Genomic DNA, 61,573 nt, shown 5'->3' with positions numbered 1-61,573 from the left:
GAAAATAGATATTTATGCAAATCTGTAACTTTGTTGTCAAATAATCAGTTGAGAAAATCACTTTTACTTTATAATTCTTATATGCTTTTCTCTCTAAAACACTCTTATGCTAGAATGACGTCACGTTAATGTGCAGTGACATCAATTTTTTTGTTGCGACCAAGAAAAAGTGCTACATGTACTATATTTTATCTACTGTTTTAGATTAAGGGCATATTAGAATCCAAATAATTTATACTGCATCCTCATGAAATTATTATGCCCGATGTATAACCGCCCATCGTGTATAAATAGTATTAAAATACTCTTTTGCTACAAATTATTTCTTAATCATTGTAACGAAACAAGATTTTGCTTAAAAATACAAAATTAATGCATGTTCCTAATTCTAAGACACAAAATTGACTTATATTTCTCCTTGTACTTATGCAATTACACAAATGAGTATTTTTGTACCTTGACATAAACGAACATATTTTTCCATTTTCATAAATGAGTGCACTTTTCCATTTACTTCTGCTAAAACACAAACAAGTGAGCCGCACCATGAGAAAACCAGCTTAGTGCATTTGCGATCAGCATAGATCCAGACTAGCCTGTCAGGATCCATGCTGTTCACTAACGGTTTCTCTAATTGCAACATGCTTTGAAAGCAACCAGCATGGATCCCGACCAGACTGCGCAGATGTGCAGACTGGTCTGGATCCATGCCGGTTGCAAACGCACTATGTTGGTTTTCTCATGGTGCGGCTCTAGTGCTTTTCCTTTTAGCTGTGCCATGACACAAATTTTAAGTATTTTACATTTTATTTATACCACAACATAACTGCTTCTCCCTTTGCTCTATCGAAAATGTGTGTTTTTCCTGTTACATACGCCATGGCACAAGTGATTGTTTTCCCTTTCTTTGGCTTTAACACAAATGGGTATATTTTTGGCAATATTCTATCCCTTAACTTAAAGCCATTACACTAAATGAGTGCTTTTTTTTCCTTGTTTATGCTATGACAAAAAAAAGAGTGTATTTTTGGCATTTGTTCCCTTTTACTTATGCCATAACGCAAATGAGAGCTTTTCCTTCAATAACCTCTTCCTCGACTTTTCGACTAGACGTGGCTCGCTCAGCACCAACTGATAATATTGAACACACAAATACCATGACTACAGCAAAGATACACAGATAGAATGACCAGCCTGAAAAAAAAAAGCATAAAAATTATAAGTAGAAAAAAATGAATATATATTCTCATACATGACTATACATATGACATCGTCTGTATATCTGTACAAAGTCTTGCAATTATTAATTATTCTAATATGACTAACAATGCTTTAATCATAACAATGGTATTACAATATAAGATATATTAGAATGAAAATAATTTATAGCAAAACTTTGTTTAAACACCTTTTATACACTCAAGTGGTGACACATCATACGAAATAATTTTACTCAAGCTGTGCCCTCGTGAAATTATTACTCACAACTTATAACTACCCATCGTGTATCTATAGTGTTAAAACACAGTTTTGCTAAAAATTATTTCTTATTCTAATACATGTTTCTGTGTTAAAACACTCTTATGCTAGAATGACGTCACGTTAACATGCAGTGATGTCAATGTTTTTGTTGCGACCAAAAACGAGCGCTACTATATTTTGTCTACTATTTTAGATTAAGGGCATATTAGAATCGAAATGATTTACAGCAAAACCTTGTTTGAACATCTTCTATACACTCGGTTGGTATATGTCATACGAAATAATTTCACTCGTGCTGCAACTTAGTGAAATTATTACGCACAACATATAACCGTCCATCGTGTATCAATAGTGTTAAAATACAGTTTTGCTATAACTTATTTCTTACTATAATACAACAGTGACAATGGATATACAAATGGTCAGAAAACTTCAAATGTTCATGATAAGTACAGTGTTCTGTTAGCGTTCATTATTTGCCTTGTAGACGGTAAGAAAGATGTTTTGATAAAACAAAGGGATGATGCAAAGTTTTGACATCCCTCCATGAATCAGAGGTGGATGTTGAGTTACCTTGCCTCAAGCCAATCATTATACAGAAAATAACGCCACACTCAGTACTTGAACTCTTGTAACTCTTCCTCCAAACCTAACCTGAGCTCACCATTTTTTATAAGCTTTAACATCACACTGACAAAATTATAGGTCGTATGGTGCCTTTCCAAGGAAAAATCCAAGGTGCCCCTCCAAGTATTTTTTCATGCATGGATGTGTACCTGGGTAGAACCTCAACCATGACTTTCTTCAAGAATTCTCTACCTCTCGCAAAGATATGAACCAAGACCGGTCAGGGGCTGGTGACACAAAGTTAGCGATCATAACCGCTCCGGCCATAGAAGCTCCTCACAAGGCATGCTATAAAATTTTACACTACTAGAACCTACCTAAGCTGCACATATCCATATTATAGGCTGCCGACATATCTCCACAATAAAACTTCACTTTTTCTGAGGACCAACCAACAGGATACAGTAACAGGCCAATCACACAAAACAGACCTGAAATGTAAATTATGTCTGTAAATTCTTAACAATCGACTGGATAACATAGTAAATTAATACATAATATTAGTCCAAGTAATAGGACCTGCAGGGACAGCCACATTTGACTTAGAGCAATGGCAACTTTGAAACATTAGATCAGAAAATGAGCCATCTCAATAAGCCAAATGAGTAATGCTAATATGAACAAGAGATTGTCGAACATGAAATGCCGCCTTGATGCATTCAGTAATTGCACAAGGAACAGAAATTATAAGTTCACTGTAAACAAAAGTTCTACTGTTCTGGTCCAATCTGACCTTCACCTTTAACCTATTAACCTAACAAGAGATCACAGAATGATCTTGGCACCGACCACTGAGCCATCTTTTAATGTTCCAAATTTCAAGACTAGCTCAAGATCAAAATTAAGGTTAAATTTCATTTCAGTACAAAACACTGTGCATGTGGTCCAAACTTGAAAGCTGTGGCTTGAGAAATGTGAAAGTAGGTCACTAGATCAATTTTAAGGTCAAAGCTTATTTCAGTAGACAGAACTATGCATGTGCTTCATATTTGGAGGCTGTAGCTTGAGAAATGTGAAAGTAGATACTAGGTAAAAATCAATGTCAAATTTCAATTCAGAACACAAAAATATGCAAGCAGTCCAAATTTGAAGCCTGTAGCTTCAGAAATGTCAAAGCAGGTCACTAGGTAAATCTCAAGATCAGAGTTCATTTCGGTACACAAAGCTATGCACGTGGTCCAAATTTGAAGGCTGTAGCTTGAGAAATGTGAAAGTAGGTCACTAGATCAAAATCAAGGTCAAATTTTGTTTCGGAACACAAAACTATGCATGTGGTCCAAATTTAAAGCCTGTACCTTCAAAAATGTGAAAGTAGGTCACTAGGTCAATAACAAGGTCAAAGTTTGTATCAGTACACAAACCTATGCATGTGGTCAAAATTTAAAGGCTGTAGCTACAAAAATGTGAAAGTAGGTCACTAGGTCAAGATCACGGTCAATTCATGCCAAGGTTCATCTTGCCACTTAAAACAATACATGTGGTCCAAATTTGAATGATGAAGGTTATAGACATGAAGATTCTAAGTTTTTCCCTATATAAGTCTATATAAACCATGTGACCCCTGGGGTGGGGCCATATTTGATCCTAGAGGGATAATTTGAACAAACTTGGTAGAGAACCACTAGATGATGCTACATTACAAATATCAAAGCCTTAGTCTTTGTGGTTTGGACAAGAAGACTTTCACAGTTTTTCCCTATATAAGTCTATATAAACCATGTGACAACCAGTCGGGGCCATATTTGACCCTAGGGGAATAATTTGGACAATCTTAGTAGAGGACCACTAGACGATACAAAACATCAAAGCCCTAGGACCTGTGGTTTTGGACAAAAGGGTTTTTCTAAATTTTTTCCCTATAAACAAGTCTATATAAACCATGTGACCCCCGAGGTGGGGCCATATTTGACACCAGGGAAATTATAAATCTGAACAATCATGGTAGAGGACCACTAGATTTTGCTACATACTAAATATCAAAGCCCTAAGCCCTGTGGTTTTGGACAAGAAAATCAGAAATCGTTTAACTGTTCCTGGCAAATGTGACCTTAGACCTAATGACCTCAAAATCAATAGCAGTTATCTACTGGTCATGACCAACCTCACTATCCATTTTCTTGACAATAGGCCTAAGCCTTTTTGAGTTCTTGCCCGGAATCCATTTTACTGTTCCTGGTCACTGTGACCTTGACCTTTGACATACTGACCGCAAAATCAATAGGGGTCACCTGTTCATCATGACCAACCTCCCTATCAACATTCATGATCCTAGGCCCAAGCGTTCTTGAGATATCATCCGGAAACTGTTTTACTGTTCAGGGTCACTATGACCTTGACCTTTGATATACTGACCTCAAAATCAATAGGGGTCATCTGCTGGTGATGACCAACCTCCCTATCAACTTTCGGAAACGGACTGGTCTACAGACTGACCGACCGACTGACCAACCGACCAACAGACATCTGCAAAACAATATACCCCTCCTTCTTCGAAGGGGGGTATAACAATATGAACCTTTAAACATAAATAAGCCACATTATATGAAAACCAACATAGTGGCTTTGCCACAAGCATGGATCCAGACCAGCCTGCGCATCCACGCAGTCTGGACAGGATCCATGCTGTTCGCTTTCAAAGCCTATTGCAATATGAGAAACAGTTAGCGAACAGCATGGATCCTGACCAGACTGTGCGGATGCATATGCTGGTCTAGATCCATGCTGGTCGCAAAGCCACTATGTTAGTTTTCTCATGGCGCGGCTCATATAATGATTTGACTTTACTTGTTCACTTGACCCATATTCTGACTCCTTAATGGTATTCAATGCATCTTTCCATTAATGGTATTCAATGCACCTTTCTATTAATGGTATTCAATGCACCTTTCCATCAACTCAACCAATCAAGTCACCGTGTAAATGAATATTAAATGAAAACTAAAGTAAACCTTGTGGAGAAAATACTAAAGTTCATACTGGGGATTGTACCTAAGACATTGTGATCCATCACTTAAAGTTTAACACAATAGTAAGGCTGTTGGAAGTGGCCTATAAACCTACTAATGTATATCTGTCGAATATGGGGAAAACAATGGTGCATTAAAGTCAGAGCCTCAGCTGTCTGTCACAGACTATGAAACCAATGAGAGATTTTATGCAGTGTACACTGACATTAAACACCTACAATTAACTACAGCTCATAATGACCCATTGTTCTGACCATGACACATTCAAGGACAAGTTCATTCATAAAGTCATTATTTGAGCCGTGCCATGAGAAAACCAACATAGTGGGTTTGTGACCAGCATGGATCCAGACCAGCCTGCGCATCCACGCAGTCTGGTCAGGATCCATGCTGTTCGCTTTTAAAGCCTATTGCAATTAGAGAAACCTTTAGTGAACAGCATGGATCCTGACCAGACTGCGCGGATGCGCAGGCTGGTCTGGATCCATGCTGGTCGCAAACCCACTATGTTGATTTTCTCATGGCACGGCTCATTTAATCATACAAGCACAGTAATGTGTCAGACGATGTATTACATGAGGCTGATTGTATGTAATGTTTTCTTAGCAACCTGGTGGCAGTAATTTTAATGTCACATTAATACAGACATTGTATGCAAAAGGTGCTGTAAAATCTAAGTTAAAAAGGTAACACTTTGTAATTAGAAAGGTAACACTTTGTAGTCAGAAAAGTAACACTTTGCAGTCATAATGGTAACACTTTGTAATCATAAAGGTAACACTTTGCAGTCATAAAGGTAACACTTTGTAATTAGAAAGGTAACACTTTGTAGTCAGAAAAGTAACACTTTGTAGTCATAATGGTAACACTTTGTAATCATAAAGGTAACACTTTGCAGTCATAAAGGTAACACTTTGCAGTCATAAAGGTAACACTTTGTAGTCAGAAAGGTAACACTTTGCAGTCATAAAGGTAACACTTTGGAGTCATAAAGGTAACACTTTGTAGTCACAAAGGTAACACTTTGCAGTCATAAAGGTAACACTTTGCAGTCATAAAGGTAACACTTTGTAGTCAGAAAAGTAACACTTTGTAGTCATAATGGTAACACTTTGTAATCATAAAGGTAACACTTTGCAGTCATAAAGGTAACACTTTGTAGTCATAATGGTAACACTTTGTAATCATAAAGGTAACACTTTGCAGTCATAAAGGTAACACTTTGTAGTCAGAAAAGTAACACTTTGTAGTCACAATGGTAACACTTTGTAATCATAAAGGTAACACTTTGCAGTCATAAAGGTAACACTTTGTAGTCAGAAAAGTAACACTTTGTAGTCATAAAGGTAACACTTTGTAATCATAAAGGTAACACTTTGCAGTCATAAAGGTAACACTTTGTAGTCACAAAGGTAACACTTTGTAGTCATAAAGGTAACACTTTGCAAACAGAAAGGTAACACTTTGTAGTCATAAAGGTAACACTTTGCAAACAGAAAGGTAACACTTTGTAGTCAGAAAGGTAACTCTTTGCAAACAAAAAGGTAACACTTAAAAGAGTCAGAAAGGTAACTCTTTGCAAACAGAAAGGTAACACTTAGGAGTCAGAAAGGTAACACTAAGAAGTCAGAAAGGTAACACTCTGTGGTCAAAAAGGAAAACCACATTTTGTGTCATCTTTGAGGGTCACATTTATGCTCAAAGTAAGTAATTTAGTGTTACCAAAGTGTTACCATTGTGACCATAAACTGTTACATTTATGACCACTATGTTATTTCAAGGTTTTATGTTAAGTGTTACCTTTCTGGTTGCAGCAACAAAACCTTACCAAAAACAAAACTAGAGCCAAACTAAGTTACTTCTACAAACAAAATACTAGTAAGTTGTTTTCCGCTCATAAATGACATAAAAGATTCCAATCTAAAACATAAACAGAGTAATGATCGTAAACAAAAAGCTATTTTTAACTGAACAAGAACATACTTTATGTTTTATTTATATTATTGCACAATAACCTTGTTACTGAATAAACACCAATTCTGTTACCTGGAGAACAGTCAAGAATCTTATGCAAAAGATAATACGAAATTCTAAATACTACTTCATGATTTTCTGAACATAAAATGCATAATGTCAAGTAGTTATATTACTGAGAATGATTTTTTTTATGCTACCCTCTCTCACTCCCCAACCCCTATACTGAAGACCCAGGAAGGCATATAGTGTTTTAACTGTCTGTTCCAGGGTTTTTTTTGGCCGTTTTTATAGTCGTTATTGGGCTATATTCCCAATGCCAAAAAGTATGTTTTTTTCCCAAAATGAGTGCAAAAATTCCCAATCTACATTCTGAAAAAAAAAGTCATCAAAACTGCACAAACATTGACCAAATTATGGATAATTTTGTAATGGCAGTATGTTAAAAAGGTTGTACAATGTGAAACAAGTGTATGAGAAACTATATCCTATGGGACTAAATATTTCCCAATCTGGAACATTTACGCCTCCAAATTCCCAATTTTGGGGGTATAGGCTATGTTCCCAAAACAGCAAGAAAAAACCCTGCTGTTCTCACACTCTTTGATCTCAACTCCATTTTTAGTTACAGCTACTTTCAAACTTTGAAATATTACAACTTTATCAGAACTACATGTAGTCATCCTATAGTTTCCATCAACTTTTATGGTAAATTAAAATTTGTACACACAACCAGCATTATGTGTACATGTGCAGCATTATTATTGTTGGGACATGAAACTCCATCTCATGGTGGTGATCATTTGTACCAAGCTACATCAAAATCCCTCCATGCATGAAGAAATGCTCTGGACAAAGTCATTCTTGTATCTGACCTTTGGCCTCTAAGTGTGACCTTGACCTTAGACCTAGGGACCTGGCTTTTGGACCTGACACTCCTTCTCATGGTGGTGAACATTAAATTTTGTGCAGTTATATCAAAATCCCTCCATGCATGAAGAAGAAATGCTCTGGACAAAGTCATTCTGAAATTCCACCTTTGACCTCTAAGTGTGAACTTGACCCTAGACCTAGGGACCTGGTTCTTGTGCATGACACTCGGTCTCATGATGGTGAACAATTGTGCCAAGGTACATCAAAATCCCTCCATGCTGCATGAAGAAGATATGCTCCGGACAAGGTGTGTGGATGCCACCCACACTTCCACAAAGCAGAAGCATTCCAAATTCCTATTTTAGTAACAGTAACCCTGACCTTCCTTAGCTGACCTTAAAACATCAACATATTTGAAAATTAAACAAGAGCTGTCCGTAAGACAGCGCGCTTGACTTTTCTCAGTGCTTGACTTTGAATTAGAGCTTTGCCAGCAAAAAAAATTCCAAGTTAAAAAGGGACATAACTCTGTCAAAATTTAAATCAGAGTTATGGGAATTGTGTCTCCTGGTGTAGACTTTGATAGTAAATAACTATTCTGAGTTTCAAGTCAAAAGCTGTAATAGTAACAGAGATATTTCACTTTATCAAAAACTTTAACCAACGGTGACGGTGACGCCGATGCCGACACCGAGGCGAGTGCAATAGCTCTACTTTTTCTTCGAAAAGTCGAGCTAAAAACAAAACTATACCTTTGTGAAACAAAACAAAAAAATGATACCTACCTGCTATACTTTGTATCAATCCTGATACATTAAATATACTTTTTCCACACATTGACTGAACACATATGCTCATGACTGAAGCTCCCATTGTGTACACAAGCAAAATGGATCCTATGCAGAAGAAAATAAACGATCCTTTCCATGCATCCGGAAACTGAGAATTTGGCATTCCAAAATCTCGCACAAAAGTCGCACAGTTTTCCCGTTTTAAAATATTTTGGAATTTATGAAGTCTCGTACATCTGTTAATTATTCCAATAGTTGGGCGATACATGTCCTCACTGCCATCGGAGACTGTGTTATTATCAATATCCATTAAGGTCAACAGTCCTGGTTTACGCTCGTAGCCAATAAGCCATTGAGGTGACATCACAGAGGCGATCATGATTTGCGTCGTTGCTATGGTGAGCAACGTCCAAAAAATGGACCGACATGTAATTATTACTTGACACATCTTTTATCTGAAAATAGAATGAACAATCTATTAACTATCTGAAACAATAACAACATAGGCCAGTGCTTTAGATATAGGATATTATCAGCCTTCAAATTTTTGTCAGGCTGACAATATCCCATACCTGCTTATAAACAAGTGTCTTCTTGGTCTTGTGATGCTTCTTTCTAAAGAGGGGGCATGTATTAGAGTAAGCAAATTATCAGACCATTGGAACGCTTATTTCTAAAGTGGGGGCATGTATTAGAGTAAGCCTGGTATCAGATCATTGGTGCGCTTATTTCTAAAGAGAGGGCATGTATTAGAGTAAGCCTGGTATCAGATCATTGGAACGCTTATTTCTAAAGAGAGGGCATGTATTAGAGTAAGCCTGGTATCAGATCACTGGAATGCTTATTTCTAAAGAGAGGGCATGTATTAGAGTAAGCCTGGTATCAGATCACTGGAATGCTTATTTCTAAAGAGAGGGCATGTATTAGAGTAAGCCTGGTATCAGATCACTGGAACGCTTATTTCTAAAGAGAGGGCATGTATTAGAGTAAGCCAGGTATCAGATCATTGGAACGCTTATTTCTAAAGAGAGGGCATGTATTAGAGTAAGCCCGGTATCAGATCATTGGAGCCCGGTATCAGATCATTGGAATGCTTATTTCTAAAGAGAGGGCATGTATTAGAGTAAGCCTGGTATCAGATTTTTTAAAGAGCGGCCATGTATCAGAATAAGTCAGGTATCAGAAGAAAAAAAAAACGATCTTTCTTATGTCAAACTGTGAAAAACATTACAGTTCTAGATTGCCTTAACCTTGTTTTATTATGAAACATCAAAAAGGTGTGAAAGCTATCAGTTCACAATCAAAGTGTAAACTCTATCAGCCCTATGTTGTATCTTATCTATCAGTATAGGTAATAGAAACCAGGATCTGCTTTCTCAGTTTTCAGAACCTCTTTAAGTAGCATATGCTACATATGTAAACTGTTTCCTAAGTATCTGGGGCTTTTGAAATTTTTTGAACATTTCACTACAAATCAAAGACATATCATAAATTAATTTTATGTACAATAATTAGTCAAAAGTAACATTTGGGCCGCGCAATGATTAAACCAAAATAGTGCGTTTGTGACCAGCATGGATCCAGACCAGCCTGCGCATCCGTGCAGTCTGGTCAGGATCCATGCTGTCCGCTTTCAAAGCCTATTACAATCAGAGAAACTGTTAGCGAACAGCATGGATCCTGTTATTGAACAGCGGTTACGGAAGGTCGGTGGTTCTACCCAGGTGCCGGCTCATGATGAAATAATGCACGGAGGGGCATCTGGGGTCTTCCTCCACCATTAAAGCTGGAACGTCGCCATATGACCTATCATGTGTCAGTGCGACGTTAAATCAAAAAAAATTTTTTTTTAAAAATTGAACAGCGGATGCACAGGTTGGTCTTGATCCATGCTGGTCGCAAAGGCACTATGTTGGTTTTCCCATAGCGCGGCTCATTATTGATATCATTTAATTTTTATCACAATGTCAATTTGTTGCAGAGAAAATCGTATTTCTTGTTTTAGAAAAAAATCTTGATTTGTTATGAAGAAATTTGATTTCTTTTTTGATAAATATTAAACATATATAGAATGCAACCAAGCTAAATATAATACCAGACTTGGTTTGATCGAGTCTGTCCATGAGAGGCAATGGAATGGGTAACAGCCCTCACGTCCCCAAACACCAGTATAGGTGCAAGGACCCAAAAGACCAGAAAATATAACAACGCTGAATCCAAGAAATATAAAACTAAACCTTTTATGAAATATATAAATTCACATCACAAAACCAAGAGTACACATTTATTTTAGTCCAAACTTTTAACGTTTCAACAAAACTATTTTATATATCAAAGAAAATGTTTCACAAAAAGCCTTAAGCACTTGGACAAGACAAACTGAAAAAAATTTCATTAATCAGTTTAAAGCTAAAATTTGTCCCTCTAGGTCAGTGTTGTAACAGACCATCATTAATTTGCATTTTTTTCATTTTAGACGTACTTTTTGTACTTTTTGTGTCTAGAAAACTGTAGCAAATATATGTCAACTAAGCAGAGCATACTTGTCATGAAAACAATAAAATTAGGAAAAAATAGGCCTAAATTTGAATAAAAATATAAATACATTGGTCAGAACAGTCATCTATAACAAATGGCACTAAAATGACATAATCTTTAACAGAATGAGAAATTTCATTTCATTTCCTCCATTTTAATTGTGCATTATTTAATTTAGCAGTCAATCTCTACTGAACATTGTCCCATTATGCTTGACAAATATACAAGTTCATGATATCGTTTAAGTTTTATTTTATTTTCCGTGGTAATCAGCTAGTTATAGCTAGCTTATGACATTACAGACACTAAATCAGCTCAATACAAGCTATACTTCCTGCAAGCAGGCAAGGTTGTTACCGGTACTCAAGTGGGTTTTGAAACTGCAGCTTCATGCCTGAAGGGTGCCTAAGTACAAGATATGAATTCTCAACAATTGGAATGGTGGTAGAGTTGAACCTGCCTAAGTGACCCCCAGTATTAAGTAGCTTAACTTGCCTTACATTTTAAGCAGCTAATCACCATACATAATTCCAAAATTGACTTTTTGTACCAAAATAAACTCGTCTTAAGCAACCACCTGCCTTTATATCCTGTGACTGGCTGCTTGATACATGTTTTACTTTTAACCCTTAGCCTGCTGGCGGCAAGTGATTCTGCCTTTGCGACCAGTGCAGACCAAGATCAGCCTGCACATCCGTGCAGTCTGATCATGGTCTGCACTGTTCGCTATTCAGTCAGTAAATTTTCAGTGAACATCCCTTCAAATGATAAATGGTATTGCCCAAATTGAATGAAAGACCAGTCCATTTTAGAAATCTCTATCTCTAGCTCAGTCAGCAACTTTGAAAGAAAACATCATTCAAAACGAGGAAGTTTTGTTATAGCTGTAAGATCTTTAAAAATTCACCAAACCATCCAAATTTTACATCGATAATTTCATTTTTGGTGGTTTTAATGTCACACCTACACAATTATTATAAGAGCCGCGCCGTGGGAAAACCAACATAGTGGCTTTGCAACCAGCATGGATCCAGAATTCTATGCCCCCCAGTGATGCTCAAACCCACATCTGTGAGTGGTAAGTGGTTTGAAGTCAGCAATCTTAACCACTCAGCCACAGAGGGCTCCCACATTAATAAATGAAATAACAATTATTATATATATTAAAATTCAAGAAATTTCTTGGCATTATTTCCTAGAATGTAAACAATTCCATTAAACAGAGCACACTTCACCTGAGAAAACTACTTGGAAACCTGTCCGTTTCAATCAGAGATGAACAATATTCCCCCAGTTGTAAATACCTTCAGCTATTTCTGGAAAATGATGGCGCATAATATAGTAGATAACACTGTCACAGACGCCAAAATAAAATGTAGGAGAAAAACAAAAAATTTGAGAAAAAAATGTTTTCTTTGAAAACTTTCCAAACCTTTGTTTACTACTTTATATAACGAAATAGACTACAATTCCGGCACGATAATTTAAACGACAGCATGTTTTTATTACTGTTTGATTGTTATGGTTCTCTTGCATTGTTAACCTTAAAAAGCGTGTCAATGGTAGAAGTTAAGAGCATATTGTAATTATTTTCTGTATTGAAACGTTTTAATGAAGAAAAGTCATAATTTATAATCAAACATGTTGTCGTTTGAGTATCGAGTTATCGTGTGGGATTTATACTTCCGTTGACGTGAAATGACTGAACCTTAATGAACCATAATACATTATACAAATCTTATTACCCCAGCATGATGTCCAAAATTAGCAAGTGATTTTCTCCCTTTAAGGTAATAACAATCAGCAATTACCATGGAATTACCTATTTTCGTAAAGCAATTTAGCATTCTTTAAAGCCCTGCTCCGTGGCTATTCAAATTCTATTGTGTGTGTATGCAACCCATGATTACAATAGGTAATAGTTAACGGCCACGCACCACACTTTTGCACGCAAAACCACAGGTAATTTATATAGAATTTTATATAAAATAGACTCTATTTTGACAGGGTCACTGTTCATAGTCAGGATTTTCATTTTCAGTGACAATTTAAGGTTAAAAGGTAGGACTGGAGCAGGTCTTTAAACATTAACAAAGCTCAAATCACACACTGCGAATTACACTAATTTGCCAGTCATCATTACGGTCAACTACCATAAAAAGATGATTTCCTCATATTAATGGTGGTTACGGTAGTTTTAGGTAAAAAATTTCCCGAAAATAGAATTTCTTCAGACTTTGTATATGAACACAGTGTCATGTTACAAACAGAATTATGAAAAATGAAACTGAAGGTCACCATGCTTGTTCAGGAATCATCTGCCCTTGAATATGCAAATTTGAAGAAAAAAATCCAGTTTTGAGGGCAGATAACACCTTAACAAGCATGGTGACTGTTTTTGCATTTTTCTGTTTCTAACATGAAACTGTGTTCATATACAAAGTTTGAACAAATTCTAATATTGGGAAATTTTTGCCCGTCTCTCATACAAGAAACTGCAGCAAGTGTCAGTTAAGGGACCTGGGTGCAATATTAGTTTACAGGCTTAAAAAATAACTGTATACTGCAAGATCAAAACTGTAAGTGAAGTATTTATTTTCATTTCACAGTGAAAATTAGTCCTCAGAAACAGTTACACACTTTAGAGAGAAAATTTACAGCATTTGTGAGACATTTTTAAGACAACAAGAGCTGTCCGTAAAAAAACTTTTAAGTACAAAAGGGGCATAATTCTGTCAAAAATACAATGAGAATTATGGGGTTTGTAACCATACACGCAGATGATGATTATAAAGAAACATTTTTAATTTCAAGTCATTGTCTTTTAGAATACCAAAGATATGTCTATAAACAAAGCTTTCGAAAAAATTTAACATGAAAATAATTCCAAATATAACAACTTTGTGACCTTGACCTTGGGTATTATACTTGGTTAGTGTGCTTGACAATGTTTATGTGAACTTACAGTAAGGTATAAGCAATATATTGTAACAAAGATATGACAGAAAAACAAAGGTTGCCAAAAAACTTTAACCTTAAAAGTAACCTAGGTATAACGCCTTGGTGACCTTGACCTTGGGTATAATGGGCTCAGCCCCTACCTATACTTTATTTGTATGCTGGACAATGTTTATGTGAAGTTACAGTAAGATACAAGCAACAGTAACAAAGATATGACAGAAAAACAAAGGTTGCCGAAAAACTTTAACCAAGAAAGGTCACGCCAACACAGACGCCGGGGCGAGTATAATAGCCCCACTATTCTCCGAATAGTGGAGCTAAAAACTGACATTCTGATGCTGATCTAGAGGCATGTCCGTTTACAGTTTCTTTTAGGGTAAACATAAAACAGAAAGTTACATGTTTGACATTAGGTTCTACTCTTACTTAAAACTTTTCAGTGACTATTCTCTCATTTGTACTGCATACATACCCCGTAACCAATTTAATATTTTGTATTTTGCTCCTCTTATTCATCTATTATATGGTTTAATGCTTTAATTAGTTAAATATTTCCTTTCAATTTATTGAATTTAAGAATCTGTCATAAATCTGAGACAGGCAGCTTAAAAACTTCAAAACTTCACGCAACTCATATATCATATTAAAACACGCAACTCATATATCATATTAAAACACATCCTAGACAAAGATCCTAATTATCCATGAACACAATGTCCATTCACAATAAGTCCTTGCAATGCCATATCAAAAGACATTGTCAACACTGTTTGCGTTGTAAACAAAATATGACGTCTCAAAGAATCTGTTTTTCTATCATTTATGACAAATTAAGCAAGAATGAATGCTTGCATAAAAAATGCACTCTATTATCTATTCTATTTAAGGTATAAAGTATGTTGTCTTTGAACAAAGGACATGCACTCCTTAGAGACATGCAAATGCGATTAAATTACTGCATTTAAATCTGTTAAGATAACCTTTTTTTGTATGCATGAAGAAAGGTCACTAAGCTTTGAATCTCACAAACAAATCTAGAAAACATCTTTTAACTCTTCTATAGAACAAAATTGAAGGCCATGGAAATTTATCTTAATTGCGTGTTACTTCTTTGAATTTGAAAAATCATGTAACCAACTTCAAGAAAGACAGGATGCATATCAAAATTCAGCTGTTTTTCCATTTATTTTTTTACAGTATAACATTTTGTTTTTTTTCTATTGCACAATGACAAAAATATGTTTCATTTATCTCCTTAACTATGATAATAAACTATCACATGTCCAGAAACAATAGCACCAGTTTGACTGCCCTTAAAGCATCACATGATCAAAATAATCTACTGGTAATTAAGAGGCAAATGACCATGAAATAGATATATGCAAACGAATATTATGCAAATGAGCAAAAATTGGCATGAATTACATATGCATAAATTAGATATGCAAATTAGACCACGACATGGTGACTTTTAATACCCGTATTATATTTCTAGCTGTTAGTAATGATTTATTTTGATCTGAAGGTAGATTATGATAGAAAGACTTATTTTTGTGATTACCTCCCTTTAACAGACATAAACCATTCATAACTCAGATTACCTACCTTTTCAGTTTTGTTGAAGACATTTTTTCATTTAGAAAAATACTGCTTGCCATAGGGCACCAGAACCAATTAGTTTTTTAAACATAACAAACACTTGTATTAATCTCAAATGAGGAACAAAAAACTGAAAATGATCAAAACACTTTTACTTAACATGCTTTAAGATCAAAGTAAAATGTTGAAATGATAAAGATCTTCTAACAATGAAAAACTACTTTATTTCAGTTACACATAATCTATCTGACATCGAAAATGACTTTTTCATTACAGTAATGTAATATGTTTACAAAATGTATTAAGTACACTGTTTCACTATTGATCAACAACACTTTAATATTTTCAATATATTATTTAGGCTACAGAACCAAATCCCTGGTGTCACCTCATCAAAAACTAATATTTCACTTAGTCTAGGTTATGAGTGGAACAAGGACTTTGGCATAATGGCAGCAGTTCTATAATTGTCCTTTACTAAGGCCTAAAAAAAAAAATTCTTTGTTTCCGGTAACATGCTGAAAAAAATTAGGGTAGGTAGGTCGGCATTTTTTTTTTTTTTTGGAAATTTTTTTTATTAAGGGGGACTTTTCGGAAATTATTTTTTTGTCAAAAAATGATTACAAATAAGGGGATTATGCCTTTAGAGCATCAGTAAGTTGATTTCTAACATCACTGGCTATGTTTAAAGCATAAAAAGTGCAGTTTTGCATCTTTTTGTTAAAAAGTTGAAAAAAATATTTTCCAGGGCCATAAAAACATTTAGGGTCGGGCCAAAAATTTAGGGTAGGTCGGGATACCGGAAACAAACAATTTTTTTTTTACGCCTAATGATTTGAGCCGCGCCATGAGAAAACAAACATAGTGCATTTGCGACCAGCATGGATCCAGACCAACCTACGCATCTGCCCCTTGAAAGTCTCAGTTGTGCATGCATTTTACTCATACCCTTGTGTAGTCAAAATAATTTGACAGTCAGATTGTTTTATATTTGTGACGGGCAATCCAACCGTCAAAACTTCGAAAACAGCACATAAATAGGTTTAAATCACCAGGAAATTTGTAATTTTGGAAATTATTTGAATTTTTTTTACATGAATCAAAAAGGAATTGAATCCCCTTTCAATACAATGTCATGTAAGTTTTATTTGAATTTAGCTCATATTCGCAACAAGTCAGCATTTAAACCCAAATCGGCAGCGATGACAATTTCATCAGAAATTTCCACCACTATTTTGATCTTTCGAGCATTTGACACAAGTGGAGATATTGCCTATAAGAAAAATAACACAATATTTCCTAGGATCACGTAAAATTTGTTGGACTACCCCCTTGTGTGTACATGCAAATAAAGCCTGAAATCATGTATTAAATCAGTATACATGTCACATAAGGTCACATTCATTCTATCACGATAAACACCCACAATATTTACCTTAAATTATTGTTCAAAACTGCAACAAAATATCATATCCCCAATATTATATTCCAGCTACAACCACACTGCTGCATATCCTTCAACAAGTGTTACAACAATTTTCACAAGTAGCTTGCTCTTCTCCCAACATTTCCAATACATTTTCCTATAAACCCTTCAATAATTTATTTTCCAATATTTCCCCCCAAGCTGGCATTCTGCACAGAGATTAGATAAACCATTTATAATCAGTGCTCAGTTTTAGACCCAGTGAATGATTCATATAAAATCAATCAGCTAAGCACATTATTTTCCTGAAATTTTTGTGAGTCTTCTACCAGGAGTTCTGAGTGGTTTTCACAACTTGAGAAAATTATGAATCACCACCAACTGACTGATCAGAGGTTTGACTCTTCCACCCAATTTATACTACATATAAGACAGATCTGCGGAACAGACTAACCTGGGATTAACAGTTTTATCTTCAGTATTTCAACTAGATATAAATATGTCAATTAACTGGGTCGATCTTCCTGTTTAATATCTGTACCAGATATAACATATTCTCCACAAGTAATTTACAACTTCCCCTCCATGAAGAAAGTGCTTATGAAAGAATGATTTCAGATCTTGAATTCTGTCAAAGAAATTCACCTGTACACAGGGATTTGAACCATGTTTCAATTACCACAGTCTTGTGCTCCCTGTCTGAGCTGACAGGGCTAATCTCTGGGCATTTTCTGTGCAAAATAGTACTGCAATTGCTTTGTTTTTCTATCTCTGCATCATGCACCCAATAAAATCTAAATAATTATATAGGTAGTCAATTTACACTTAAAGACTAAAGCATGCCAGTAGTAAGCCATAAAAACCGTGTACTCAACTGCAGCACCAACTTCCCGAAACCAGTAAATTATTCATTGCAGCTTATAACTTCACAGATTCAGTTCCAGGTGCAAATCTCCCCAGGGAGACAGATGAGCTAATCACAAGTTTCACAGATTATCTGATTCACTTAGATCTATATAGGTAATTTAATAATTGCCAGTATTATTCATCCGCATTGTGAAATCATTTATTTTTGTGGGTTCATAAGTTTTGTGGTTTTTGGACTTTGTGGTTTTTATCAACCCATGAAATTAAGTCCCAACCAACCAGAATAATTCGAATTTTCTTTATATTCATGAAATCATATTGCCATGAAATAGCAATTTTAGCCCAAACCACCAACTTTCATGTCCATAAAATTAAATGATTTGGCAGTACAAGATAAAACATGCAGGCATCAACTGGGGAAAACTAGAAATTTCTGGGCACCGTGTAAAATATGGAGTGGAGTCATGGAGTGGAGTGGAGTGGTGGAGTCTGGAGTCGATTTTGGAGTCAATTTTGGAGTCAAATTTGGAGTCAATTTTGGAGTCAAATTTGGAGTCAATTTTGGAGTCAGTTTTGGAGTAAAAAAAACTGACCTCAACAAGATTAATTGAACTATTTCAATAGTTAATAAAACCTAAAAATTCATTAAATGATCCTACGTTTATATGTCACCTCCAAATAATTATCCACATAAGTATTTCACACTTACATGTACCAGTAAACTGTTGAATCATGAATGGGCTCAATATCATACTCCTCTAGAAATAACAATAACAGTTACTGATGTTTTCTAAAATGACCCTTATCAGACTGGTAAGAATAACTTGCCATTACATTGGATAGTTAATTACAACAAATCACTCTCTACTTTATGACAGATTTCTACAAAATTCTGCTGGAGAAGGTACTGGTACAGCACCTCAGCATGATATCTCATTCTTATCAGGACTTGACCCCTAGTTCCTTCATGGTTTGTTATTTATGATGTTGGGTCAGATTTTGCCTGAAGATTACTCAGAGAGAATTGATAAACATTTCTAACTTGAAATGTGAAATAATGAGAAAGTATTGTTTTAAGTTTTTAAAATGAATCCGGAAAAAAACATCTGCATTTTTAAAGATTTGCATTTTGTAAATTTTAAGTTCAGACTGTTAAATAGTAAACATGTAAACAGGTCTGCTTTCTGCAAACAATGCAGACCATGATCAGCCATGGTCTTCGCTGGTCAAAATTCAAAATTTATAAACGATACCTATATCAAATAACGAATGGCGTAATGAGAAAATAACAAGGTCAGAATTTATAAATATCCATGTTACTCTCGAGTCAGCTATAAAGATTGCAGGCGAGTAGCCAGGACCTTGTTCATAGTACGCAGGGGTGGTGTTGGGGGTACGGGGGTATCCTCCCCCAAGAATTTTTTAAAATGAGAACAGCAAATGGTGCATTTTGGGTATATATTTGAAGTAAATACAGTGAACGTAAACCTTGTTCTTTTTTTTTTTTTTTGTTTTGTTTTTAATAAATTTCATACAAAATGTATTATTTTAGTAGACCTACACACATGTGAAAGAGACATTTTTATTACAGATATTTTTCAGTACATACAATAAGATCGAGCCAATATGCACCCTAAAACAGAGCAAACACCTATCCCTTTTCTATACAAACTGACCGATCATTTGGTCCAATCTCTAAAAACACTGGTTTAAAAAACGCAGGCTTTTGTTGTAACTTTAAAATAAATCAACAAAGGCATATTGATGGGCGACATTGAAAAAATGTTCTAAGTGTTTATTTAGAATTATTGCTATTACGTTCCCTTTCACGTTAAGCCTGCAATAACCCTCGTTGTTTTCAGTAGTTTGGAAATTTCTATGCTTTAATGGTTTGATCAGATTTCTACAGACGTTCTTTATGAAAACAATGCTTAAGACCGAACAAGATTTGTAGAGAGGCTGATATCTTTGAATTCTTTCTTCGTGAAATAAATGCTACTTGAAATTATAATATCCAAAGTGTTTCTGGGACTTTAATACCCTTGGTAAACCATAATATTACCAATAATGACATGACCATTGTCTTAAAACACAGACTCTAATAGAAATTTTATAACCAGGAAAACCGTGATGAAAACAGTTATAACCAGTGTTGTTTTTTTTTCTTCGACCATAAAATCAAGGAATTCCATTCCTAAATTCACCACAAAAATGATAATAATAATTAATATAGACCAAACACTTCAGTAACATTAAGCATCAATGAGACTCCACTCACAAAATCCCTTAACATTTAAAAAAAAGTCCTGCTTGAGAGGCCGCATAAAATTAGAGACCATTTGTCTTAAGACCCATTTTATCAATCAAGACTGTTTCAATAAGAGACAATTACATATATTTAGTGACTACAGGCCTGAGAGAAATCACCCCCATGCCTCCAATCCAAAAATGGCTCCAAAAAAGACTCCACTCCAAATTTGAGTCCAAAATCAACTCCAAATTTGACTCTGAAAAAGACTCCACTCCAAAATCGACTCCAAATTTGTCTCCAAAAAAGACTCCACTCCAAATCTGACTCCAAAATTGACTCCAATATTGACTCCAAAATCGACTCCAGACTCCACTCCACCACTCCACTCCACGACTCCACTCCATATTTTACACGGTGCCAAATTTCTGGCAGCTTTTCTATAAAAATGATGGGTCAGTGAGAATAAAAAAATTGGTTGCTATGGTAACATCATTAACAAAAACAGAAGCTGGTATAAAACAATATGTTTTATCTATCCCACACACGCCCAAATTAACAAGTAAATTATAGTTAGATAGAATGTAGAAAATGTGGATTTTGACAAATTGTCTGTGAAATGTGTGATAAAAAACTAATCTGTAAAGATGAAAGGGTTGCCATAGTTATAAAAAGAACAGATAGAATCATGGTCTTCCTATAGGACTGTGGGCAATGTTAGGAGGTTCTTGGTGATATATGGAAGGGTAGCGGGACCCTAACATTTCAACAGGAGCAAGTGTTGCTGGCTCAAACATCACTTTTGACTGGAATATGGCTGTAGTCTCAAAAAAAATTAAACTGTAAGGCAGTTTGTTTGGTTTTTGTTTGATTTTAACTCAGTTTTTCAACAGAATTTCAATTATGTATCTGGTAACCAGTGTTCCTGTTCTCCGCAAGTAGCTGCCAACTTCTCCACATGACTAAGAGGTGGAGGACAATGATTTCTGACACAATGTCTTTTATCTTATCATCACCAGCGGAGAACATAAGCCTCACCCAGATTCAAACTCATGACTCCGCGATCAGTAGATCTGCGCTCTTCCTACAAAATCTAATACACATGCAGAACACGCGTGGGTACAGACTGAGTGGGGAGGGGTGGGGGGTTAGGGGGAAGAGGTTGTCAGAAAACATAAGTCTGTCTGTCCCTCAGAGACTGTTACTGATTAATATCTGATTTTTGCAAGAGTACATTCAAGTGTCACATTTTCTGTTACAAGACAACAGCCCATAGGCTTCTGTAAAAATGATAATTTAAAACTTGAAACTCTGCGAAATGTCTATTTCGAACAGAGTCATATACAGGTAAATTCTGGCAGTCAAAAAACAGCAGTCATTGTCAACATTTTGGGAGTCATCAGTAGAGTGGCAGACTTTTATAAATGGAACAAACAGGTCCTAAACACCAGTTCAAACAACAAGAAACACCCAAAACAACACTGCAATGGCATGTTCTAATCTCTGGCCTGGCCTGGCCTGGCCCGATGAGCTCTATTTTCGACTGGGCCGGGCCAGGCCAGGCCAGGCCAGGCCAGATTTTATTATACATAGAGAAATGTATGGCATAAAATCTAAATATACAATTACAATAGCAGGCAGTATTAACCTGCATTGTTTACTTGCTGCATGTCAACCAATCCTCCGGAGAATCATTAATTAGCCGTCATTCATCTTATTTGAAATACAGATTTGCACTGAAGAAAATGGTGTAACTAAATGATAACTACCCATTTTTTCTGTAATCAAATTATTTAAAGTCAACTTTAACACTTATATAGTTTTAAAACTAATGGCTAATTTCATTGATAAGTTTACCTGCTGCAATATAACTGAATATTTACATGCACTGAGAACACATCTCTTTGGGAATTGTAATTACAGGTTGTGTCCCTGCTATCCTTAGCTGACCTTTTAACTATTCAGTTGAACTTTTAATGTGTTTGGATAAGTTAAGCTGATATTCAATTTATGGAAGAGTAATGAAAATAATATTCATTAATTGTGGGACCTCTAACTCATTGTCAGGGTGTTGGCATTTTAGATTATTGATATTTTTCTTGCACAAACAAATAATGGTGCATTGTGTTTATGTTATTTCTAAGTGGTATATTTCATGCTAAAAGATGCTCTTGAGCCTGTTTCACAAGACTTTGTATGATTTTTTTCCCCACATATTTAGATCAATATAAAAACAATCTTACAAAAATATTCAGTATGTGTATAACCTAAACTACAAAATTTATATATCGCTTCCCCGCACCATACTATCCCAGGTTCTAGAACGGAGGTAGCATTATTTTAGAAATTGAAAGTTGTTGTCCGTTAGTATTGACAGGTGCCACTCTTTATTTTACATCATATTTGTAACCTGAAAATATCTAAATTGACCAAAATAACATGCAAAGTTTACCAATGGCACAGTGGCGTAGTGATAAGTTCTCCGACTTTCACACATGTTACCGTGGGTTCGATTTCAATTCAGACTGTTTTCATTAAATCAATATAATGTCATTTTATTGATACTGGTTTTATTCTTACAACATTTTATGGTAATAATCTACTATGTAGAAGAATGTCAAATACTTGTGTATTTCTTTCAATAAATGAACAATAAATCACGATAAGTGATAATTTTCCTGCATTCTAAGTTTACAGAGGAAATTAAAAAAAATGATAATGAAAATGGTCAAACAGGTGTTTCGAACTTACAGTCCCGAGATTGGTGGCTGAACGTTTTGTCAGCACAACTTTATCTGCATGTACGACCTGGCAGTAAAGAAATGTTTATATTTTATTTGGTTTTCAATATTTATATTTTGTTTGGGCACAATTTTTTTTACGGAAGCATACAAAATATATTCTTGAGTGCTAGTTCAATAATTTCGTACAATACTAAATAATCCTCAATAGACAAAATAATAAAATTAGTTAGGTTATTCAATTTTGGGAAAACCAAACCACCAGTCAAGGGTCAATTGAGGTGGAGATCCCCTGATAATAGTCATAACAATTAATCAGGCATCACCTTTAAATTAGACATAATAGTTATGTCAGCTACAGGCTTATTCCCAGGTGTATAATTTTACAGAGTGGGAGTTCAAAATGTATTTATATAATGTCTGAAATATCCAAACTTATTCCAAAAGTCAGATTTTAAAGATGCTATAGAAATCACTTTCACGAAATTGAAATCTATGGCCTGGCCTGGCCTGGCCTGGCCCGGCTCAGTCGGAAATTGGGCTCATCGGGCCAGGCCAGGCCAGGCCAGGCCGGGCCAGGCCAGGCCAGAGATTAGAACATGCCCACTGCAATAACGATGTAAACTTATCAAACAAAGACATTTCTGTACATCTGTAACCACTTGCCTGTCTGTTCATTAGGTGCTAATGTAGGACTGATAAGCCATTGGCTTTCTCTGGACACCCACTGTGAGTAATGGTGGTATAGGTCATAAAAGCCAGAAAGGTTGTTATGGGTTATGTTAACCATAACTCATTACTGTCATGTTGCTCCAACCAAATGCTTTCACACATTTAAAGGGAGTCTTGCTTTCAATTATTTTTTTTTTTGGATCATATGAAAAATTCTTATGCTTCCATAAAGCTTAAAACTTTATATTAAAACAGACAAAGCAGATATTCATTTAAATGTTACGTCTAACTGCATGGTAAGAAAATCACCACTTTCAATATTACATCATGAATTTATACAATTATAGCCATAAAGGGAGGTAATCATTAGAGCCATAAAGGGAGGTAATCATTAGAGCCATAAAGGGAGGTAATCATTATGAATAGATTCAATAATATTTTCTACTGTGTTAATTAAGAAATAATGAAAAACAGAGTTTTAACGTTATTAATGCACTGAAAGAGGTTATATATCTGTGGAATAATTTCACGTGGGCGTAGGCCGAGTGAATTATTCTGGCGACGTATAACCGATTCTGAGAGTATTAATTTAGGTATAACACAATTTTGCTATATATTATTTCCATTATAGTATGCCCTTAACCCTTAGCCTGCTGGCGGCAGATGATTCTGCCTTTGCGACCAGTGCAGACCAAGATCAGCCTGCACATCCGTGCAGTCTGATCATGGTCTGCACTGTTCGCTATTCAGTCAGTAAATTTTCAGTGAAAACCCCTCTGAGTAATAAGTGGTACTGTCCAAATTGAAAGATGGACTAGTCCATTATAGAAATATAGCAGGTTAAGGGTTAATCTAAAACTGCGGACAAAATATTGTAGCACTCTTTCTTGGTCACAACAAAAACATTGATGTCATCGCGCATTAACGTGGCATGACTTCATTCTAGCGTGTGTTTTAACAGAAACAAGCATATTAAAACTGATATTCAAACCATTGGAAAACAGTTATTGTAAACAGAATTTAACAAGAGATAGATATATTTTATATCTATAACAAAATGAGTGGCAGCCACACTATATGAAAAAAAGCATTAAGAGCCTTTAAAATGTGTTGAAATGTGTGTTTTCTGAAGGTGACTAGTAAGGAGTTAGTGCTTTACAAAATTAATTCCTGTACATCATAAAAACCAACAATTCAAACTGACAACTTTTGAAAACTGAACAGAATCAGAATAGCACAAACTATGAGCTTGCTAATCAATTTAAGGAGTCATGTAATAATACGAAATAAATCATGAATATATCCTACCTACAAGATGTTTAAATGTTAATCCAAATTTCTGGACCTCTGATTATCCACTGTAACCTCCCACACATGCACGAACCCTTGACCAGTTTAAGTCCTTTAATAGGCCAAACTAAGAAAATAATTTGATTATTTTTGTACAGTCCTACTCCTAAAAATCACTGAATCCGGTAAAACACTGCACACACTGAATTATTTCAAAACATCGATATAAAACTTGATATCATAAATAAAGTTATTTGCAAACTTTATTTCACTTACAAAGCATTTAATCTACCTGAGAAAACTTCACCCGTATCATTGATAATTTATAAACTTCTATTGAAAATTATTGACATGGAAAATTTAATATTTTATTTTCCTCAAAACACTTTGATGTAAACAATATTTTATATAGCTATATGTTACCATTAATCCCTTTTTATGTTTCAAGGGACATGAAATTGGTAAATCTGTTCTGATTTTATGTATTATAATATTAAGTATATATTCACTCCCACTAATAGGAATTAAACATAAACCACTTGAAAAAGAAAAGAAAAACCCATAAATAACTATACCTTGCCTAATCCTACTTAATCATAGATCAACCAGAAGCTTAACCTTTCCTGTAGAAAAAATAATCCTCTTAATGAAGAATTTTCGCCAGTTGTAGATCATTAAATCTAATACCCCTCCACCCCTTTCTAATAGCTGATTATAAGAAACTACATGCAGTAAATTAGGCGAGGATAACATCTAATTACTCAAAATTTCTGTTTGAGAATGTAAAGTGTCTTGGCAAGCTGCTGTAATTTCCAATTTTATAACTCTGGTTTAAATTCTTCTCATGTTTTTAATATTTCTTTCTCATAAAATCAAAAACAAAAGTGAGATTTTCAATGGGGTTAGTTCATACAACTTTAGAAGGATTCTTTTGTGAAATTTATGTTTTGTAATATACAGTCATACCTGTGTTAACAGCCAGTATAAGGAGCAACATAACCTGGCTGTTAAGGCAGGTGGCCACTTCAGACAAGTATAAATCAGCCAACTGTAGGCTTAAGTGACTGGTTAATACAGGTGACAGCTTATAGTTAATCACAAACACTGCTAAAGGCTGTAAGTTGGATCCAAGTCAGGACTTGTTCCAAGTGACAATCTGACAACTTTAAAATTGTAATCTTGAATCCCCAAAACCAGTTAGGTTTAATAAAGGGGAGCGGTGATCTAGTAGTTAAGGTGTTGGCCATTCAACCCGGGGGTCGTTGGTTTGAGCTCCACTGGGGTGAAGACCATGACTTCTCATATGACACCAGAAGTCGTTATTCCAGGAAGCGGATTCGAGAGTGGTTCAAATAGGCTTAAAGCTTTCATCACAAAATCGAGCTAAAATAAATTAGTATAAACTAATTAGGTTTAATAACCTAAAGTAGTGATGATCAAAATGTGCATAGCTACATAAACAGGATTAATTCTGACTTTGCGACCAGTGTAGATCATGATCAGCTTACACATCCTTGCAGTTTGATCAAGATCTGTACTGTTTGCCATTCTGTCAGTATCTTTTAGGTAAACACCCCTTTAAACAGTTAATAGTACTGTCCAAACTGAAAGATTGACAAGTTCATTATAGAAATTTAGCAGAGTAAGGTTAAACATTTATCAACATTAAAGTCTGAAACATCTGACTGGCAATTATTATATTTTTCACAATTACTTTGTTTATAGCAAATTTTATTCTTTCAATAATTTGCTGTCTGTAAAGTTTCATCAAAATTTGTAATTAACAATGATAATTCAGCACTTTTAACCCTTATCATGCTGGACACCACTGATTATGCCTTTGCAACCAGTGTAGATCATGATCAGCCTGCACATTCATGCAGTCTGATCAAGATCTGCACTGTTTGCCATTCAGTCAGTATCTTTTTGGTAAGCACCCCTTTTAAAGTTAATGGTACTGTCCAAATTGAAGGATGGACAAATTGATTATAGAAATTTAGCAGGGTAAGGGTAAGGCACTGACCATCAGATCTTATGACAACAAAAAAACAGAAGATTCTTTCAGATATCAGAAAATATTATCGCTATTTTTCTTTAGAAACCTTGAAACTTACTTACTGACAGATAATTAGTCATGGAAACACGTAAAAAATTTTTTTTTTTACTACTTTTTCCATTCAGAACTGAAAAGCATTTGTAACAGGGTACTTGAGGTAATCTGCTGTTATAAAGCTTTATACTTAACAACTGTTAGGTACGTATTCCCTCATGGTGTACTGGTCAAGGCCACAGGAAAATGGTTATTGCCATGGTGATCTAGGATTGATTCCTTTCTCAACCATGCATCTGGCATTTTCAAGATAGTTTAGAAACAAAAACTCATGTTCTAATTGTTCATATTATGACAAAACTTCAATTTTGAAATCTGGAGATCAGTGCCTATACCTTTAGCCTGCTAGCGGCAAGATATTCTGCCTTTGCAACCAGTGCAGACCAAGATCAGCATCCGTGCATGTTGATCATGGTCTACACTGTTCGCTATATGGTCAGTAAATTTTCCACGAACACCCCTTTGAATAATAAATGGTACTGCCCAAATTGAATGATGGACAGGTCCATTTTAGAAATATAGCAGGGAAAGGGTTAACTGGCAAGCTGAGATTTGAAAACTATAAGCTGATTATTTAAATAAACATTCAGTATTTTTGATAAACCGGCACATCTTATCATGTTACACAAAACATTTAAATATACAATGTAATCATTTTGTATTGATATCATTATCTGTGGACAATATTTTGTTACAGTTGATGTGTAAATGAATAAATCTACAGATATCTGTGGCATGCTACCTTTGAAAATATTTGAAAATATATGGTTTCTATTGTAGTTTTAGACTGGCATCAGTCGTTAGAGTCCTTCAAAACAAATATCTCTACTATAAAATCCTCTTTAATAGCACTTTCTTGAAAAAGTACAGAAGCCGCTCCAATTCCAGAAGCTTCCCTGGTTCTTTAGCGTGCCAGCTGTAAAGCACCCATACATGGGACTCTTATCCCAGCGATACTAATTTTTAGTTGATGGAGCAGGGACTTGAACTCACAACCAATGGTTTAATAGTCACATTTACTTCCTATATAAGAAAAAGCTTATGTCAATAATTTCATAGGTACCTCTGGTAAAGCATAAACAAACTGTCAAATTCATATTCTGTCTTCTTCGATATTAAATTTTATTCTAATCTCACACCTGTTTTTCATTTTTCATTTTGAATGATCTTATCAGATTATAAAAACATGCAAATATTTCAACAGCCACATTTAATCTACACCTGAACAGATAAGAATCTATCAATTAATTTATATTGGCCTCGAGGCCAGATGATTTAGCTTCCTGGGAATATTTTAGGCAGTGGCTACGATTACGGTACCGTAATCCTAGCCTCCGGTTCTAGGATTACGGAAGTTCCGTATTCCTAGACAACCCTATGAGGATAGGCTAGGATTACGGAGTATTTAAGAGGCATCAAATATATGTTAGGTTATGCATAAATGACGTTGTAAACTTACTTATTTCACTATTATTTCGTGCTATCTATCCGCTGTTTTGGGTTAGAATAATCTTAATGGCGGCGCGAGGAAATATTATAGAATTATCTATGTTTCGTATATACCTGCATTTTTTTTCATCAAATCAACACAGATGGTCTAATAAAATACAATATGGTTATAAATAAAAAAATCAAGTATAGAATATTTTTTAAACCTAACTTTGACACTCATATTTCTATAATATTTCCGCGCGCCGCCATTAATATAGCGTTTAAGATTATACTAACCCAAAATGGCGGATAGATAACACGAAAAAATAAGGCAGGCATGAAAATCGCTATTGTAATTAAGTGAAATAAGAAGTTTTCAGCATACTTCCGTAATCCTAGCCTATCCTCATAGGGTTGTCTAGGAATACGGAACTTCCGTAATCCTAGAACCGGAGGCTAGGATTACGGTACCGTAATCGTAGCCACTGCCAATATTTTAATACAATATCTTTTATTTTTATTTTGATAACACACTTCTTTTTTGTTTGTTCTTAAAAGGTGATGTTTTTTCGGTTGGGGTGGGGGGGGGGGGACAGAGTTAATGTTTGTTCGGATTATTATTGCACTCTTCAACCGTCGTGGGTATATGACTGAAAAAATGTTGAAAAACGTTAAACCCGAACACACACACATTGCTCTCTTCAAACTGTATCATCACCACCCGCCAGGAGTCCTAAAGTCAATACAATTTGACATTTATGTTTTAGTCCCCAAGCAGATCTAGATAGAGAACTGGATATTTTTATCATTTTGATTTAAAACTAGATCTAATTACCTATCGATAATAAAAATTACCTGGAAGAAATATAGAACTAAATCGTGGTCATCACACCTCAAACAAATGTCGTCTTGTAATTCAAAGGGAAGTAACTGTTTCTAATCAAATACAATAATGAACGCTGAGATACCTGAATCAGGTAGAAAAACAGGTTTCTGCTGTGTTAACAAGGTAGGCTACTTACAGAATAATAACAACAATAACAACAAACCATAGCTCGGTCATTGTATAGGCCTAGTCACAAAAATTGACGCGATCCTAGGAAATATTAAGATTTTTTTTTCCTATGGCCTGTCCCAAATATAACGAATTATTTTGAAAAGTTGTAAATCCAATTTGCTCACGCTTACTTCGTCGGCTCCCCAGACACCAACCTCTATTAGATCTAGTGAACAAGAAAATAAATCAGAACATAAAACATATATCATCCTCATTTGGCCTTTTATTAAAACTAATGATAAGGTATATAGATAAGTACAGGCTCTTGTAATACTCCCTATACTGCCATAATCAAGATGGTTATCTTCATGTGAATATTTTCTGTTCTGATGCAGAATTATTTCCGTTATAAATCTAATTGCTCCCAGATATATATATAGTGCACACGATTGATGTTTTATTATCTCAAGCTATTTTAAGTTCATCTTTTATCATCATTACCTACGTTTTTTACTAATGAGCGAAAAACAGGTTGAAAATATGAGTACGACCTGCAGTCAATAGCTGAACAGCAAAAACATTCCAAGGATAAAAACAACAATTGCATACCAGAAATAAACATGTTAACAATTTCTTTCTGGTATTGCCGTGTGCCTTTTAACTGAATAAACGAGTCTTATAAGAGCAGAAGATTCTTTGGGAGCATAGAACGCTACCGTGTAAAATAATGACCCTACGTAGAGTGCGCATGCGCGAAAATTTACTTCCGTTGCTAAGGATCTCGCGATGTGTAAATTCATCAATATTAATGAAACGCTCAACACCTCTTACGTCAAACTTCTTTTATAACAGAACATAAAGATAAAGATAAAACAGAACAGACGTAGAAAAATCGTAAACAAATATACAAGAAAACATCAGACAGAAAAAACCCAGCAGAACAGAAGAATGTTCCTGTTCAAATATGAGTTTGCTTCCTGTATTTAACTGTTCTTTGATATACATACACGCGTCCTCGCAATGCAATAAAATAGTCCAGAATCATTCATAATAGGGCAATGACGTACATACAAACTTTAAATCCGGTGTCTGTTTGCTTGTACATTTTACATGAAGTGATAGAAAAGTTGAACAGGGCAGGGAAAAGAAAATAAGGAACAAGGTAGTATAAGAACTAGAAGACAAGTCTCCAGATTTTTTATGGAAAAATTAAAGCTGACGAATAATGAGAGAATAGAAACAACTGAATGAAATCCAATATGGATAAAACAGATAACATGACCAGATCATCATGGTGACAATGACTCAAAGACTAAATAAAAATAAGGTATGAACTACTGTTGTTTTTTTTTAGATATTCCCCTAGCTGATAAGTTACACGACTTGCATGAAATTAATATTAAAGAAAGGGAAATACTAACTTCATTTAAAAAAATGCCAACTGATATTGTAATAGATAAAATCCACGCGGTCATAAATGTATTTGAGTAAGATTACCGCATAAAATATACTTAAACCAATATTAACACAAAAAAGAAATATTGTCACAGGTTTAGCCAAAGGTCAAATTCAGTAGCCAAAAGATAAGTATTTACATTACTACATGAAACATACAGATCTTCGCTCATGTTACTATCTAGTTATTTCAACCTGCAGGTTAACAGAATTCACCTTTAAACGTGATTACTTCTTGCATTAAATTGACGACAAGAAACAGAAATACACACATTTTGTCATGAAATCCAGGTTGCCTTAAAATCATTATAAACGAAGATAAAGTCTGTATTTAAGTTTTTTTGTAAATGGTTGGAAAGACCAACACATGAAGAAAATATACTCGTACCATTAAACCGATAACAAGAAGGGACAATCAACACATTCTGCATGAAATCATTTACTCTAAGAAATCATAAATGTAGAAAAATTCACATTACCACCATATAAATATATCTACATGAAATATGAAATGAAACGCCTCACCTTTTGTATGAAATCCAGACCACTCGTAAATTCATAAAACTGTATTCACAGTGCAGATAAATTCACATTTCATCTGCATGAAAAATAATTACTCGAATATCATTCGATCAAATACAAATTACGAGAAATATGAAATCCAGTAGCCATAGAATTATAATAAAAAAAAATGGTAAATTCATAAAACTGTATTCACATCAAAAACTTACAACATGAAAAATAATTATCAACAACAAAATAACAGAAATCACACCTGTTTGGATGAAATACAGTAGCCACAAAACTATGATAGAAATATGTTATTCATTAAACTGTATTCTGTATTTGCAGTTTTTGTAATGGAGTAGATATATTCACACAACTAGATAGATCTCCGCATGACATTTTCATTTGAATAACAAGCTTCTCAGTATGTGTAAACATGAATAATACAATAATTATAGTCATCATACCTACATATCAGTGAAAAATGCTGCAACATTAGGCCAACATAAAAAATGCCTGGATTCTCATACATATGCATCAGTTTTCAAATATTTTAGACCGAATCTGTTAAATCTATCGTTTTTTCACTTGAGTTTTTCACTCTGTAAAATAATTATATTCATCATACCTATACATCAGTGAAAAATGCTGCACATTAGGCCAACATAAAAAATGCCTAGGTTATAATACCTATGCACGAGTTTTAAAATACTTTAGACCGAATCTGTTAAATCTATAGCTTTTTTTCATTTGGGTTTTTCACTTTGTAAATTAATTATATTCATCATACCTATACATCTGTGAAAAATGCAGCACATTAGGCCAACATAAAAAATGCCTAGGTTATAATACCTATGCACGAGTTTTAAAATACTTTAGACCGAATCTGTTAAATCTATAGCTTTTTTTCATTTGGGTTTTTCACTTTGTAAATTAATTATATTCATCATACCTATACATCTGTGAAAAATGCTGCACATTAGGCCAACATAAAAAATGCCTAGGTTATAATACCTATGCACGAGTTTTAAAATACTTTAGACCGAATCTATTAAATCTATAGCTTTTTTTCATTTGGGTTTTTTTACTTTGTAAATTAATTATATTCATCATACCTATACATCTGTGAAAAATGCTGCACATTAGGCCAACATAAAAATGCCTAAGTTATAATACCTATGCACGAGTTTTAAAATACTTTAGACCGAATCTGTTAAATCTACAGTTTTTCACTCGGTAAAAAATAACAACAGGAACCGTAAAATAATGATATTCATCGTATCTTTGTAAAATGCTGTCAATTTGGCCAAAAGAAGAAGAAACGACCATTCTTTTTCATAACAACCAGAGAATGCCGAAATCTCAACAGCGCCACCTGTGTAGAGCGCCACCTGTGTAGAGCACCATCTGAAGAAAGACTGAGAAGTATTTGTTACGCAGAAGGCGCTTCCCTGGACAGGCTGGTATGCGAAAATACTCGTCATGTTGGATGATGACATGTTAACCCTTATCATGGTCGCCTTTTGTCACACGTTTTTACAAAAAAAAAAACTGTAAATGAGCCGCATCATGAGAAATCCACCATAGTGCATTAGCGACAAGCATGTATCCAGCCCAGCCTGCGCATCCGCGCAGTCTGGTCAGGATCCATACTGTTCGCTTTCAAAGCCTATTGCAATTACAGTAACCGTTAGCGAATAACATGGATCCTGACCAGACTTCCATGCGCAGGCTGGTCGCAAATGCACTTTGTTGGTTTTCTCCTAGTGCGGCTCATTAATGTTTTAATTGGGAATAAAAGTAGTAGGTTTTAGATCAGGGTGGTCACGTCAGGTACTTATAAAGGCTTGACTGTATACTATTTATTTATTACTACTGGACTTCAGGAGGTCGCTGACTTCGAAACACTTCTAGGTTCAAGCCTCGGTTAGGGTGTAGAATCATTTCCTGTGAAGGTGCCAGCCAGCTGGGTCGTTCGACCTCCTTAGTGCCCGCCCATTATAAAACTGTGTCGGCGTGACGGTAAACCCAACAAAAACAAAAACCGAAAACGCTGGCATTCAGGGAAAAGTTTGTGCAAGCGTAGTGTTATAATTCTTCAACATATAACTATAACACTTGTAAAATAATTAAATTGTTTCCCATTAGCAATGTCTGAATTTAACAATTTTGGAATATTTTGTGAGATTAAATATTAAAAACAGATGCGACATGAAATTATATTAGTGTTAACTGGAACTTTAGTTCAGGCCTTAGGCCTCAACAAATTTAAAAGTTATGCGTTTGATTATGCCGCTCGTATATTTTTTTCACACACATCAAAAGAATTTCGTTTTTGTTGTTCGCTAGCGCTCGCACCATTGAGAAATAATATGATTACAATTTGCTAATGCACGTTACACTGTACACATGAATAAAGGTCCCCAAGTATCTTAAATTGCGACCAGCTCCCTTAATTATATTCACATATTTTCTGAGAAAGTTCTTGTTACATGATATATTTATATTAGTGTAACTGCTTTTTCGAATGTGACAATTAAGTCACTCATTTAATACATTTGTGATCAACAGTAAACAGACATTATATATTTCAATATACTCTAAAGTAATGTATACGTGACGAATATTGCATATATTTGTCACTTCTTAACCTTGGGATACTTTTGTAGTTTTATACATTTATTTTCCCTTATGCATTTTAAATGATTGAATGAATTACATTACCCTTCATTACATAGATTCATCGAATTATTAAATCAAGGAAGTAGAAGTAATTCGTTATCCATTTTGACCAAACATAAGACAGAAGTTATGAAATATTATTAAAAGGACCTCAAAATTAGCATGTATGGCCCAAGAACGATAACTGTAAAATGTGAAATACGAACCAAGGATATGAACTTTGAAGCGTAAAGTATGAAATGTGAATGGTGAAGTGTGAATTGTGAAGTATGAAGTGTGAATTCTGAAGTATGAATTGTGAAGTATGAAGTGTGAACGGTGAGGTACAAACTGTGAAATATCAGATCTGAAAAGAATGAAGGATGATCTGTGAAGTATGAACTGTGAAGAATGAAGTATGAACTGTGAAGTACGAACTGTTAAGTATGAATAGCAAAATATGAAGGTGTGAATTGTGAAGTTTAAAATGCGAAGTATGCATTGTGATGTATCAACTATGAAGCGTGAACTGTCAAGGACGAAGTGTTTTATATACAGGCTTGAATGCATGTATTGCATTTTTAACAAATCATCGCAAATGTGAACAAAAATTTCGTTGATTGATTTTGCGCACTACGGGTTACTTGTGTGCGTATGATTTTCTTTAGCCTGGGAATCCAGTCTGACAATTTCTGATTTTGTTTCTACCTGCAAGTTGATAATATCCGAAACTGGATGAATGCCAATTAACTCTCATTAGCGCAAATGAAGTGGCATCTTTAATGCATAGATATTCGGTATGATTTCTTCTGAAAAAAAAAAAACACGAATATTATCAACGGCTTCCCACGCTAGATTTTCTTATACATTCGACTGCAGTAAGTAGCATTTTCGAACGTGTCATCTGAACTAATGTTATAAATGAGAGGAAAAAAGTCTTCCATAATTAAATCGTGAGCTTTAAACTGATAATATCTTTCACATGCCCTTATTGCAGAAAACAATACGGACGGAAACAACTGTTGCAGGGACATGAATAATTTACAAGTCATGACTGTTCCGGCATAACCATGATATAATTTCTATGTTAAAATCATTACTGGCATTTGAAGTAAATCAGTAAATTTATACAAAATGAAGTAATTATGACGAAAAACAAAGCGTAAATTACTTTGTCAACGCTATTTCATTATAACACAAGTGGCATGAATTAAACTTTAGCCTGCTGACGGCATGTAAATCTAACTTTGCGACCAGTGCAGGCACGTCCGTGCAGGCTGGTCATGTGATTCCAACTTTGCGACCAGTGCAAGTACGTCCGTGCAGGCTGGTCATGTGAATCCAACTTTGCGACCAGTGCAGGTACGTCCGTGCAGGCTGGTCATGTGATTCTAACTTTGCGACCAGTGCAGGTACGTCCGTGCAGGCTGGTCATGTGATTCTAACTTTGCGACCAGTGCAGGCACGCCCGTGCAGGCTGGTCATGTGATTCTAACTTTGCGACCAGTGCAGGCACGCCCGTGCAGGCTGGTCATGTGATTCTAACTTTGCGACCAGTGCAGGCACGCCCGTGCAGGCTGGTCATGTGATTCTAACTTTGCGACCAGTGCAGGCACGCCCGTGCAGGCTGGTCATGTGATTCTAACTTTGCGACCAGTGCAGGCACGTCCGTGCAGGCTGGTCATGTGATTCGAACTTTGCGACCAGTGCAGGCACGTCCGTGCAGGCTGGTCATGGTCTACACTGTTCGCTTTTACGTCAGTAATTTTTTTTTTATTGAACACCCATTCAAATAATAAATGGTATTGCCCAAATTGAATGATGGACCAAACCATTTTCGAAATTTAGCAGGCTAAGGGTTAAACTATATATTCAGTAATTACATGTTAAAAGCACTATTTTCAATGTCTCTTTTCAGAGTCCAGATTCAGGGGCCACGGAGGCCGAGTGGTTAAGGTCGCTGACTTTAAATCACTTGCCCCTCATTGATGTGGGTTCGAGCCAGGGTCGGGCTTCATGTGAAGAAGCAGTCCAGAGTCATAAAGGGAGGTGAAATAAAACAATGGATTAAGAAATACTTTCTTCTATGTTACTTATTACAAAATATCAAAAATAATAAATAAGAAGAAACGAATATCTTTTTTATGCTCATGAAATAAATGTGGAAGGTACATTAATAACACTTTAAATAGAAGTCATTATGACCATTTTATGCTGCCTTTTAAAGCGTCGATTTTTAAATTTGGTATAAAAAATTATTACTAATACATATATTCATTCTCTTTGCAATATCTTCATGTCATGGGCAAAAAACAAGACATGTATATAAGTTCTAAAATTTCTAACAATTGATGATTAAACTCAGTACCTCACGTGTTTTAAATCAATATTTAAAACCGCTTTTGGCTGAAATATATTTAAATAAAACTAAAATGAAGATATCAAAGATATTTCAACGTTACAAGCAGATTTTAAGTGAAATATGATCTTTTATTATCCAAAGAGATGGTTTATAGAGAGAAATATCATGTTACGATAAACATGTTGATGTTACTCTATCAAATTTCTGACAGGAGTACAGCTTTTCCTCTTCAGTGATGATTAACTAGGATACAACAGCAAATAAATAATAAGATATCATCATCATCATCGAATCCGTCACCGTCTTCGTCATCGTCGCCGGCGTCATCATCGTCGTGGTCTTCGTTGTCATCATCATCGTCGTCGTCGTCGTCGTTACCGTCACCATCCTCCTCCTCCTCCTCATCATCATAATCGTCATCAATATAATCATCATCATCATCATCATCATCATCATCATCCGCCACAATAATCATCATCATCATCACCGTCGCGGGTGGCATAATAATCGTTGTCGTTGTCGTCGTCGTCAACATCGTCCTGGTCTTCGTCGTCGTCGTCATCATCATCATCATCATTGTCGTCGTCATCATCATCGTCAGCGTTATCATCGTCGTCGATTTGCCGTCGTCGTCATCCTCCTCCTCATCATCACCGTCGGCATCAACATCGTCGTTGTCTTTGTCATCATCACTTGCATCATCACCATCGTCGTCGTCGTCGTCTTCATCAGCATTATCATCATCATCATCATCATCATCATCATCATCATAAGCACCATAAAAAATGATAATATATTTTTTTATCGAAATATATATCTGGATACTCATCAGCTCATTGCAAAAAAGCCTCCAATGTATTTTCACACAATGTACCACGTTTCAACACAACATATATTTCATACTTAAAAGTGCTCCTTGGTGCACATGTACACTTTGCTTTTAGAAATATATCTTACCTTTCAATCATTCCACGGACAACAGTTAAATTCCGCAAACAAGTGTCCTATCTAGAAAACAATAACGAAAAGTCCACAAACATCTAAAGTATAGAGCACTAAACACAAAACACGTCTGAAGTATGTTGTATTTGATTGAAAAATGAACTTTTGATGATAAATTTATTACTCATCGTTATATCGATTTGACATACCTTAAATAATCCACTTTGATATTTTTACTGCATTTTTACCCACTTCATACCACAGGAAACGGCACTTAAACTCCACAAGGCCGAAAGAAATCTTTGTGTTTTTTTTTTTTTTTTTTCATTTTTAAAATATTATTTGATATGAAATATTTTGTGTCTACCACTGTCCTTGCAAACAGTATCAAAGCATGTTGTCAGAGGTACGTCTTTAATACCTTCATTAATTACTTGAGTACGTGTAAAAATAAGTAAGAATCGAAAATGAGCTGCTGCTGCTGCTGCTGATAATGATAATGATGATGATAATGATGATGAAAATGATGATGATGATGATGATGACTCTTTGTTTATGATTTTTTGATATATAGGTATTCTATTACAGACGCTCTGAACACTTCGATATTTCCTATCTAATTTGTAAACGATTGTTTCACTATTTGAGTAATTCATGAAACCATAACAAATTTTGCCCATCAAAAATAAATTTAGTTTATAAAATAGCTAAATGATGAATCTAGAATAAAGTTGCAAGACACTAATAATTACATCTTAAAGGCCTAAGTGTGTAAAGGTTGAAAATGTCACAACCTTATTACTATTAGGTACTCTTTATTATTCATTGAAATGACACAGAATTCGGTCGAGGATTATGGTTTCACATTACAATTACCAATTTGTTTATTTTTTCACGATGATGGTTTTATTTATAACCGCACTTTATAAAAGCACTCCAATATTTTCTGAATCAGAGATTAAAGGGGTGTTCCTCTAAACTTTTGTCATCAGTACTTTTCACCAGTGCACGAAAAGCAAAACTGAAGTGTTTTAAATAGTATTTATATGTCTTATATGTAAAAGAAGAAGAAGAAGAAAAAGCAAGGAGGTTGCTTTCAACAAACGCTTGATGCCCCCAGTGGCATCCTTGTCGATATATTTTGCAACCTAAGTCCAAAACGAGGTCAAGGTCAAACTGAGGTCAGGTGATGTTTGGAGATGAGGAATGGTCACAGGTTACATCTGCATTAGTATCAAGTCATTCTAGTAAGGGGTATTGATGTTAGACGAAACGGTCCCATTTGGTTAACCAAGAGATGGCCCATATAAAGCAACTTAAGTCCAAAATGAGGTCAAGGTCAAACTGAGGTCAGGTGATGTGTGAAGATGAGGAATGGTCACAGGTTACATCTGCATTAGTATCAAGTCATTCTAGTAAGGGGTATTGATGCTAGACGAAACGGTCCCATTTGGTTAACTTTGTACGGACGGACGAACAAACGGACGGACGGACAAGACAATCACTATATGCCTCCCGCATCATTAGATGCCGGGGCATAAAAACAGATGCCCGTTAAATACGCGGGAAAGCTCCCATATCGCGTAAGACACGCAGTAGAAAGTTGCAGCGTCATGAGAAAACCCACATAGTGCGTTTGCATCCGCGCAGTCTGGTCAGGATCCATTAGATTAGATTAGATTTTGATGTCAATCTATGAGTGAGGTTCAATAATTGCCAGGAATTTGTAAAATAATATTTATTTCCAGTCCTATTTTGCTGAAAATTGAAAATATGTTGAATTGCAACATATTAAATGTGAATTCTACAATATTTACAGAACAGAACCAATATCTATTCATCATTTCTTAGGCAACATTACTACCGCTTAATTCTAATGCCGTCACACAAAACAAAATTCATCAGAACATTTCGCGGGTACTTGTTCTGATTTGAGAAGATAAGGGACGTAATTTTATATATAAAATTTGAATAGCCTCATGAATTATCTCCCGTGATTACTGATCAAATAATATAATATCCTTATAAACAAGGCATGGCTGGGCGTCAAAACATTTACTTAATTTGTTCAAATTTTATTGCTTTTGCAATTCAACTGGGAAGAACCAATATTAAAAGTACATAAATCACAAAACTTGTATAAGCTGACAAGAAAATACCGGTTTCTAGATGTCTCAAAATCTTAGTTTTAGAAATACAACAAATTCTCTTGAGTGTCAAATTATCTAGGGACACTACGAAATATGTTATTTATATGCCAACTATGACTTCTTCACATATGCCAACTATGACTTCGACTACATAATTATGATATATTAACTAAAAATATTAACTATTTTTTTGTATTCTACAATGCACAAAGTTCTGTTGATAATGCTTTTCATGATAAATATTATATGTTTTGAAGTTTAAACATTGAAACTGAAGAAAAAAAAATTTTAAGTACTACTTATGACAATTTCTTTTTGATTCTGATGTGCTTTTGGTTAAACTTGCAACTTATTGACATGTAAATGGCTTTTCTAGAACCTAAAGGTAATGTCTGAGACAAAATCTGAACAACACAATAGTCAAAAAGCTATTAATAAATGTTCAAAACAACCATCTGAAAGATCTGCGGACAATACCAAATACGTTATGGTGTGTACGAGTAGGTTGGCATCCCTATAAAAAAGTGCTTTAGCCACTGTATTCATGAGTCACACAACACCAATCTGTATAGAATAAAATGAATGAACTGGCACCTAAAAAAGTGCTATTCAAATATTCCAGTTCAAATATAATCACAAAGCCACAAGAAATGTATTAATTTTAAAAGCAAACGAGAACAAAGTAAAATAAGGTGGCATACATGCTTTAAACCAGCACTTCAGACACTAAGCACTTCAGACACTAAGCACTACAGACACTAAGCACTTCAGACACTAAGCACTACAGACACTAAGCACTACAGGCACTAAGCACTACAGACACTAAGCACTACAGGCACTAAGCACTACAGACACTAAGCACTACAGGCACTAAGCACTACAGGCACTAAGCACTACAGACACTAAGCACTACAGGCACTAAGCACTACAGGCACTAAGCACTACAGACACTAAGCACTACAGGCACTAAGCACTACAGGCACTAAGCACTACAGGCACTAAGGACTACAGGCACTAAGCACTACAGACACTAAGCACTACAGGCACTAAGCACTACAGGCACTAAGCACTACAGACACTAAGCACTACAGGCACTAAGCACTACAGACACTAAGCACTTCAGACACAAACCACTACAGGCACTATCTTCAGGTTTAGCCTGTGCTAGAACAACCCAAGCATCTATTACGGAACATAATAACGTATTTAGTTTTTAGTGAATATTGCCAGTGTGTTATTTTCTTGTATAAATAGTTTTGTTTGTTACTTTTCCTTTTAGAGAAAGGGAGACATATACTTTAGGTTATAACTGTTAACAATTCAAATGATTCCTACCAAACTACTAAAATGATACATGAGCGCAACAGTCCAGTATATACTGGTACCTCCAAAGTCTATGTTTAGCTCAATAGGGAGACTGTTGATCTGCAAATTGCGGGTTAGTGAGTTCAATCCACGGGTAGTGGTGTGACGATTGTGTCTGAAATAATTAGTCCTTTCACTACTGATTCATGTGGAGAAGTTTATAGTTGCTTGAGGAGAACAGGTTTTTACTGGTTTTTTTTCCTGTGAATATTTTTACCACAGGTATGTTCCTTTAACAGCTTTTTTTTCTATATGGAAAAAAGAGAAATTTCTTTTTTTTTTTTGTAACTCCACCAATACTGTCATCGTAATACTAGAAATAGGAACGAAGTCTATATGGGACATGAGCGTAAATCAAAGAGATCCAGATGGTTGGCAAAGTGACGAAGAATACAATAGGGGTCATCTGTCATCCCATGAAGTTTCAATGTTCTGGGTCAGTGGCCCTTAATTTATGGACTGGAAACGGTTTTCCATGTTCTGTCCTCTGTGATCTTGACCTTTGATCGAGTGACCGTAAAATTAACAAAGGTCATCTACTCTGTTTGTCCAATCGTCCTACGTAGTTTTGACATTCTGCGTTAAGTGGTTCTCAAGTTATTGATCGGGAAAGGTTTTCCATCTTCAGGCCTTTGTGACCTTGAACTTGCCCTTTGATCGATTGACCTCAAAAATGATAGGAATTATCAACTATGTAAGTCCTATCACCCTATGAAGTGTGAAGGATCTGGGTCAAATGGTTGTCAAGTTATTGGTCGGAAACATTTTTCCATCTCCAGGCACTTGTGACCTTGACCTTTGATGGAATGACGGCAGATCAATAGTGATCATCTGCTATGCATGTCCAATCATCCTATGAATTTTCAATAGTCTGGGTCAAGTGGTTCTCGAGTTTTTGGTTTGATACGGTTTCCAATGTTCAGACCCTTGTTACCTTCACCTTTGACAGAATAACAAGAAAAACAAGAGTGGTCTACTCTGTAGGACCTATCACCCTACGAATTTGAAGGTTCTAGGTCGAATGGTTATACAAACATTGACTGGAAATGAAGTGTGATAAATTCAACAGACTGAGTTATTTTAGAAAGACATGTTTCAAAGTTAATACACGAAGCTTAGCTTTGAAGCCATGTTAACTACATATTTTGATTGTTTAACAGGTTGAACTGAAACATTTAACAGAATGTTCCATTTCACGAAAATGATGATCTGGTTTTAAGAGGTTGTTTCGTTTGCCCACCATACATAACATCAGATGAATTAAAAAAATGTCTGAATGAATCGTTATATTGAAAATTTCTATTCATTAAAGTAGAGCGATTTAGTTGTAGTTGGTAGCATCGTTAGAAGATCCTTCCCAATTTTTTAAATTATACGGAGGAGGTAGGGGTCCAATTTGGGGCCAGTAGAGATAAAAATAGAAATATGTATAAACAACTTTTCTCATTAGCCGCTTGTCAGATATTCATCAAACTTCATCCAGCCCTTTTTGAGGTCACTGTAGCTAAAAATAGAAATAACTTTAAAGGGATCTTTACCAAACTTGCAATTATACCACCCTGCTGTTTATTTTTAGGTCACCCCCACCCCAGCACACTGCACTGCTATTTTCATAATGTAGTATGCTCTTTTTGATCTTGTATCTTTTTATTTTTCCGTTCTTTTCTGTTTCGAACCAGTTGATTTGCCTCCCTTACATCATATGTCTTTAAAAGCACTCATAAGGTCTCAAGAATTATCTCCCTTATAAAGCACTGCCTTTTCCCTTCTTTGTAATCTTGTCACAAAACGGTTTTTAGCGTCGCCTAAGGATAGAAAACCACTCTATGATAAAATCATAAGATAATTTTAAATAGTATTAGGGAACGAGGGCCATATCCGTCAATAAAATGGCGATGTTTCGTCAGCTGGACATTTATAGCACTTTGAAATTACTAGAATGGAATCATAAGTTACCGTGTGTGTTCTTTACTAAATATAACTATAGCTTATTGTATAAAAACTTCATTTACCTTTGCGACACAGGAATGTTACAAAGATTTATACAATTACTGCTTCTGTGCCATTGTTTAACTGAGCTGTGCTATTTGAAAACCAACATAGTGGGTTTGCGACCAGCATGGATCCAGACCAGCCTGCGCATCCGCGCAGTCTGGTCAGGATCCATGCTGTTCGCTAACGGTTTTATCTAATTATAATAGTCTTTGGAAGCGAACAGCATGGATCCTGACCAGACTGCGCGGATGCGCAGGCTGGTCTGGATCCATGCTGGTCGCAAACTATGTTGGTTTTCTCATGGCACGGCTCAATTAATGATTGTGAACTTTAAAACAAACGGGGTTTCCGGCATAAGCGGGTCTCAAACTAAAGAAAATAAACCTGGTTTGTAGCATCATCGTTCCTCCCTCAAACTTGTTCAAATATGGGCACTCAATACCATTTTAGGGGCCACGAGAGTTAAATAAAGAAATACTGTTAAACAACTTCTTGTCTTGAACCGCTGGATGCATCTTCATCAAGCTAGCTTGATCTGTAGCATCATCATAGGTGCTCTGCCAAATTTGTACCTCAGAGCGGATAATACAAGACAATCTACGATAACAGTACATCAACTGAAAAGATCTGTTTAATATATTTTTGGGGTTTTTTTTTTGGAAAATACTAATTCCACTTCAATCATAAAGCTTTTACAAAAATAACTCAAAAACATTTTACAATATTACAATTTCGTTGTCATCGCCAATGTATACAAAGCAAAATAAAGATAAAACCTTTTGTCTGAAAAATGTATTTTACGACTAACTTGTAAAACAAAAATATTTGTTTGATGTCAGCAAACAGACGATGCAGAAAAAAAGACTTTGATTAAAAAGCTGTCTCGCATTCTATTCCTGCCATTCAGCTGTCGTGCGTTCTATCGCCACCATTCATCTGTCGTCCGTTCTATCCCTGCCATTCAGCTGTCGTGCGTTCTATCACCATGGCAAATCCATCTGTCATGCGTTCTATCTCCGTCGTTCATTTGTCATGCGTTCTATCCCTGCCGTTCAGCTGTCGTGTGTTCTATCACCATGGCAAATCCATCTGGCATGCGTTCTATCTCCGTCGTTCAGTTGTCATGCGTTCTATCCCTGACGTTCAGCTGTCTCGCGTTCTATTCCTGCCGTTCACCTGTCCCGCGTTCTATTCCTGCCGTTCAACTGTCTCACGTTCTATCCCTGTCATTCGACTGCCATGCGTTCTATCTCCGCCGTTCAGCTGTCTCGCGTTCTATTCCTGTCATTCAGCTGCCGTGCGTTCTATCACCACCGTTCATCTGTCATGCATTCTATCTCCGCCGTTCAGTTTTCATGCGTTCTTTATCTGTCGTCCAGCTGTCACACGTTCTATCTCCCCTATCCAGTCGCCGTCTCACCCATTCTATGTATGCTGTCCAGCTAACACGCCATCTATCCCCGATGTCCAGCTGACACGCCTGTAAGCCACTGTCTACAGCGAGCCGCTGCGGGTCATTGTATATAGTCATGCAGAACATTTACAGCGAGTTGAGCAGTGAGCCATTTCAAGCTCATATTATCCAGCATCAGTGGTCGTTTGTACTGGTGAGATGGGAGATAATTACATCTAAAATAAAATGGAGAAAATTTAACTTATTTCCCTTTGACCAATTGCTTTTTTCAATAGGTATCGACGTGTATCATTTGCATGGGAATCACGAGTATCACGGGGAATTTCTGTTTCTTGTTACATGTGCTCGCTTTCAAATTATGTTACAAGTGAAACATGAAAAGTAAAAGGAATATCCGTTTATATACATTTTAAAGGTAAGAATTTTATATGTATAATAGTATACAACACTTTCATATTTAGATATAAGCTGAGAGTAAAATTGTGTGCACGAATATAATTACTGTAATAAAGTTCCGCTTAGCCGGTGCTCATCAACAGACTCAACCGAGTCAGCTGTTATTCTTCTTGGTTGCAATCTTTGCTTCCAAAGGATTTTGTACATATTTTATTTTTCATCAAAATAATCTGCTTGACAAACGGACAGGCATTTAAATTTATTAGAAAGAGGACCAAGAAACTAAGCTCATAGCACTAACGTCGCATGTCTAAAATGGCTTTAAAACACACCATTTTTCGTGCAAAGATGTTTTGGCACGGAAATACCCGATGTCACTAATCGTTATTTTCCGCTTTGTCCGAACACAGGCACGAGCGATTGGAAGGAACCATTAATGAAAGAAAGGGGGAGATATTTGTAACATGTGTTTTGAAATATGAATGAAAAACTGAAATAAAACGTAAAAGTCTAAAAGGTGTCAAAATAACAATGAAAGAATGTAATATCGTTTGGGATTCATAAAAGATATATAGTTATTGAAAAATGACGTGCACAATAATGGTTGATAAACCCCTCATTGTATTAAAATTGAAATCGTCCGCTTGCTTTGACCTACTATATAAACGGAAATTCAAAATTTGACCTTCAGAAATTTAGCACTTGCAAAGTATTACATATCGAGTAACAAAGTTATCACGATGGCGCTATGCACTTGTTTGGTTTCTGCTCTAGAGCGTGTCTCTTCCTTTGCCCACAGGGTGTTGAGGTCAGTCCGTGATTCTGCCTCGGAGCTGTGGGCCCGGCTCCGAGGCGAGGGTGGGACTTGTAAGTATACTTTCAATTTTCAGTGCCTTCTTTATCATTTTAAGAATGTCAACGCTTCTTTCAAGTGTTATAGATATAAAGATTTGTTTGCTGACTGTTTGGAAATAGATATCTGGTTGATGTTCATGTGTAACAGTCTCCAGAAAAATCTGCAGCCCCGACTGTGATTCGAACCTCGAACCTTCGGCTTACCATTGCCATCGCTTTAGCAATGGAGCTACCGAGGCCACCCCATACGAGAACTGCTACACATGCATGTGCTCAAGTTGAGAAAAACTTTCAAAAAGTAGCCTTACTCATCAGGTCTTCCTAAAGTGGAATATTTACATATTATCTGTAAATTTACAGATAATCTATAAATTTACAGATTGTATGTATGAAAACTGATGAAATTACATTTATCCTCAAAACCGCAGCTTGGAATCAATTGATTTATTTACAGCATGCATAAATTAAGGTCGTTTGTGGGTTTCAGCCATTTTTGTTGACTTTGAGTTTTTGGCATTTTAAGAAAAATCAAAGTCAACAGAAATGACTGAAAGTTATAGTTGACTTTATTTATAAATACTATAAGTAAATCAATAATTTCAAGCTGCGATTTTGTGTCTAAATATAATTTTAGCAGTTTTCAAACACTTGATCTGTAAATTTACAGATTGAGAAATCTGTAAATTTATAGATTATCTGTAAATTTACAGATAATCTGTAAACACTCCACTTTCCTAGACCTGCTCATTTAGTTTATTGGATGACTTATTTTATGGTCTTGATATTTTAAGACAGCTACAGTCTATGATCAGTTATCTATAGTCTGTTCAAAAGCTCTTCAGAGCTTATGTTATAATGTTGCTTTCTTGCCGACTTTAAATAAAACTTAGGCCTAAAAAAAAAAATTCTTTGTTTCTGGTAACATGCTCAAAAAAATTAGGGTAGGTAGGTCGGAAATTTTTTTTTTTTGGAAATTTTTTTTTATTAAGGGAGACTTTTCGGAAATTATTTTTTTGTCAAAAAATGATTACAGATAAGGGGGTTATGCCTTTAGAGCATCAGTAAGTTGATTTCTAACATCACTGGCCATGTTTAAAGCATAAAAAGTGCAGTTTTACATCTTTTTGTTAAAAAGTTGAAAAAAATATTCTCCAAGGCCATAAAAACATTTAGGGTCGGGCCAAAAATTTAGGGTAGGTCGGGATATCGGAAACAAACAATTTTTTTTTTTACGCCTTACCTTATCTCACACCCTATTACCTGATGTTCTCCATGCCAAGGGATGCGGTTACCACAGAGGTCAGAAATCAATAACTGTGGATAGTGGTGTTAGTTTTTTAGCTGTATTTTTTCATTTTGACTTTCTGTCACTTTCTCATAATGAAGATATTCTGGTGCAGGCATACACGTAAATCATGCCTAAACATTATATAATTAATCTTGGTCGTCAAATTACCAAAATGAAGAAGCAGTCGGCTGTTTAAATTTGACATTTATTAAAATTAATGCAAAAATCATATTTAATGGCCCAATTCGAAGTGTTTACACAATAATTTGATCTGGTTTACCTCAGACAATCATTTGGGGATTATCCTAGCAAGTTTCATGTCTGTCTGTACGTCTACACCGATGTTCTTGCCCTTCATAGGTACCTGGGTGTAGTCGCGTATGATAAACTTTACCGCAGAGGGCATTTTTAAATGATGCCCATCCCGCCGAGGAGTCAAAATATAAGATACCGTTTATGGCTGAGGGAAATTTGCTGCAAAAACGTGTAGTCTGGCTTAAAGCGAAACAAACAGCCAGATTAGAAGTTTTTACAACAAATTTCCCTCTGCCAGTAAATGGTATCGTATATTTTGACTCCTCGGCAGGATTGGCATCATTTAAAAATGCTCTCTGCAGTAAAGTTTATCATACGGGACTACACCCAGGTCCATTTGGAGGGCCAGAACCTCGGGTGTAGACATACGGACAGACCTGAAACTTGCCAGGATTATCCCCAGATGATTGATTGTTTGATGCGTGAGATAAACGAGATCAAATTATTTTGAATATTATTTTAGCATCAATTTAAATAAACAGCTGACTACTTCTTTATTTCGCTAAGTTGGCGACCAGGATTAATTATAAGATATGTTTAGGCATTTGCATGTATGCCTGCACCAGAATATCTTCATGGAAAATCAAAATGAAAAAATACAGCTAAAAAAACTAACACAACTACCCACCATATTGATTTCTGACCTCTGTGGTAACCGCATCCCTTGGCGTGGAGGACATTAGGTAATAGGGTGTGTTATCTTAACAGTCAAAAGTTATTACACTGTCCCAAAACGTCCTATTACTTGAAGAAAATTGTGCTGCCAGACCAGGGTAAATTACCTCCTTTGGGAAAATATACCCCAGTCAGGGTAAAGTGTGAACAATAGAAAGGCAAAAAAATTGACAACTCTTTAGCTCGCCTGAGCCGAAGGCTCATGGTGAGCTTTTGTGACTGCTAAATATCCGTCCTGCGTTGTGTGTCCGTCAACATTTTCTCAAAAAATCTTCTTGAAAACCACTGGGAAGAATTGGTCAAAAAAATTGTTCAAAGAATTGAATTCCATGCAGAATGGTTGCCATGGCAACCGAAAGGAAAAACTTAAAAAATCTTCTCAAAAACCAGAAGCCCAAGAGCTTAGATATTTGGTGTGAAGCATTGCTTAGTGGACCTCTACCAAGTTTGTTCAAATCATCAAAATTGACCCCGCCTCGGGGGTCACTTGATTTTACACAGGAAAATCTTCAAAAATTTTCTAAAAATAAACCAGAAGGCCTAGAGCTTAGATATTTGACATGTAGCATTGCCTAGAGGACCTCTACAAAATTTGTTCAAATCATGACCCCTGGGGGTCAAATTGACCCATGGGGTTACTTGATTGTACATAAAAAAATCTTCAAAATTTTCTAAAAATAAACCAGAAGGCCTAGAGCTTAGATATATCACATGTAGCATTGCCTAGGGGACCTCTAAAAAAATTGTTCAAATCTTTACCCCCCTAGGGTCAAATTGACCCACCCCCAGGGGTAACTTGATTGTACATAGGGAAATCTTCATAAATTTGCTAGAAATAAACCAGAAGGCCTAGATCTTAGACATTTGATATGTAACATTGCCTAGTAGACTTCTACAAACTTTGTTCAAATCATGACCCCCCGGGGTAAAATTGGCCCTGCCCCAGGGGTTACTTGATTGTACATCGGAAAATCTTCCAAAAAAATTCTAAAAATCATCAGTTTGACATTTGAAACATGTAGCTCATATTACTCAGGTGAGTGATCCAGGGTCATAATGACCCTCTTGTTTTGTACTTCCTGGTCAAAAGTCGGAATGTTATGCTCATTGTATATATATCATTTTAATATTTACTTTTAGAAAGAAATAAGTTACTGTGAAATCATTAATATTCGTGGGGGACTAATTTTCGTGGATTTCGTGGTTGAGTCCATCCACGAAATTTAATCCCAACAAACAAGTAAAATTCCCATTCATTTTATGTTCAAAAGTTGAAATCCACGAATTCTTATCCCACGAAATTGCCGTTTTGACCAAAACCACGAAATTTCATGACCACGAAATTTAATGATTTCACAGTATTAAGATCGCACTGTTTGATATTTACAAGTAATTGTATGAAAATTAAACCGTTCTTATAGAATTTTGCCTACATTTCTACAGATATCTTATTACCCGAAGAGACATATTATGTTATGGTCTGTGTGTCCATCTGTTTGTCTGCCTGTTAGCAATTTCATGTCTGCTCGGTAACTCGGTAACTCTTGAACCCCTTGAAGGATTTCAAAGAAACTTAACACAGATGTTCACTACACCAAGACGATGTGCAGAGCTTATATTTTGGGTGTCTAATTTCAAGGTCAAGGTCAAACTTAGGGATCAAAGGTCATATAAGTGTGTTTTGTGTCCTCTCTGTAACTCTTGAACTGCTTAAATGACTTCAAAAAAACTTGGCACAAATGTTCACGACATGCAGAGCACATGTTTCCGACGACTAGCTTCAAGGTAAAGGTCACACTTAGGGGTCAAAGGTCATATATGACTTCCCTTTTTGTATACTGCTCTGCATTGCACTGCTCTTATTTTTATTTCGCAGATCCCTTTTTGTTCTCTTACAGTAATTATGTCTCCCACCACACAGTGATGTGGGAGACATATTGATTTACTCCAGTCTGTGTGTGTGTCTGTCTGTCACAAAGCTTGTCCGCACTCTCACACTGGCCATAGCTTTATCAGATCAAGTGGTTCCAACGTTGTTTGAGCGGTGAATTTTACGCCGATCAGATGGAGAAATATGGCCGATACAACAAATTTCCGGTCTTGTAAGTATGATTTAAAGGAATTTCTACCCGTTAAATAACGAATCAGTTGAAAATGATGGGTGCACCTGGAGCGCAAATGTGTCTATGTTTTAGCACATGTGTTCATTTAGCTGAGATTTGTGCCGTTCATTCAAACACTTCTGTACAGTCCGGCGGGGGAAGGAGATTTTTGACAGTTTTTGACAATATCGCTTCAAATATAGTGTTTATCGGGAACAAGTAACCGTTTAAACACTTTTTATGCAAAGGGCTACCTCTTTAAACAAAGCGTGTGTATTTTCATAGAATTATTCAGGGTTGTTTCTGAAAAATCGGCCGAAAACCTAATGCAACGCCGTTTCGAGTGGGTCGCTATGCAACGCAATCAAGTGGATACCGTACTGTGTCTTGCTCATCCGTCTTAAAAACAGCCATTAAAGCCTAACAATGAATAAATTTAGTGAGTTTTATACCCTTATAATGATCCCGCAATTTCTAATATATTGTACTTTACACCTTTATGCTCGCTTAATATCTAACATATTTTTGCGATCATTGTCAAAAATCATCAACACAAAAACATAAAGTAAGGATGAACATCGAACAATATCATTAAGTAAATGATAGTAATAGTTCGTAAAAAAACAGGAACCAGTTCACGGATATTTATCTCCTTCACGAATGGTACTGAACAGCATACTAAAAGCGGGTTGACTCTTTAAATCAGTATAATTACAGCTGGTTACTTTTTAGTCCCTTAGAATCAATATATTGCGATTTCATTACTGATTTGTTGTGCATTTAAGCTGTTCGTACAAAATAAATAAAATTTGGTCCATGATAAAAGTATTGATCAATTGTTTGTATATATTTTCATTCATATTCCTGGTGAAGCGTTCATTTATTTTCAGAGAGATATATCGCAGAGAACGTTAAAATTGGCCAGGGAAAAGAAGATTTTATTTGTCCCCTATAAAACAGAAACGACGTAATAAAAATCTATGGTCGCCGTGCAAAAATGAAAATACAAATGAAATGCAGACACCAATGAAAAAAGAATAAACGGACCAGCAATACTAACAGAGACGTGTCACCAAGCAAACGATTAAGAGCGTTTTCTCCATGTCCTCAATGTGAATAAAAACACACACAAAGAAAAAACACGAAAAGACTGCTAACTCCAACTTCAAGCACCAAAATATCAAGAAAAAAAAAACATGTTCACAATAAGGTATTAGAAGAAAGAGTTTTATCTGATGAAATGTTTGAAGAATTAACAGAGGAAGATACAGATTTTTTAGACATTGCAAGCGACAAGGCTGTCCTGAGGCAACTTTCTGAAGCCAAAGATACATTATTACTCTTATCAAATCGAATGAGTACCCGTTGGCAAACATCGCTTTTCTTCTTTAGTTTGAGATAGTTACATAGTACAACTGTTGCACATCTCTATAAGTATTGCTGGTTCGTTTATTTTCTTTCATTGGTGTCTGTATTTCATTTGTATTTTCATTTTTGAACGGCAACCATAGATTTTCATTACGTCGTTTCTGTTTTATGGAGGACACAAAATATTTTGTCTTTTCCCTGGCCAATCCTAACGTTCTCTGTGATTTATCTCTCTGAAAATAAATGAACGCTTCACCAGGAATATGAATGAAAATATATACAAACAACTGATCAATACTTTTATCATGGACCAAATTTTATTTATTTTGTACGAACAGCTTAAATGCACAACAAATCAGTAATAAAATCGCAATATATTGATTCTAAGGGACTAAAAAGTAACCAACTGTAACTATACTGATTTAAAGAGTCAACCCGCTTTTAGTATGCTGTTCAGTACCATTCGTGAAGGAGATAAATATCCGTGAACTGGTTCCTGTTTTTTACGAACTTTACTATCATTTACTTAATGATATTGTTCGATGTTCATCCTTGCTTTATGTTTTTGTGTTGATGATTTTTGACAATGATCGCAAAAATATGTTAGATATTAAGCGAGCATAAAAGTGTAAAGTACAATATATCAGAAATTGCGGGATCATTATAAGGGTATAAAACTCTCTAAATTTATTCATTGTTAGGCTTTAATGACTGTTTTTAAGACGGATAAGCAAGACACAGAACGGTATCCACTTGATTGCGTTGCATAGCGACCCACTCGAAACGGCGTTGCATTACGTTTTCAGCCGAATTTTCAGAAACAACCCTGAATAATTTTATAAAAATACACACGCTTTGTTTTAAGAGGTAGCCCTTTACATAAAACGTTTTTTAACAGTTACTTGTTCCCGATAAACACTATATTTGAAGCGATATTGTCAAAAACTGTCAAAAATCTCCTTCCCCCGCCGGACTGTACAGAAGTGTTTGAATAAACGGCAAAAATCTCAGCTAAATGGACACATGTGCTAAAACATAGACACATTTGCGCTCCAGGTGCGCCCATCGTTTTCATTTGATTCGTTATTTAACGGGTAGAAATTCCTTTAAATCATACTTACAAGACCGGAAATTTGTTGTATCGGCCATATTTCTCCATCTGATCGGCGTAAAATTCACCACTCAAACAACGTTGGAACCACTTGATCTGATAAAGCTATGGCCAGTGTGACTCTAAGTCGAACATTTCTCATCTGATCTTCACCAAACTTGAACAAAATGTGTTTGACCATGAGACCTCGGCCAAGTTCAATAACTAGCCAAATCCGCCCAGGCACTTTTGAATTGTGGCCCTTGAATTACTGATTGGATTCATTCATCACAGCCATCGAGAAAAACTAGACATTTTTCAATGGGGTCCATTCATCAAAGTCATTGAGAGAAACTAGACATTTTTCAATGTTGCAGTTGTGGGAGACATGCGCTTTTCTCAAAAGCATCTCTGGTTTTATTAGCTCACCAGAGCCAAAGGCTCAGGGTGAGCTATTAGGATGGGTCACCGTCCGTCGTCCGTCCGTAAACTTTTTACTATAAATGACATCTCCTCATAAACCGCTAGGCCAATTTCATCCAAACTTCAAAGGAATGTTCCTTGTGTGAAGCTCTACAAAAATTATTCAAAGAATTGAATTCCATGCAGAACTCTGGTTGCCATGGCAACCGAAAGGAAAAACTTTAAAAATCTTCTCAAAAATTCCGAAGCCCTAGAGCTTAGATATTTGGTGTGAAGCATTGCCTAGTGGACCTCTACCAATTTTGTTCAAATCATGACCCCGGGGTCAAAATTGACCCCGCCCCAGGGGTCATTTGATTTTACATAGAAAAATCTTAAAAAATCTTCTTCTCAAAAACCAGAAGCCCTAGACCATAGATATTTGACATGTAGCATTGCCTAGTGGACCTCTGCTTAAATTGTTCAAAGCATGACCCCGGGGTCAAAATTGACCCTGCCCCAGGGGTCACTTGATTTTACATAGGAAAATCTTCAAAAAAATTCTAAAAATAAACCAGAAGCCCTAGAGCTTAGATATTTGACATGTAGCATTGCCTAGTGGACCTCTACAAAATTTGTTCAAATCATGACCCCAGGGGTCAAAATTGACCCCGCCCCAGGGGTCACTTGATTTTACATAGAAAAATCTTAAAAAATCTTCTTCTCAAAAAGCAGAAGCCCTAGAGATTAGATATTTGATATGTAGCATTGCCTAGTGGACCTCTACTAAAATTGTTCAAATCGTGACCCCAGGGTCAAAATTGACCCCGCCCTATGGGTCACTTGATTTTACATAGGAAAATCTTCAAACATTTTCTAAAAATAAACCAGAAGGCCTAGAGCTTAGATATTTGACATGTAGCATTGCCTAGTGGACCTCTACTAAATTTGTTCAAATCATGACCCCCGGATTGACCCTACCCCAGGGGTCACTTGATTTTACATAGGAAAATCTTCAAAATTTTTCTAAAAATAAACCAGAAGGCCTAGGTCTTAGATATTTGACGTGTAGCATTGCCTAGTAGACTTGTACAAAATTTGTTCAAATCATGACCCCCAAGATCAAAATTGACTCCGCCCCATGGGGTTTCTTGATTGTACATAGAAAAATCTTCAAAATTTTCTAAAAATAAACCAGAAGGCCTAAAGCTTAGATATTTGACATGTAGCATTGCCTAGTGGACCTCTACAAAATTTATTCAAATCATGACCCCCGGGGTCAAAATTGACCCAGCCCCAGGGGTCACTTGATTTTACATAGGAAAATCTTCAAAAAATTTCTAAAAATAAACCAGAAGGCCTAGAGCTTAGATATTTCACATTTAGCATTGCCTAATGGACCTCTACAAAATTTGTTCAAATCATGACCCCCAGGATCAAATTGACCCCGCCCTATGGGGTTACTTGATTGTACATAGAAAAATCTTCAAAATTTTCTAGAAAAAAAACAGAAGGCCTAGAGCTTAGATATTTGACATGAAGCATTGCCTAGGGGACCTCTACAAAAGTTGTTCAATCTTGACCCCCCCCCCCCACCCCAGGGTCAAAGTGGCCCAGCCCCAGGGGTAACTTGATTGTACATAGGAAAATCTTCATAAATTTGCTAAAAATAAACCAGAAGGCCTAGATCTTAGATATTTGATATGTAACATTGCCTAGTAGACTTCTACAAACTTTGTTCAAATCATGACCCTCGGGGTAAAATTGGCCCCGCCCCAGGGGTTACTTGATTGTACATAGGAAAATCTTCCAAAAAATTTCTAAAAATCATCAGTTTGACATTTGAAACATGTAGCTCATATTACACTAGTGAGCGATCCAGGGTCATCATGACCCTCTTGTTTTGAATTGCTTCCCTTTTTTGTTACTGTAAATAGATTATTTTGAAACTTCTTTATTACTGGTCGTAAGGAAAAACCAAGACCACTTTTCTGTGGTACAACATGGATGGTACATCCAATTTTTAGATGTAAGAATTTTTTCGTGAACATAGAATATTTTTTTTTGTTTGGAATTTCTTCTTTTTGTTGTTCCTGTCCTTTGGGCTTCAACAGTCAAGTTCTTTAACTTTTGCTCCCGTCCTCTGATGTAACTTGGTGGCGCTCTTGTTTAAAATTGTCATAGAATTCAAATTGTATTACTTCTCAAGTGGTGTTGAAAAATTGAAGCAATAATGTTAAAAAATGAGTACACTACATGTTTTTTAGCTCACCTGTCACGAAATGACAAGGTGAGCTATTGTGACTGCTTGATGTCCGTCGTGCATAGTGCGTCATGTGTAGAGCGTCGTCTGTCAACAATTTCTAAAAAAATCTTCTTTAAAACCACTTGGCAGAATTACACCAAACTTCACAGGAATGAGTCTTGGGTGGCTCCCTTTCAGAATTGTTCAAAGAATTGAATTTCATGCAGAACTCTAGTTGCCATGGCAACCGAAAAACTTTAAAAATCTTCTTTTCCAAAACCACAGGGCCTAGGGCTTTGATATCATCTAGTGGTCCTCTACCAAAATTGTTCAAATTATCCCCTTAGGGTCAAATAGGGCCCTGGGGGTCACATGGTTTATGTAGACTTATATAGGGAAAACTTTGAAAATCTTCTTGTACAAAACCACATGGCCTAGGGCTTTGATATTTGGTATGTAGCATCATCTAGTGGTCCTCTACCAAGATTTTTCAATTATCCCCCTAGGGTCAAATATGGCCCTGCCCCGGGGGTCACATGGTTTATATAGACTTATATAGAGAAAACTTTGAAATTCTTCTTGTACAAAACCACATAGCCTAGGGCTTTGATATTTGGTATGTAGCATTATCTTGTCTTCTACCAAGATTGTTCAAATTATCCCCCTAGGGTTAAATATGGCCCCACCCCGTGGGTCCTAAGTTTTACATAGACTTATATAGGAAATTAGAAAAAAAGTTTAAAAATCTTCTTGTCTGAAACCACAACACTTAGACCTTTGATATTTGGTTTGTAGCATTGTCTTATGGTCCTCAACCAAAATTGTTCAAATTGTACCCCTTGGGTGAAAAGAGGCCCTGCCCTGGGAGTCCCAAGTTTTATATAGACTTATATAGGAAAAAGCTTTAAAAATCTTCTTGTCTGAAACCATATGACCTAGGCTTTTGATATTTGGTATGATGCATTGTCTAGTAGTCCTCTACCAAAATTGTTCAAATTGTGCCCCTGGGGTTACAAGAGGCCCTGCCTTTGGGACACTTAGTTATTATTTGAGTTATATATCCATTTTGATGACATACAAAGTTTTGCACACAAATTCATTGACCATGAATGATGAATGTGACCTACTGAATTTCTTAATATTTTATCATCAGTTTGACATTTGAAACATGTAGCTCATATTACTCAGGTGAGTGATGCAGGGTCATGACCGTCTTGTTTGTGTATGTATTGATAAACAAAAGTAACACTGATGTGAAATAGATACAATGATAGTTCACACCTGCTCAAGAAATTAAAAATTACCAGCATGATTTGCAAAATTTGCTATTTCTGACTGACCCCTAAAAGAGCCAAAATAAGGTATTTTTTACCTTGTGAACACAATAGAAGTGACATTTTATATTTGATTTTAACCACACTTACACTCAATTTAAGTCACAATAAGATTGGGTTCCTTTTGAAATCTGGCTAGATTCCATTATGGGTTTTAGAGTTACTGCCCCTGAAAGGGGCAAAATTTTCTATTTTGGCTTTTTCAGCGATATAGAGGTTTCATTTATGCTTTGAATTAATACAGACTTGCACAGAATGATTATCTTGATAATCTTTTGGCCTTGATCGAATTTGGTCATGTTTGGTCAAAAGCTTTGGTCATCAGGTCAAATAATAGGAAAAGCTTGTAAGCAACCTTAGAGGCCCCATTTTTGACCCTATCTTCATGAAACTTGGTCAGAATATTTATCTTCGTGGTTACTAGGTCAAGTTTGAAACTGGTTCAAATGGAGTCAGAAACTAGGTCACCTAGTCAAATCAAAGGAAAAGCGTGTTAACACTCCTGTTCAGAGTGTTTGTCTGCATTAGATATCAAGTGAATGCTTGTTTATGTACACTCAAGATGCCACGTTTTTTGGTCCAATCTTACTGAAAATTGGTCAGAATATTTGTTTCTGTGTAATCACTAGGTAAAACATGTTTACACTGTTATGGCATATTACATATGTGAGCGACCTAGGGCCATCTTGGCCCTCTTGTTTTGATAGATAGTTGTAGTGGGTTGTTGATGATGATGCCAAAGTTGCTGATAATTGTATTCTTAATTTGTATTTCTATGATGGTGATTTAACATTATCCAGGTGTGCATGAAAGAATGAGAAATACAAATTGACAAGGGCATAATTATATAAGGCCAAGACAGTGACATTTTATTTTATGCTAACTGGTGAAATACTGAAAAATATCAGTGAGATATTTCTCTATATCACTCACAGTGCCGAACTTCTTTTTTTTTTTTTTCAGATAAAATTATCTCCCTTGAAATATATTCTATAATTAACTCCCTTTGTTGCCTTTATAATTGCTAGTATCCTATTATCATAACATTCAAGCCATACAGGAGACATGTACAGCTAGATAATCCTATATCCTTAGGACAGCCAGCACATATTTATGCAATCTCGCCAGGCGTATGTATGTTTTTGACAACACAGAAAATGACGTCACTCGACCTTCAGCTATTTCCAGAAGTAAATAAAATGAAAGTAGAAATGCTAAATTTGAAAACGAAAGCCGCATTTTGATTTGTAGATAGTCAGGGGTCACGCGCAGAGGTCACCCCGTCTAAATGTATGCACGTGGACTTCTTTTTTTTCATGCCCCCGAAGGGAGGTACATGTATATTAGTTTTCAACTGTCCGTCCGTTAGTTCGTTTGTTAGTCACTATGTTAACTTTTTGCATGAAGGCACTTTACTCGCGAACCACTGCACTCAGGACTTCAAACTTCACCTGCTGATAGTACTTATTGAGTACACCACCCCTACTGACTTTGGGGTCACCAGGTCAAAGGTCAAGGTCACAGGGGCCAGCGTTAACTTTTTGCATGAAGGCACTTTACTCGCGAACCACTGCACCCAGGACCTTCAAACTTCACAAAGGTCAAGGTCACAGGGGCCAACGTTAACATTTTGCATGAAGGCACTTTACTCTCGAACCACTGCACCCAGGACCTTCAAACTTCACATGCTGATAGTACTTATTGAGTACACCACCCCTACTGACTTTGGGGTCACCAGGTCAAAGGTCAAGGTCACGGGCCATTGTTAACTTTTTGCATGAAGGCACTTTACTCGCGAACCACTGCACCCAGGACCTTCAAACTTCACGTGCTGATAGTACTTATTGAGTACACCACCCCTACTGACTTTGGGGTTACCAGGTCAAAGGTTAAGGTCACAGGGGCCAACATTAACTTTTTGCATGAAGGCACTTTACTCGCGAACCACTGCACCCAGGACCTTCAAACTTCACGTGCTGATAGTACTTATTGAGTACACCACCCCTACTGACATTGCGGTCACCAGGTCAAAGGTCAAGGTCACAGGGGCCGACGTTTAACTTTTTGCATGAAGGCACTTTACTCGCGAACCACTGCACCCAGGACCTTCAAGCTTCACGTGCTGATAGTACTTATTGAGTACACCACCCCTACTGACTTTGGGGTCACCAGGTCAAAGGTCAAGGTCACAGGGGCCAATGTTAACTTTTTGCATGAAGGCACTTTACGCGCGAACCACTGCACCCAGGACCTTCAAACTTCACGTGCTGATAGTACTTATTGAGTACACCACCCCTACTGACATTGGGGTCACCAGGTCAAAGGTCAAGGTCACAGGGGCCGACGTTTAACTTTTTGCATGAAGGCACTTTACTCGCGAACCACTGCACCCAGGACCTTCAAACTTCACATGCTGATAGTACTTATTGAGTACACCACCCCTACTGACTTTGGGGTCACCAGGTCAAAGGTCAAGGTCACAGGGGCCAATGTTAACTTTTTGCATGAAGGCACTTTACTTGCGAACCACTGCACCAAGGACCTTCAAACTTCACATGCTGATAGTACTTATTGAGTACACCACCCCTACTAACTTTGGGGTCACCAGGTCAAAGGTCAAGGTCACAGGGGCCAACGTTAATTTTTTGCATGAAGGCACTTTTCTTGCAAACCACTTCACCCAGGACCTTCAAACTTTACATGCTGATAGTACTTTATGAGTACACCATCCCTACTGACTTTGGGGTCACCAGGTCAAAGGTCAAGGTCACAGGGGCCAACATTAACTTTTTGCATGAAGGCACTTTACATGAAAACCACTTCATTCAGGACCTTCAAACTTCACATGCTGATAGTACTTATTGAGTACACCACCCCTACTGACTTTGGGGTCACCAGGTCAAAGGTCAAGGTGCTGTGGGGGCATTTGTCACCATTAGTGACAGCTCTTGTTTTTTTGTTTTTTGTTGTTGTTTTTTTGCTATTGGGGAACCAATTTTCAGCACTTTATTACAAATTGAAATTACCTGGGCTTTAGTACAGCATGTCAGCTTTTAATCTATGAAAAAATATTTGAGCTCTGGATAAACAGAAATCCCACAGGGGTCCGTAACGGACCAAGGGTACATTGATAATTTTGAAACTTCATCAAATCGCTCAAAATGTCATTTTTGATGTTGTTATAACCGTATTTGAGAGCTGCAGACCTAGACATTTCAGAAATATTTTCAAAATAAGTTTCGTGTAATAAATACTGTTTCTACGGAAGCGTGAAAGGGCCATCAGACGCTAATACGTTTTAGTACGTTAAGGCTGCGGAAAGGATATAAGGCAAGCTAGCTATAACAAAATTTGCAGAAGAAATAACAGTTATGCTCTAGAAATGTTACCTTGGTTGCTTGGTCTTTTCGTTTTAATATGTAGCTATAGATACATTTTTCCTCCACTTTTCATCGGTTCCTTACTATCGTATGGTAGATTTTACTGGCGACAGCACATTTAGTTGGTTGTTGTCTTAGTTTATTATCACAAGACATCAACTCAACCTTACGTAATATGCCAGCATTTTCGTCGAAATTCTTCCCCACCCAGCCAATTGTGTTCCATATTCCATCCCTATTTGTTATGCTATACAGATCCTAGACCAATATTTCCATTAATTCCTTGATGATATTTAATTCTGCAGCTTAATTTTCCAAGGACTTTCGGATACTCCCATGTTGTTTACATTTTTCGGGTTGTTTTTAGCTCGACTATTCGAAGAATAGTCTAGCTATTCTACTCACCCTGGCGTCGGCGCCGGCGTCGGCGTCACACCTTGGTTAAGTTTTTGCATGCAAGTACATACAGCTATCATTTAAAGGCATATAGCTTTGAAACTTATTTATTCTTTTTCTAGGTCAATTACCAACCTCACTGGGTCAAGTTCCATAACTCTAACATGTATTTTGAGCAAATTATGCCCCCTTTTGGACTTAGAAAATTCTGGTTAAAGTTTTACATGCAAGTTACTATCTCCAAAACTAATGCAGATATTGAATTGAAACTTCACATGTGTCTTCGGAGTTATAAAACTAGTTGATAGCACCAAGTCCCATAACTCTGACCTTCATTTTGGCCAAATTATGCCCCCTTTTGTACTTAGAAAATGTTGGTCAAAGTTTTGCGTGCAAGTACATACAGCTATTACTAAAAGGCATATAGATTTGAAACTTATATTTTCTTTTTCTAGATCAATTACCTACCTTACTGGGTCAAGTCCCATAACTCTGACATGTATTTTGGCCAAATTATGCCCCCTTTTGGACTTAGAAAATTCTGGTTAAAGTTTTGCATGCAAGTACATACAGCTATTACTAAAGGGCATATTGATTTGAAACTTATTTTTTCTTTTTCTAGATCAATTACCTACCTCACTGGGTCAAGTCCCATAACTCTGACATGTATTTTGAGCAAATTATGCCCCCTTTTGGACTTAGAAAATCCTGGTTAAAGTTTTGCGTGCAAGTACATACAGCTATTACTAAAAGGCATATTGATTTGAAACTTATTTTTTCTTTTTCTAGATCAATTACCTACCTCACTGGGTCAAGTCCCATAACTCTGACATGTATTTTGAGCAAATTATGCCCCCTTTTGGACTTAGAAAATCCTGGTTAAAGTTTTACATGCAAGTTACTATCTCCAAAACTAATGCAGATATTAAATTGAAACTTAACATGTGTCTTCGGGGTTATAAAACTAGTTGATAGAATCAAGTCCCATAACTCTGACATGTATTTTGGGCAAATTATGCCCCTTTTTGGACTTAGAAAATCCTGGTTAAAGTTTTGCGTGCAAGTACATACATCTATTACCAAAAGGCATATAGCTTTGAAACTTATTAAATCTTTTTCTAGGTTAATTACCAACCTCACTGGGTCAAGTTCCATAACTCTTAACATGTATTTTGAGCAAATTATGCCCCCTTTTGGACTTAGAAAATCCTGGTTAAAGTTTTACATGCAAGTTACTATCTCCAAAACTAATGCAGATATGGAATTGAAACTTAACATGTTTC

General features: G+C 36.1%; 1 protein-coding gene across 9 annotated transcripts; it reads right to left on the bottom strand.

The window, feature by feature from the left end:
• Nucleotides 1-1,037: 1,037 nt before the first annotated feature.
• On the bottom strand, nucleotides 1,038-37,687 carry LOC123541722 (LHFPL tetraspan subfamily member 2a protein-like). 9 transcript variants are annotated; one of them, XM_045327286.2, is made up of 4 exons: nucleotides 37,536-37,687; nucleotides 8,708-9,168; nucleotides 2,427-2,540; nucleotides 1,038-1,194 (listed from the first exon to the last, which is right to left on the bottom strand). In XM_045327286.2, exons 2-4 carry the CDS (start codon nucleotides 9,159-9,161, stop codon nucleotides 1,049-1,051), a joined length of 714 nt encoding a protein of 237 aa, XP_045183221.1. In that variant the 5' UTR covers nucleotides 9,162-9,168; nucleotides 37,536-37,687; the 3' UTR covers nucleotides 1,038-1,048. The 9 variants fall into 9 exon arrangements, with proteins under 9 accessions (XP_045183221.1, XP_045183216.1, XP_045183219.1 ...); XM_045327281.2 differs by lacking the exon at nucleotides 37,536-37,687 and adding an exon at nucleotides 31,824-31,973; XM_045327284.2 differs by lacking the exon at nucleotides 37,536-37,687 and adding an exon at nucleotides 31,574-31,718.
• Between the last annotated feature and the right edge of the window lie 23,886 nt (nucleotides 37,688-61,573).

This window comes from Mercenaria mercenaria, chromosome 19 (genome assembly GCF_021730395.1).
Source record: "Mercenaria mercenaria strain notata chromosome 19, MADL_Memer_1, whole genome shotgun sequence".
Lineage (NCBI taxonomy): Eukaryota > Metazoa > Mollusca > Bivalvia > Venerida > Veneridae > Mercenaria > Mercenaria mercenaria.
The sequence above is the reverse complement of the archived record's forward strand: the minus strand, read 5'-3'. Positions and strand labels throughout refer to the sequence as shown.

What these genes read in the sequence shown, in the direction of transcription:
- LOC123541722 (XM_045327286.2), bottom strand. Translation starts at nt 9,161, where the DNA reads ATGTGTCAAGTAATAATTACATGTCGGTCCATTTTTTGGACGTTGCTC. An exon ending in ATTGATACAAAGTATAGCAG is followed by an intron (nt 2,541 to 8,707) that starts GTAGGTATCATT and finishes TTTACATTTCAG; the next exon opens with GTCTGTTTTGTGTGATTGGC. An exon ending in TATGGATATGTGCAGCTTAG is followed by an intron (nt 1,195 to 2,426) that starts GTAGGTTCTAGT and finishes TTTTTTTTTCAG; the next exon opens with GCTGGTCATTCTATCTGTGT.